The sequence below is a fragment of the Leptosomus discolor genome, chromosome 7, assembly GCF_034619465.1.
Source record: "Leptosomus discolor isolate bLepDis1 chromosome 7, bLepDis1.hap2, whole genome shotgun sequence".
Lineage (NCBI taxonomy): Eukaryota > Metazoa > Chordata > Aves > Leptosomiformes > Leptosomidae > Leptosomus > Leptosomus discolor.
In genome coordinates, this window is record NC_141397.1 from 59,837,756 (window position 1) to 59,898,679 (window position 60,924).

Consider the following 60,924-nt stretch of genomic DNA (forward strand, 5'->3'; position numbering starts at 1 on the left):
ACTTAAGATTTTCTTTATCAACACACCTTTTTTAAAAAAAAACAAAAATATGAGCATCTTGACATAACAGGTTAAGATGCTAATGCATCCAGAATGCACAAGGGGTGAAGTCACGCTGGAGACATGCACAGTCTTCCTCATTCTTCTCCAAGAGGCAGCACAGCTGAACAGAACTAGCTCCTCCAGGAGGAAGATACATACACCCAATGAAGAGCACACTGAACAATCCTTTCCCACTCATTTAGCGAGAGCAGAGCTGTGCAGGAGCGGTAATGACGAGACTAGGCCATAGAGTCAGCACTAGAGGTTCAAGGGGTTTGGAGTGCAAGTGAACGTGATAGAGAAGCTAAATACAAATCATTCAGAAATTAAAGACCTGAGGAATGAGGACTTGTCACTGTAAATGTACTAGTTGAAGAACATAGAAAAAGATCAACCAAGAACTGTTGTTGATTTTTTAGCACAGTATTTATTGAATAGTGTAGTAAGAGTCAGTGCAGATTTAGCTCAGTTGTTTATTTTTAATAGACAAGGACAAAAAAAAACAGCCCCCATGGATACACAGATCCAGGGGAAGAATGGTGACTATATTAAGAAAAAAAGTTTGGTTCTGGCAGATTCATGCCTACCAAGTTGTGTACTTGATCAGGAACAGCTATATAGCTCATTGGAGTACAGGGGTAGGCTGGAGCTTTTTGTGTGAAAAGACAAAGTCGACTCTCATAAAAGCCCTAAGCAGTGTTATTTTAAACAGTTTATTTACATTGCTTGGATTGGCACAGAGAGAGACAAAAAAACAGTTAAGTGACACAATCAGAAGCATCACTAGTTACACAGAGACGTAAGACAAGACACTGGCAGTTAAAAAGAAACCAGGAGTTGAGAACTCCTGCTAATACCGACAGACAGTTAAACTGTTCTTGACATGCAGAAATATACATATTTCGATAGTTCCTGAGATAGCATTGCATCACACTAAGTGTTCAGAGGTGAAAGAAGGGAACACACAGTTTTGAAGGAAGACACAGATACATGATGGAGCCAGGTAAAAGCCGTTGGAGCACTACACCTGGAATTTGACACACCAAAATCAGGCCCGCAAGTTACCATGTCACACCAGTAGTCCACCACATTAAATAATGATCCACTAACCAAGGATGTGGAAGGTGTAGGGCTCTGAGGGTTTGTTTAACAGGCCTGCTAAAAGGGAGTGTAGTTATTTTCCTCAGACTTCCACTTCAAAAGTTCAAACAAATCAACCGATCATTTTGGTGTTCAAAACTAGTCAGAGCCTTTAAACTCGCTGTTCAAATAAGCCCACGTAACATACCACTGTGTTACAGCGAGGCTGCAGAAGACCATAATCACAGAAAGCCAACTCTATTTCTTTATAGACAACTACATTTATAAAATATCTGGAACAAGCAGCTGTACAACAGGTTAACTGTCACGCTTGGCAGGTCAGGTACTTCACAATGCATCTCCGGTTCAGAAACCCACCAGTCAAACCTCAGAGCGCTCTGCCAACCGATCAAGTTAAGCAAGCACAAGAGTCATCCAAACTAGCGCTGAGGTACGTGAACACCATCTTCATTCCAAAATCTGACAAACTATCTTATTGCCCTGCAGGGACAGCTTCCATCGGAGAAAATCCTTCCATTGTTAGCGAGAAAAATGCATTCGTGCAAGGGAACGCCGTCTCTTAAATGAAGACCAAGTTACTTATGCCACTGATTAGCTGAACTGCTTCAATACAACTAAAACCTCTTGTGATTAACTTAGTGTTTCTAACATTTTGTTAATCATTGCTAAGTGCTAATGACTAAGGTACCATTAACGTCAGTAACAGGTCATTGGAACAGCCAGCTGCTTGTCAGTCGCCGCAATACAGCATCGTACGCTAAACCTGCTTCATATCAAGTGGGTGGTTGATCGACTTAATGTATGACTCCTTTTCTCAAAGATCGAGGGAAGACTGACCAAGGAAGGAGAAGGAACACCCTGTTGGAAAAGAAAAAAAAGAGTTAGTCCATTATTTATTAGCTAATGTCAACAGCACAGTAGTCATTTCTCAACCTTGACACGCAGTGTAAGGAACGTAACAGTACAGAAGATCTCAGATCAGCAGCTTGTGAAATTAATGATTCAGCATTTCTACACTTTGAAGAGAAAAGTTTAACAGCACCAAACAACAGAGTGCTTATACTGTAAAAAATGCAGAAGAGTTTTCCTCGTAACCAGCCTTGAGAGATTCAGAATGCAAGAACATGTTTCTGAAGAGTAGCTGTTAGCAAGTATTAGCATACACCGTGCATCACACTTTTCGCAATAATAATCTCCCTCCAAATTGAAGGCAAGACACATTATGATAATCTCTTGGAGAAATGGAGCTCCCTGCAGATCCTACAGCTTTCTGTATTCTTACCAGCTTTGAGCCCCAAATTAGATGCTGAACACATGCCGCCTTGGCTACAGAAGGCAGCAGACATCACAACGATTTGTCAAAGCTTGCTTTAGCTGTGCCTGGATGGGCACAAACTAGGCACAAAGCTGACTTCTCTGGTGCTAGGAGCATAGGCTGCTTCAGGGACATAAAGCTGCAGGGAAGCCAACGCATCAATATGTAGCACTAAAAGATAAACTCTTTGGATGAGCGGAGATCTTACATTCTTTTTACATTAGACCTCAAGATACTTTCAGAAGCGATCTTCTGTGGCTCTAGCACAGCCAAGCTTTTCAGCATGTAAACAGGTCGTGGTAGTTAGGCACCTTGCCTCACCTGCATGCTTCAAGCAGCTTTTAAACAGGGATATTTTGAGCAGGTGAGGATATACCACTTCACTATGAGGTCTAATGCCTGTTTATGGCACATCTTGTATTAGCAGCCATAGGCAATATTTGAAAATTAAATTCTAAACTCCCCTTTACAGAGCAGCTCTTATTAGACTCAAGTATTTTATGCAGGATATTTATACAGGAAGAAAAATAACGTTAAAACCACAAGCAAAATTAGCTGCTCAAGATTTCCCTGCAACCAAGTTATTAAAGTCCTCAGAACTCTGGCCAGTGAGCTACACTGCTGCTGGGACAGCTGAACTGAAACAAGAAGGAATTCAATTGTATAGAAATGCATTAAGAAAAACACACAGAGAAGAGTTAAAACTAAAAGGATTTGTGAAAGAATTAACTTTGCACCCAGAACCAGACCACATGCGAGTGTTGACCGCAACCCTGTGGATCAGAACAAGTCAAAGAGAAACCCAACACCATTTAAAACTTTGTGGACTGGAGGGGTTTGCAGAGGTGTACTGTGCTCTCTCAGTTTAGAGGAACCAGGATTTTTTGCTCACTTCGTCCAAGATGGGCATTAACAGTCGGGATTTGACGTACAGAGTTTTTCAGCACCACACTGGCTACTATCTCCAGCACAAGTGGTAATAACAATAGGGACAGGACATAATCTGCCCAAGGCACAACCATTTAAGCTTTCCAAGTTGGAGGAGGTTTTTTCTTCTACAGCGTTTGAAAGGTGGATATTTGGAGAGCCAGGACACAGCATAGGTCGAGGCCTGGAATTTCGAGAGCTCCAATCAACAGAACTGGAGCGCTGAACACTAACAGCACATTGGACAGATCCAGTTAGGCCACACGTAGAAGACAAACGAGGATTCTACAATTAGGAAGCGGTTCAAGAGTTAGTCCAAACAAGAAAAAACCCAAGCATCCAACCTTTATTGGATATTTTCACTCTATGTTTTTTCTACACCAAGTAATTCCCACATGAAATCCTGGACTGTGGTTATTTCAATAAAATGGTATGTCCAAATAACAGCTTTGTCTCTCTCAACGGACTCAGACAGGTTTCCTGCAGCTTTTGTTTCTTTCCTACTCAAGAACTGCACTGGTATCCCAACCTCAAGGGCTGGAATCCAAGCCTCTTTTCCCCCTCAATCTTACGATTCAACCAAAAAAAGGCTTTATGCAAGTTCAGCGGTGTGTGGGATTGGTTAACACACCCACATATCACCACACACAACATATGATCTGCTGCCAAGCTGCAGCTTACTACCTCAGAAGTCCAAGAACTCTGGGAACAATTTGAAATCAGAAAAAATCACTTTTATTACACGTTCTCATCACTTTTCTGAATTAAAAAAAAGTAATTTTGTATAGACAAAGATAAAAATGCATGACTTGCATTTTCATGAGAAACGAGATACAGCACTGGATCAAAATGAAGACAGAATACTAGAATACAAAAACAACTGTTGGAGTGATCATAATTGAAGAAAGTCTCTAGAGAGAACTGGGGTATAGCCACACTGGTAGATTTTTTTTTTATTGCCTCTAAAGCAAGAGAGTCTACTGTGATACTGCCTCCCTTATTAACTCATATTTTCTCATGCCCATCTCATCTGGGAGAGCAGGGCAATATCTTTATGTTTTACAATTTAATGGCCACTCAAACGTACTGAATTATCTCTGTATTAAGGTACCAACCTATCAGGCACACAGTGAAAGATACACTGGAAATCCTGTTCTTGGCCTTCTGTCCTACAAGCTACAGGCTTTAAATAAGTAGATGTTTACTCAAACACTACAATAAAAGCAAAGATGATAAAGATTCCTCCAAATCTAGCCTGCTGTACCAGACTGTGCTAGTTTGACCTAGTGTGGCAGAAGAAGGCTGCAATAGGTAGCCAGGCATAGCAGAGGAGCTGCAGTATGTAGAACAAGTTTTCTTAAAGAGGTACAAGGAGATAATTCCTTTGCCTTTTTAAAACCTCTCAGGCTGCAGCATCTGTATTTCTCTTCCCTTCCTTCCCAGTTTGTTTCACAGTATGTCCATCATCTCACTGTTTTCACTGCTATTTTAAGCACTATTTAGGGCTGTACACCACATTCATATCTATTATCCAAAATCAAAAGCATGAACCATTGTAAGACAGCGTGCTGGAAGTTTCTCACTCTCAGAAGAGGATACATATTCCACCTCTGGCAAAAGAGATGGGGGTCTCCCCGCCCCAACTTAACAGTACAAGGCAACTCCCAGTTTCTAGTACACACAGAAGATTTTTCTGCACTTTCAGCACATAATCCTTCTCGTTAAACGACTCTTGCTCAGAAAATAACACTTCTATGAACGTAGTAAAAATAAGTTTTTCCACTGTGGATCTTGAAATTGTTGAAGTAAGATCAGCACATTAAAATAACCGTGATCTTGCAAAGGTTACTTATTTGGCCCGCACAGCCACACCACTTACCGCTAATGACGACGTACTTGTCAGTCGGCTGCCTATGTAACTCTCGTTAGCTGAGCTGGGACTTCTTCCTTCTGTTGCACTATGCGACATCAGAGCCCTTCGAAGAGCTCTCTTTGGCGTTTTTGAGAAAGAAAATGCTCTTGTAACCTGAGAAGTTTGACAAGCAGTTAGACACCGGCAAAAATCAGGCTGAAGTACGTACTAGAATACAAGTTACTATTCAAACTTTGAACGTGGGCAGGACGCGTTTCAAATGTTAACACGACTATCAAATCTAGCCAAACACACACCCAACAAGGTGATCTGACTTTTAAGGTTCCCCATCACCCCTGCTCTTCTCACTCTGTCCAAATATGAAGACAACATGGGGGTGGCAAGGAGGGTGGAGATGCGGGGAGAAGTCAAAATAAGGTCTAGCCAACTAGGCTTCCCCACATCCCTTGGGCTCTGCAGAGTCAGGCCCCCCTCCTTTCAGTTGCTCTCAATTTAGCCTTCAGCAGCTTCCAAACTACAGCAGCCTCTGCAGTTTTCTTCAAGAAACAGCATTAACATCTTGAACATACTAAGCCTGCTGCCAGGCTGCCCAGAATGGGGAACAGGTTCCTCCGTGCTGCATCATTCTCCGTTCCCCCTTCTCACGCACCACAAACTCCATCAGAACCAAGCCCGACAGGACAGAGCAGGCAGCAGCCTTCCTCCTGCCTCCCAGGCAGGTCCTCCGGGCAGAGCAGGGCACAGTTCCTCAGGCCATCAGTTGAGAGCAGCCAAGCCGCACACGAAGGAAAGCGGGCACAGGCAGACGCCAGCATTCAGCACGCGCTTCCTCGCTATTTCAGAGTCCGTTTTATTACCAGGACACACAGACTCTGCACCCTTCCTACTTTTGAACACACTTGAATTTAGATAATTGCATGCAGCTTTAAAACTCCATTTGATATGCTAAAAACAGCTCCAGCTGAGGGTTGGGGGTTTATTTGTAATATATTTTAAAGATTCAAAACATGAAACAGAGTAGGTTCCATAACAGACTCAAAAATGACTACATAACACTTATGACCGTAATACTTAAGACTATACACAGATACTCCAAGACTACTCAGTCAAAACCTCAAACACACCCCACCTTCTTTCTTTAAGGAGCTTATACTTAAGAGTTTTAGTTCAGATTAAGTTTTTCCTGTCACTACTCTAAGTACTACAAAACACCCGAAACAGGAATACTAGCACAATTCCCTGGCTAAAATGGGTATTACTGTAAAGCGCTATCTTTGCAGTATCTTACCTTTTTTGATGTTTTCTTTATTGCCCTGGATGCTCTGCTTAAGGTACTGTCCATATCTTTAGTATTTACTTCAACTGAATCGGGATCAGCAGTATAAATGAGATTTTCCTGTAGACAGAAATAGTTTTAATAATGGTCAAAATACCATTCTCTAGTCCATTAGATCAAGTTTAGAGGTTTCAATTGTGATATTTTTCCATATTTAACTCTTAACATACAGTTTAACAGCTACTTGCTTTCATGCCACTTCATTAGATTAACTGCTGGTGCAATCAGTTTATGAAACCGCTTCACCAGTAGTTTTACATTTGGTTTGTCCAATTCAGTTTCAAATTCAGGGCTGATCAAAGCAAAGTCAGCAGTTCTGAAGTATACCTAGAGAGTTTCACGAGACACATACCTCTTTCACTGGCACATCTAGCACTCTTCTGAAGTGAAATCTTGATAGCTCCAGCTGCCAAACATTAAGCCCAAGTCTTTCAGTTTAAGCCTAATAAATGTTTCAGAACAGCCACAAGTTTTGGCTTTTTTTCCCCATGCCTCATTCTTAAACTCTAGCATGCGTAAAGCAGTCTTTAACTGGCTACTTACAAAACTGGGGGGGCGGGGGGGCATACAAGGGAGCGGGAACTTGGAGGTTTTTCTGTTCTTGTTTTGGGGTTTTATTTTGAGAAGAGACAGTTTACCTAAAAAAAAACCTAAGGACACCAGGCAGCAAGCTGTATGGCTACTCCTAGTGTCTAACAAAGAGTAGTTAAAGCCTTTACTGCCACCATGTGGCAAAGTCAACGCTACCCCATTCTCACATGACATTACAGAGTTCTTGAAAACCAGGGAAAAAGGGAAGTGTACTTAAATTGAAGCTCAATTTGACATTTAAATCGGCAAGATAAAAAAACTTGTATACTCAGTACAGAGGAGTAGTTACAGACATTACAACTAATGGGATTCAGCATAGTAGGTTACAATTTGTCAACACATGATTCTGAGCGTCCTGGGGCAAGAGAGAATGGTACATTTTTTTACTCAAAGATTTAATTTCTGTTTAAAAACCCCAACATTTTTCCATCCCTTTGTGTTACACATAACACAAGAGACTGAAGACAGGTAACAGAGAGATTAAAGTTAACACTTCTGAATCAGTACCTAAAAAGGAAGGAAAAGCACAAAGCCAGAGTTCCTTATGAATAAGTCCCTAGATAAGAAGCCAAACAAAATAAAACAGAGATGCTATTTTGATTACTTAACTATCTCTCCTGAAACAAGAAAGAAATGTTTTTAAAAACCAGACAACCAAATATCGTACAGTAAGTGCAATGCAGAACATAAAACATTTCTAGCTTAAACCCAAGTTACGTGCAGTACATCGAGCTGAAACATTTTCAACAAATTTGGATGACTGATATGCATACACTCTTACATAATTAAAACATTAGCTGAAAGTCTCTTGCCCTAATTGGAGAGGATCTGCGCTTCAAATTAATAGTTTTCTGGCTGTGGAAAGCTCACACATTGAGCTTCTAAAAACATGAGGAGGCCAGTGCCGCCTCTACTTCAATTGTTTTCTTTATTTCCTTGTTTTAGGGATGTAGGCTTCTGTCTACAGGAAGAAGATGCTTCATGTCTCTCGCATTATGGTGCCCACGCAGATAAGGTCTAGAACAAAGAATTCGGCCTAACACAGTTAAACCAAAACATATATGATTCATAAAGCTGGGATTTAAACTGAAACATAGCTGTGAAAGAAGCAAGCTGAAGACAATTCTGTTTAGAACTGCAGTGCAGAGTTTAAATTATTTATAACTAATTTGTGATGGGGGAAGGGCATGATTCTTGATTTTTAAGTACTTTATAGCTTCTGTAGAAGCTATCTTCCAGACTGTTTCCCTTTCCACCTTTTAACCACCCGCTTGCAGACGTGCTAGACAAATGTTTTCTGCTCTACTTCACCTCAAGCATGTCCACTATTAACAAGTTATTCAGCTTCATATCCTTCAAGCCAAAAAGAGAGAAATACTTCCCATCAGCAACATGGTTCCAGAGTACTTACTGCATCTGCTTTACAAATCGTGTTAGCCACGTGCCGACACAACATCTTCAACCAATCTTCTTTAGGAGGCTCTTCAGTTGTCATCTGGAAACTGAGTAGCTTGTTGTTGAGTTCTGTAGGTGGCCGCACAACTAAGGCAAAAGCTTTGTGGCAATCTACAGTTTATAAAAAAAAGAGGCAAGGAGTTAAGACAAAGAATAATAATTTTTCATATAATTCAGGGGGAACCTTCAGAAGGTTAACCCTCCCTCTGCCAGGAGCTAAAGTTAGGGCCAATATGATTTAGTGCAGTGATTTTGTCCTTATTTACACAATAGCTTTTGTAGCACTTGCAAGAGAACAGAGTTCTGTCCACATCCTTCAAGGGGCTGCAGTCAGTTGTTCATGCAACAGTTGTTTATTCACCAAATAACCTGCATACTATAGTCTGCAGACTAGTCAGTCCTTACTGGATAGAGCAGTAAATATCAATTCGTTCTCTAACTCATAAAATGTTGGACAGATCGTTTCTTTATGAAGAGAAATCAAGGAAAACAACATTTGCCCTATTTTGTAAAGCAGGAAAAAGCAACAAAGATATCAGTACTATATATGACACATTAAAATAGTCAAGTTACAGTGGCTTTACTGTTTAAACTTGACAAAGACTGCTCAATTGACAGCAGAAAATTAATCCATTGCTTATACTACTTTATAGCAGACTCAGATGCAGCATGCTAAACAGTTGAGAAAGAAAAAACAAGCCATCACCAATCCAGGAAAGCGGCACTGGAAAAGCAGTCCTATAAGAGAGCGTAGCTGACCTCTCCCAAGATTTGCATACTAAGTTCTTAGCAAATATTAAATGGTATGTGCTTACAAACAGCTCCCATTGCCCAAGTCCCAAAGTAAATTTAAGTGTTGCACAGTAATATAGAGAATTCTTACAAGGAGAAACCGTAAAGCACCTTTTAAAAACGTAGGTAGGCATCACATTTACTGCCTGCCCTCTTTGTCATCTCTGGTTTCTATTGGGTTTCTACGTTCAGGTGCTGTCTTCAGGTTCAACATAAAGCAGAACAAGTACGACATGCATACTATCGCCCACAGTGAAATATCAGATCTGAACTTCTAGGGTACAGATCTAGGAACTACTCTGACTACATTTCTTTAGAAGCCACTATCAAGGCTGGAACAATATTGTAGCACGAGTTCTGCTGTGTTACTTCAGTGAAACCCCTACAGTCTCAGTATGGCAGAGCAGCCGCAGATGTTAAGTCACCTAAATCTTTCTCTTAAGATGCTCAGCACAGCTCTTCCTGAGCATCATTATCACCAGTTAGATGAAGATTTGGTTTCACACCAACAGCACATGTGTCTGGTCACTCTAATGATCTGGACCGAAGTTTGGGTTTTGCTTTTGTTTTGTGAATCCAGAGCTGTCAAGCGTGCTGTTTAACTCCCGCTGCTGTTTGGTTGGCTTATGCTAATGCCACCAGCCAGCGGTTCTGCCAAATTCAGCATCCGGCTGCGATTCTTTAAAAGCTTTTTGGCTTTTGGTGTCAATGCAAGGAATTCTCAAGCTCATCCGGAGCTTCAAACAGAAGCTTATACTAAAAATCACGTACCTAACACACTATACAACAAATACACCTTAGCATTCTATTCCACAACAGCAGACCATCCTTTACACCCTGAACCACAGTTTTCATCAGCTACCACAGCACTTCAAAACACACAGACCTTCTGTCTCCTTGATGTCTAGGACTTTCTTAATCTGGGAGAGAGGCATGAGAACGACATGCTTGAGAGATGCAGGCGGCCTTGTGTGGCCGTGCGGACTCTTGAAAGCACCAATCACTTTATGCCGTTTCCTCGCAATCTGCAGTTAAACAGAAGACAAAGAGGTTAAAGTCAGAAGGTCTCTGCCATTGTTTTGTTTCTTTTCTATTCTTTTACCTTCTAGTATACAGAAAACCTTGCTACAGGAAAATAATCTAAAGAGCATTTTACTCTATTTACTCTACCACATAAATCTTTAAGGAACTCACTTATCTCACTATTCACTGTCTGGAGCTCAAGTGGCCCAGCAATACTTGTTACTTAGCAGCAATACACTCACCTCAAAAATAAAATAAATGGAAAAAAAAAAATCAAGAGGAGAAGTAATTTTGCATTACAGACCTCAATGCTACCCTGCACAACAAGGAGGGCCCTTTGAAACCTACCACAAGGTAGTCTAGATTTAAACAGAAAAGACAATGCCTACATGCATGAACCATCACGGGCTGTGGTGTGTTAGGTCCTAGAAACATCACTTGCTGCTGCTTGTACGTGCAGCCACCAAGTGGGTTTTGCAGTGGAGGTCTGTCAGTAGTTTGTACTTTACATTAACACATCAGTATCTTACATGGTTTTTTTAAGTAAGGTATCTTCAGTTGCTTGTGTCTTGTACAAGAGAAGCCAAGAAGCTTTATTAAAAGTGTTTTCATTCTCCTTTCCTTCCTTTACAAGAAGTAATATAGCTGAGTCACCTTGCTTTTGTCTCTAAGTGGTGCCTCAGACAGTACTAATTTTGGATTAGAGCTGGTCTTCTATGAAGACAATGTTCTTTACTGCTGTAGACAGTAACAAGTGTCCTTTACAACCTCTGTTTCTTCACACAAGTTTCCAAAACCCAGTTAGATTACTTTCCCCTCCTAGTTCTTCCTGACATACTGTTAGTCTAAGACAGTTAATATGTGACTTTTTAAATTTCTGTAGTCTAAGCACAGATGGACCTACTCCAGAGGCCCACTATTTACTCACATTAAATATGACTAAACCTTTAAAAGGCAAACATCCTGCTGAGCCAAGGACTCCAGCACTTTTTCACCCATTGATACTACTCAAAGTGCTATCCAGATAAACATTTATTTCTTAACATATTAAGCTGCTCCTGAATTTTTGATCTGGCTGCAAGACATTAAAGACTACATCTCAAGCACCCAGAAGTGACTGGCTACCTGTGTCGGCTTATACAATAGCTAATGGAAAGGCAACGCCAGCTTGCGTTGAGCTATCAGCTTGCTGGGACTTCGAATTCTGCTTCGAAGTTTTAAAGTTTTACTTGTTTATATTCATACCTAACGCCAAGCCTCTTACAATGCAGTTCATGAGATACATTTATACAGGCATCTTACCTCTAGGCAATCATTGAACAGAAAAAGCGTGACCTGTTCTCCCCTGTCACAGAGGTCATCACCCAGTGCTACGGTTTCCAAACGCCGAACTAAGCTTCGGTGAGAGGACAAGAGATTGGCCTAAGTGATAGAGGCAAAAAGCTCATTAAGCATTTAGTTCGAGGGCTGGATTACTGCTTGCTTACAGCTTAACGCTGGAAATCTGTTTAAACCAGCACCATCGCATTTTAACCTCACACACTTTTGCAAAGGGAGCAAACTAGCACACAGTCATTTTACAGGTCTGCAGCTTCAGAGAAGTTACTTACTGGACATCCATCAACTTCATAGACAACGTCAAAGAACTGCCTTTGTGCCTCTGTTTTTCTTTTGTCTTCATTAATATGTCTGAGGGAAGCATATTAGATTTATCTTCAGTATCAAGCAACAGTAAATGAATGCACTGCATTTAACACATACAAAAATAATGAAGCTAAATATTCAGAGATACAGTTTACACAGCAGCCCTGGAAAATACAAAAATCAACCACACTTGCTCATTGAGGTATCGAGATACCATATGCTAAGCACATGGGAAACTTCAGACCTAGACCAATGTTCTTGTCACGATATCAGTAGTTGACACACTGTTCAGTTAACATGATTCCCCTCCCCTGCTCCAAAAAATTTTGAACTAAAGACCGACCCAATACAGTTCTTTACAGCCTGCATTTTATCCCCTCAAGAAAGGGCTGCCACTCACCAAGAAGCAGATACAAGAATAATTACAGTTTAAAGTTGCTCCTGTTGTTAAAATCAGGCAAACATTTACCTAATTAAAACAGGAGGTCTCTTGCTGGAGACGTATGCTACACTTCTAAAGTAGTGAGACTTAGAATCTAAACAGCTTCAGCTTTAAGCTAATTAACTCATGGAATGGGGCCAAAAATAGCTAATACAGGACCAGAAAAGAAACTAATCTTCCATCAATAACACGTCCTTTCAGAGGAGATATGCATAGAAGTAAGAGTTAAAGACAAAACACATCCCTCTCACTCTGGAAGGAACAGATAGAAATAAGAGTTGGAACAGAACAGAGGACTTGGGAAGTTCAGCTTCACGCTGAGGCAGCAAGTCAGCAGAGGTTCACGTAGAAGTGCCGGTAACACCACCCCAGGCTCCTTCAAGAGCTCTGGCACAGAATGCCCAAGTGACAACAGCGGCCAAAGGACGACTGAAGAACAGGTACAGTTAGGTATGCTTGCATGGAGACCAGAGTTACAGCAACACACTAAGAGCAATTTAGAAGGGACACGGAGATCTAAAAGTATAACTGTTTCGTAGAATGAGGATCACTTACGTCATCACTTCCTTTAATGATTCAATAGCTCTCTCTAGAGTTATTTTATCTGGGTTCTCTTCTGCCGTATGCTTCTTAATATCTACAATTAAAAAAAAAAAATAAGAAAACCCACACATCACAAGTGCCTGAAAAGAAATATGAAAAATTCAAGTTTAAACTGCAAGTCAGATTAAGTAAGCCTTGATCAAGGAGGGAAGTAGGCTGAGCAGCAATTGTCCAAGCATCTCATTGAGAAAAAGACCACCTACAATGCAAACCCAAACCCTCAAAATATTCAAAAACAGGACCAAGCACTGGTTTTGAAGTTCTGGCAAGCCTAGGAGTCTTTTTCTAACTGAAGCAGCGGGTGGTGGTGTGGGTTTTTTATTATTTTTATTAACATAACCATTATTACAGCAAGCAGTTGGTACCAGGCAGAACACATGAAGCGTAAGCCTTGTCAATATAACTTGCCCTCTAGTTTATGCTAGCTGCATTTGAATCTCAGTTGTATTTGTATGTGAAGAGACAAAACTGTCAGACCCAACCTTTCCCCTGCCTGTATCCTGCGGACAAATATAGGAACAAGGGAAGTTCAGCCAGAAGTACGCTTTCATCTGTAACTGGTCTTGCTGACTTAAGCATGATTAACTCCCAGAATCAGACTTGTTTTAAAGAAAAAAAAGCTATGGCTAATTATAACAAAAAGCAGATATTATCTTGGTTTTAACACCTTAACAAACAAAAAAATACATCAGTAGATTACCATTTAGTAGCAAAGCAACACTAGGCAGCCTTTGAACAGGACGGATAAGGAGTTCAGCTAGGCTTTGGCGGCCACATTCAGGTTTAGCTTGGTTTATCTGGGGAAAATAAAGTGGAGAAAGGAAATAATTCTTACTTTTTCCCCACACACACACAAACCCCCCTAAAATTCACAAGCTAGTAGAAGAATTGTCTTCCTTGAAACTAACATTGCAGTAAAAGTTTGAGAATCATTCACCACAGATACTCGGTCATCAACAGATCATGATAAACACATTATATTCAAATCTGCACAGTATTTATCACTGTTTATGATCTCAGAATACCTAGTTTTAAACTGTCTATGTTATTAACCTCTCAGTCCTCATTTCAGATGCTAATGCAGAGTGGGACAGGGGACAGTCTACTGTCCTACACGTTTCCCCATCTTTCAGGTATCAATACTCAGATAGAATTCCTGGTACCTCAGAAAACGAGAGCTGAAATCTGTCAGTTTGATTTCTCCACTATGCGAGAGATTTGTTGGATACAGGAGAACAGTTAAAGCCATGCTGCACTATTATATACCTCTATCTGAAGATGAGTCTTAAGACTCTTCAGCTCTTCAGATAACTCTTTCTTTGAAGATCATCTTCCTGTTAGACCTCCACTGTTATGCTCCTATTCATTAGTCACAAGAATGTTGAGAGATTTTGCCTCCCTGGAACTTCACAGCTGCTGAAAGCTAGTTAAAAGCCATTTCAGAAATACAAGCCTTTTAAACACAGGGAGGGGGACCAATAAAAAGCAGCAGCTCTAGTTAGCTTTACAGAAAAGAGAAGACATGTATTTGGGAGCAAGTAATCAGAAAGCACTACTTCCAGCAAACACATATAATCAAACTAGCTTGAAAGCTGTCTAACAGAGGAGGAACTTGGACCTCTTACGAAACAGTTATGAGAAGCTTAAGGGCCTGAAATCCAAATCCTTCCTATTTCTGTCTCACCAAGAGATGTTTCCCTTCCTCCAAGCTTCCAAAATTCCCCATTGTTCCATCTACTGTACGAAGTACTTCACTGGGTAATGGTCTCCATGTATTAAGTCAAAGACTTTGTTCTGCAGACACGTACCTTTAAGAAGGCATGAAACCTTGGCTTCTGTTTTTCACATCTAGTAATAGTCTCCTTGCTCATTTCGAAGAAATTCACAAATGGAGGGTATGTTTTCAACAAGTCTTTTGACTGAAAGAAACAACTGTTACAGCTCTGCTTTACGTATTACATAGCATTGTACATATGTTCATATGCCCTGAGCCATACCAAGCTGCTCAAAGGCACACTTCAATAAAGGATAATAAAAAACGCGTTGTAAACCCACGCGTGTTCACAGAACAAGTTAAGACATTTTTGCATGCCAGACGCCCAAGATTCAACGCTGCTGATCAAATGCAGATTGCTCTCAGAAACATCGAGTACACATGCAACAATCTTGGAAGCTGCTGAGCAGCTCAAGCAGGAGGCAGATTCTCACCTAGCAAGATGCTTGGAGTGAGAATTTTGGATATTTCAGACAGGTATTTTCTCCAGTTACTGTCATTGCCTTTAAAAGGCATTAAACCACCAGAAACAATACCTCAGACCGAAAACTTTTGAATACCAAACACTATTTGCCTCAAAACGATCAGGTCTGCTAGGTATCTTGTGCTTTTTGCTGACTAATGTTAACATGCGCTGCAGTCCCAGACCCAGCTTTCCTGTTCTGCACATTCTGTACTCGGGAAAAGGAGTCCTTATGCACTTACACATTTCAAGTCTTGAAGTAAGAACACAAGAAGTTTCTGTGAAAAGTTATTTTCCTAGTTATTTTCTATTGTTCAGAGGCAGTAGATACCTAAGGTTACAGGAAGAGCCCCTTTTAATATCCGAGTAAAAGTGCATATCTGTAGTGTTGCAAGTGACAGTTCTCAAACCATTTTACTCCGTCATACAAGCGGGCAGACACATACACTTAAACTTGGCATGGATTACCTATACAGAGTCTATCACCTAACCTAAGAGTCTGAACAGAAAATACAACTACACAAATTAGTGTTCTGTCTGACTCAGTAGTGCCTTCCTCGTGTTTGCTAGCTCCTACAAAGGGATTATTTGTAAGGCAAGATAAAGGCTCGTAATAGTTCTAATGCATAAATAAAACAAAACAGAAACTTACATATTTAAGAATTATATCACCAATACTTTTGCTTTCAGTCCAATTCATCATAAGATCTTCCAGGTCTTCCTAGAACACATGCAGGGATGGAGGGGGGGGGGATAAGATGAGAATGAACTGCATAAAGCTGTAAGATGGGATCAGTGTTCTGCCCAATATCATTAGCTGTGTGTTTCCATGCTGACAAAACAGGCAATCCTAAAAGCTGTACAACTTCACATTAAGGCCCTCAGTCTACTGACAGCTGAAAGCAAGAGACCTCTGGCTTACTAAACAGTTTTGAGTCAATGCAAGCAGAGCCTAGCAGTTCCTCAGCACTAGCCAGCTCTGCAACACGAGGACACTGCTGTGTTCAACACTACAGAACAGATCCCAAATGATTATTAACACAGCACACACAGAAGACAGTTGAACCACTTCTAATTAAGAGTGCACAACTAAGAGGACTCCGAAGTCCGTAAGATAGGATTGAAATAGAACTAGCATAGATTTCCCTCACTTGCTGCACCAGGGTGTCGAGGAAAGCGAAACCAAGCTGTTAAGCCTGTATTAGCTTGATAAGGATCAAGCTTATTCACAGTCAGGTAATAATGGGGACAGGAGGGCACAGCTGAAGGTTCAGGACCCACCTTAAGTGAAAACAATTCACCATTAATATTGGTTTGTTGCTGTCACTTCTCTTACCTCGGTCACACCAAAGATGAAGGAGAACACAACCACTACATCTAAGCAACTTTGTCTACGCTGCACGTTGCAGGTGAATCCTACTTAACATATGGACACACACGCTCTACTTGCGCCTCAGGCTCAGTGGGCACGTATCAATACCCATCAAGATCAACTAGACTGGAATCCAACAGCTGGGGAGAAAAACCACACCCACCCAAACCAGGAAACAAAAAAAAACCAAACCACTGAGTTACAGGCAGTTTGCAAGTACCTCTATTTTAAAAGCCTACTATAAAACGCAGACAGGAACAGACACGTGCCATTATTTGAAGGAAATTTTGGCTTCATATTTGAGGAAGACTTGCATCATAGCCTATTGTTAGACCCGGAGATGGCTTCAGAGAGCACATGCAATCCAGATCAAACTATAAAATAAAGAAAACCTCAAGAAAACAATCTCATGGGGAATTCTAATCAGCTCTTATTAAGCCTCAGTACCAGGTCAACTGCTTCAGAGGTTGAAGTGCGAGCCAATTTTATGAGCTTGTAGTTTCTGACAATTGGTTCAAAGCTATTTAAGAAGGGATTAGTTTATCCTAGCAAATTATAAAAGTCTCCATATTTGAACATGCCTAAAGCTCAGGAAAACACTGATATTTTTTTTATTATTCTGTTTTGTTGGGGGTTTTTGTTTTGGTTGGGGGGGGCAGGGGGGGCTTGGTGGTGGGGTTTTTTGTTTTGGTTGGTTGGTTTTTGTTCCATAGCTTTGGCTATTCTTCTGAGAGTCCTTACTGCTTTAATAGAAATATGCACACTATAAGCACTTGTGAGACAGACTACCATTTGATACCACCAGCCCTTTTGACTGGTTTTGTATCAGTTACAGAAAGCCTCCTATAAGAAGAGGTATTAAAAAGGGAAAAGCAGCAGCCAGCTCATTAATGGCTATATTAGTTACATGTACAATACTTGGACTTCAGATACTTACAAATAAGTGTTAAATCTTAAGGCCTACTTTAGATCTGCCCATAATTCCATAGGTTGAACAGTATGTAACAGCACCAGGATGAATCTACACCTATCAAGCAGATACAACTTAAAGCATGCAGAAGAAGATTCAAAGTCTGTATTAAAGCTTCCCCTGCAGGGGAGAAGTCGCAGCTTGCCTTGATTTTAGTATGCACATCAAGAATATCTGGAATGCTGCCAAAGATGGTCTTAATCTCTTCCTGTGCAAGAATTGGTCCTCCAAGTTGTCCTTCCTTCTCCAATGGAACTTGAAATAACTGATGAATTAGACAAAAAAAAAGTTAATGCCCTCCCAGCTGCCACTCCCTGTGTTGGAAATAGCTATGAAAGCAACAGGGTTTTCCTTACAGACCATACTTTCCTGCAGTCACAATCATGTGGTACTCCCCTTTAGCAAGGAGTGGGTTATGGAGGAGTGGTTTTAAGATACAAACACTGAGTTAGATATGTCACTACAGCATAACCCATTTTCATCTACTTTTCTACTCACACACATCTTGGCTCATTCTGTAAGTAGATAATCAGCTGCAATGCAAACAAACTTTCTAGAAATTAAGCTCTTCTTGTAAGCTGTTCACTATTCTGCTGCTCTTAGAATAATTAAAAAAGGGTTTTTTCCCCCCCCCGCCATCTCTTTCAAAAGTCCAAGTCATGAAGATCCTATTTTCCTGAAGCTTGGGATTTCCATACAAACTGCAATTCCACTGCAGATCCCAGATTAGAAATTGCATTTTGTAGCCTTTATTAACAGATACTAAACATTTTTATATGTCAGTAACATTACATGAGACCATTTACATTGTCATCTTTTTATGAACCTTGGATGCACCCAAGCCCTCAAAAACCTGCAGATCACAGGTTGAAGATAATTATTGATGTAAACACTGAATGTCTTATTACAATTGGCCTGCACTTGCTTCAAAAGCAGCTTACCTGAATTATCGTTGTCAGAATATCAACATAGTTACTTTCCGTCTGATACAATTCCTTTGCGACCTGCCATCTTGCAGACTGCTTTAGTGGAAGAGGAGTGGAGTTTTTCGAAGGCCTTGCACAGGATTTTGGTGTTTCTGACGAAGAGATATTCCAAAAGAAAAATAGAACTTTATTACAATAGAGTCCCTAAAAAAGCCCACCCGCAAAAACAGGGAAAAAACAAAAAAGTTTTCAGAGTTTAAAGAAAGATAACTATCAAATAACATACAGAACAGCCCTTTTAAAAAAAAAAGCTATCAGAGCTCCTTCGAGAAAATGGCTTTATTAAAACCTAGTTACAGGACAACAGTAATATATTACTCCTCAAAATTAGTCTGAAACTAGTAATCTGTTTGTGGACAGGTCAGTGACTTAACCCTACTAATAAAATCAGTCCTTGCATGCAACACTTAGATTTCATCCTATTGGATGGGGGGGAAGTCACAAGAAAGACGTTTCTCAAAGCTAAAACCAACATGGATCTGGAACAAGCCATTAGTTTTAAACACCTGCTCATGTATTGGACTTCAGAGACCTGTATTCACTCCTTCTGAAGCCAAAGTTCATCACTGTTACTGTGACTATGAAATAAGTGTCTTACCCGTTGTTTCCAAACTCGCACTTTCTCTGAAACGGCCTGCCGATGTTGGATTAGAAGAAAATTCCGTGCCAGGGGTTACAAGAGCACTAGCATGATCTAAGAAAGCGAGTCTTTGAGAGTAAACTGATCTTCCCTGTATTCCTTCTGAATTATCACTTACAGGTTGTGCCTTACTGAGATCTCTATACAGGGGCCTTTTTAAAGCAGTGGTAACTCCAGATACCTCCTCTATAGATGGCATTGGAGCTTTTTTTGTTTAAGTCTCAGGTAGGATCTTTTGACTTATACAAAATTTTGCAGTTTCCTGCCTTCCACAAGAACCATGTGTAGAGATATTAAAAGCTCTTTGCCAGTTAACTCATCCAAACCAGTTGGTGATTTATATTCTTGTGAAGTTTTAGACATGACAGTTTGCTGGCACAAACAGTGTTACCTCAACAGAACATTTCAAAGACCTAGGAGTGGGCTTTGCAGAAATTTTCCCTTTAATTCCTTTAGAAAAGAATCTTTGTCCTCCTTTCTCCAAGTATCCTACTGGAGTGCTTTTTAGATGTTTTACTGTTAACCTCATTGCTTATTTGCTGCAGGTTTTCAGCAGAGTATTTGAAGCATTTTGGAGTAACACTGTACTGTACTTCATATTTATCAACTCCATCTCTCTTCCTTTTTTCCTTCGGATATGAACTTGATCACTGTGACAACAAAAGGCAGCTTGGCCTCTGTCTGAACTATTCAATTCTGCCTTCCACACACTTTGAAAAGACAAAAGCCTAAAATTACTGAGTAAATCTGTTACCACAACCTGTGAGAATTCCCTGCCGCTACCACTTGTACAGAGAGCTCTTAAAACACTGCAGTGTGCCTGAAGGAAAGTTTTGAGCTCTACCTCCATTGGTAGTACTTGACTCTGGAGTGTTAGAAATATCCAGCAAGGACCCAATAGAAAGCGAATGCTCAGCTGATGGGCGTTTCCGAGGAGGGAAGGGCGACATGTCTGTTTCTCTGGTCAGTTGTGCAAGAGTCTCTTTCAAACGGCGCCTTTTGCGATTGCTGTTTGGAGTGTTCAGCGAAAGCAGTGACACAGACTTCTTGAGGCCAGGACTCTCTGACTGCAGTAAAAGAAAGTTTAGTTTAGTGTTTTTACCTGCTGCGACCAGCTCAAGTCAGTGCAAAAGCAAGTTGATTGTAGAGATCTGCACACAACACAACTCTTCTTAGCGAAGCAGAGGGCAAAATGGGCAGAGCTTTTTTAAAAAAAACTGAAAACCGAACTAACATTTTGTTTGACTAAAAATAAGTTCAACCTTTCAGAAGCAGAAAAAAGTTTTCCAAATTAGTATTCCTTGTTCAAAATTTATAAGGGAACTTAAATGCTGCTTTAAAACATTTGATCTCTGGCCCCACACATACTATGGTGCATGCTAATTTTGCCACCAAATACGTGCTGTGCGTTATGTGAGAGAGTTCAACATACCTTCTCAAATAAATACATGGACTCTCCAGCTCTGGCATCCATTTGAATGCTTCCCCAGAACCACTGAAGGAAAAAAGAACACACACATTAAGAACACATTACAGGGCTTCATCCAAAGTTAAAAATATTCAAAATAATATATATTAATAGTAAGGCAGTCTGCATAATAAATACAAACGTGTGGCTTATTCTGAAAAAAAAACGCATCTCACATACCAAGTACTATATAGCAATAGTCTTTCAAGAATTTGTCAGCACTAACCTCTTGCTTTACCACATAAAGGTTTTTTAAAGGTTCAAATGGAAGATCTTTTACTGTACTTTCTTCAACCACCAAGTGTGTACACCTTTCATCACCAACCGGTAAATAATGTCCTCCTACATTAAAAAAACGGCAAATCAGCAAGACCAAAGAACATTATTGTTAGAAATTAGTAGTTCGCTTGATAGTTCTGTGGCACCTGTCATTAATGAGAGAAGAGCCAAAGAGATGAACTCTTCAGTGAGCTGATCAGTTGTTGGGCTTACCCAACACCCCAGATACTATCAGCAGAGGACAGCTTTTAGGAAATAGGGTGTAGCACGTGCTAAAAAAGTACTCGTTGAAAAGTCAAGAGTATACAGAGTTCAGAGGCCATTTAAACCTGTCTGGCAAAAGATGCCATATTCTTCTGGAAAGCTTTTCTTGTTTCTTGGAAGAACAAGCCAGGATTACTCACCCTAAAGGCACCCACAAGCAAGGACCTGGGCATGTCTCAATCTTATAAGTAGCTTTACGTAAACAGGTCAGGGAGAGGGGGCAGCAAACCCAGCCACCTTTCATCTCTTTTGAGGAAGCCTTGCTGCTAGAAGCTTAGTTACAACTTAACAGTTCTGTTACATGCAACACGAGCAATACAAGGCTGTAGACTTGCAAGTTATCTGCTACAGCATTACTGTCCATGTGATTAATAATATTGTACTACACTACCAAGAAATGGAACACTTCCAGTCAAGTGTTTCACCAGTGATGATCCATATCAAAGCTGTAAACATTGTAGGTGCTTTTTGTGGATTATGTGAAGGTGGATACCACAAAACTGATTACAAAACCTTAAGTAGAATGTACATATTATGTCGCAAGTCTTCCAGGATATCTTCAAGCATCCTACAATTAGACAATTTGAAAATAAGTAGTTTTCAATCAGCCTAGAAAGTCTGAAGTCTTCAACAGCTACCAGGACTTATGCATACAGTGACAACTAAAAATCAGTTTATAGCTCTCCATGTTGATGAGTCTTCATTAATACTTCAGGATTCATGACCCAACATTTCAGCTTCAGTGAAGTATTTATCAGCCATAAAGCCCATTCTCCACAGGTAAACTTTCATAAACAATAACCTTGCATTTCTGTCATTTCTTCCATGTTAGCTTTCTCATCATCAGAGAATCCAAGGAAACTCAACATGCAATCCTGGAAGGGAGGAACCTTGAACTGATTTCTGAAGTCATCATCAGCTGCACAGAAATCACTAAAAGAAAAAAAAAAAAGGAGGGATATGCACAATAAGTGACATAGCACTGGGTTAGTGACCATTTAAACAGAAGCTCACAACACTACAGGTTGCAAGGTTACGATGCAAGGTTAAGGCTGAAGGAAAATAAAACACCTACATTTCATTCCTTTTCTCCCAAGCCTTATAAATCCACTCAGCTTTCACGATAGGAGTACCAAGACTTACAGCAATCTACAAAACAGGAAAAGCACAAGTGGTACCAAGTAAGTATTTCTATTTAAGTCTTTCCTATTACAAGAGAAAGGAGTAACCTCACTTTCACTTTCCAAGACAGATACTGCAAAAAGTAAGCATATTCCCTCAAGAATCATGTCCAGCTGTAACTCCCAAGACTTAGAATGTATTAATTCTTCAGTGACTAGGAGATGAGTTCAATAGTTATTTTGACACTAACTCAAAAGTGTACCATTTTGTTAGTCTGCTATCCTTCATCATTCACAAAAACACAAAACCAAATCTTTGTTCCAGTGGAACATGGGATTTTTTTCCTGCTTTTGATACTTTGTACAAAGGCAAACATCCCACCCTTCTTTCACCAACATGAAAGCGCGTATTCCAAAGGTAACTGTCATGACTGCTTGAGAGAGATCGTAAAGTTTTCCTACTTTTTCCCCTTTGAGTTGTCAGAAAAGAGTGTTTGAAGAGTTAGAAAGTAAGTCTTCTCTTCCAACTGGAAGATTAGAAAGACAGACTAGGAAAAAAGCAACAGCCTACTAACAATTCAAACAAGGGAGAGTCAAGGGACATAGGCATTGCCATGTCCTATTCCATGGTACGTAAACCTATAAGCTTGGATTTACTTGTCAATTGGACATACGTGTCCTGAAGGATTTCCTTTTGGTGTGGTCAGAAAAAAAAAGAAACCTTGCCTGTATACCTAAAGGAAGATCTGAATCCTTATACATAACAAGTTAAAAATAATTTTTAAAAGATGCACACAAATTGAGTACTAAAGTTTTTTGCAAGTTACCTCAAAGTTTAGACAGAAAAAAGAGCATGAATATTGATACATACACACTCGTTCATTGACAATTTTTGTTCAGTGTCTTAAGTACTGACAACATCAGTACATCAATGTTTTAGTAAATAACAAGAAACAAAACTTTTCCTTCTAAAATGGAAACATTTTGGTTCTTGTTATTTACTATCTTGTCTATTTCAAAATCTCTGCATTTAGGCAATTTTTATTATCTAGATCTTTATCAGAGACAAAAACATGTCAAAGCTCAACACCAGATGGAGATGAACTCACCATTACAAGTCTCTGTTGCTACTACAGGAAAAAACCACAACTTATGAGCTGAAGTATAATTTACAGACTTAGTCTACGAGAGCCAAATACTGAAAGTTTCCACGCAGAATCAATTCAAGCTTACATACTCTGAATTTGTCTCCATGTGTCGAGTTAGCCACCAGATGTGTAACTTTTGAGCTAAAGTCCCTTCGAATAATTCCACCCATATGATGAACCAAGGTCACTAGCTTAACCTGAAAAATAGAGGTAAAATAAGTTTTCAGTATATCTTTTGAAATGTACAGTGCAGAGCAAGAGCAGTACAAAAATAGTTTACTAAGCAAGCTAAAGGAGGTTACATCACACATCTAGGAACAGAAATGCTCCAGTTTGTTCTTAAAAAAACATGTTCACATCTACAGGAGAAAATACAGCTGATACAGCAGAACTACTAACTTTTTTCCCTGTTTTCTGTTTTTTAAACATTTAATACAACCTTGCTGTGTAGCTTGAGGAAGACTACCCAAGCATCAGTACTCTCATGATCACCACACATAACGCCTTCACGTTTTTGCACACAGTAGATTCGAAGCCTGCTTTCCTCATTGATTTAGTCAATTCTACCTGAAGGGGCAAGCGCCAGAATTTACAGAAGATTCCGATAAGTCCAATTTGAATCTAGCAGATCAAACCTAACTATCCCTAACACTGGGCAAATGTTTTTGGCTTGGTTTGGGTTTTTTTGTTTTTTTTTTTTCCCCTCTTTCCCCAGAGGAAGATGTGGAGCCATATTAATGATTCCCAGGTGCCCAACAGGGAAATTAAGTGCCAGCTGCATCACTGAAATGGAAAAGCAAAGTGCTAGAGTATCAAACCACTTCATACCTAGATATGTCAAGGCTAAAGGCCTGAAAGCATGCTAGCAAGATAGCGTGGCAACAAGATAACATGTCTGCAAATGCTCTGAACAGGACTACAAGGCTTTACTTGACCGCACTACTACCTGTACAAATAAGAGAACACTAGCAGGTAAACATCATCTTATCTGAAGCCTCAATCTACAAGTCTTTAAGCCCTACTGAATTAGAGCTGTTTAACGTCACTCAGCAAGAGTTTGTGACAACAAAGAGGGCATGGACAAAATTACTTGGACATGGAAACAGTTTTGTTCCCGTCCCCAAATATCATTGCCTCTGGACACGCAACAAAACAAGAGAACAAACAATTCATTGCCCCCATACACGCTCTAGTCATGGTTAAACCCTATGGGTGATAGAACAGAAGAGCATTTTGAAAATAAACTTCACACTGTTTTACCAATCCAAAGGAAAAAAGACTTACTAATTCATCTTTCTTTCTGAATCCTGTAAAGCACAGCACCAAGTTCAACATACTTGCACAGTACAGCGGACGACAGGAGAAAGGTAAAGGCTGAAAGTAAGAGTAAGCTTGTTAGTCAAACACATACTGCTTCCATTAAAATTTTAACAGTATCTTTAATACTGTACTATTGTTCCTAGCATTAAAACACATCAGACACTAGCCCAAGTCTGTGTATCCAGTTACACCTCAGCTCCAGACCTGCCAGCATCCTGATAAAGTAACTAGAGCACCCCCAAGTTCTACAGGCAGCACAACAGCCTTTTCTACCTTCCCAGTCCATCCCCTCTATGTGACAACCTTTAGCAACACCAAGCGTCCACTGGAGCATCATTTGTGTGCTGCCTCTCCTACTGTTACAACCCCAGCTAGTGGGTCAACCACTCCCACAACTACTGCAGTAGTTGTAGCCTTACTACTGTCTGCCTGGGCTTTCTCCCTACACGCAACATTCTAACACGACATTAGAAATTTGCCTTTCTTAAAATTCTCTTGCTAAGAATATTTTTGATTGATTGGCAAAGCAAAACAGATTTTGTTTTGAACACTTAATATTTAGAACTCACTGCACCAGAGAACGACTCGGCTGATTTCAACAGAAAGCACGTACCTCTCCTTTTTGTGCGCAGTGCAGCACTACTGGAGGTCCAATGACACGACAATCTGCTTTGCAGAGGTTGTTAAAGATAGAATCTTGGAAGTCCGATACAACGAAGACACTCTCAAATTCTGGGGAATCAGAATCTCCAAGCTCTTCTAGTGTGTCTGTTTTTATGTAGGGCACTTGAATTTCCTTGATGTATGGGGATGAAGAGGAAAGCATTATTCGGACAACATACTTACACTAGCGTCAAAATTCAACGGACTTATTTTTGACCATCAGAAAAATGTATGATTCAGATTTCAGAGACAGACTCTTAGGATTTGTGAAAGCTGAATGAGATGCACTGTTCTCTAGCATAAGAATAGCTATGAACTGCACCTAAAAAAACCTTAAAGCAATCCCTGCTTTTGAAGAATAAGAATTCTAGTTGCTTTAGTAGTTTATGTATCAGTTCACACTGATAGTAGTACTAGAAATATCTACAGATAGAAAAAAAAATTCAAACTAAGCACAAAAGAAATTAAATTTCAGACTGTCAGAACAGCTTAAGGTACTTCTGGATGCTACTAAAGAGTAGTATACAGCCTGCAACAGCAAGCTCTGTGCTGCGTAAGACCTAAAGAACAGAAGTCACTTTTGTTCAGTACTTGGTATTTTTAAAGGCTTTAAAAATTTGGTCTGTTCCAGTTTCAGTCATTAGTTCCACATTTTATTTTCTAGGTTTTTCACATCAAGAAGTGGAGAACCACTTCTTACACTTAAGTTTAAATGCAGCTTTCAGCGGAAAGAGAAGGCAACTAACCGATTATGAAGTCAGTTCATAGCAAAACTCACATCTTGGCTGAATACAAGCATGCAGTTGAAGTCTCCACCGATATTTCTATCCCCATTAGAAAGCACCACTAATTAAGAGCTGCAGATATCACTTCCATATCTGCAAAAGTGTCTGTAAATAAGTGCCATTTCAACAAGCTTTAAGTGACACCATCAGAAACATTAGTACATAGTGACCATTACACCCAATTAATACAAATTAAAGCGTGTGCACATTTCAGTCCCAGTGAAGTACAACATGCTGCATGCAATCACATGTGCTCAATTGCATGACATACCATATGAATAATACTTTTTATTAGTTTTTCTTCTGATTTACCAGGACTAGTTTCCTTTATCTTTATAACTGGTACTTCCATTATCTTAATGGTCTGTGGAAGAGGAGAACTTTAGTACAGAACCAAACTGGTTACTAGAAGTCTAAAATCATACCATCTCATGCCAGTGTCTGTTTTATCTTAAGAGCCACATACCTCCAAGGCTTTCAGAAGCTCCTCATGTTTCCCTGCTTCCTGAACCAAAACCACTCTTGTTTCTATTTGAGGCATTTCTTCTGTTTACAGAGAAACAAGGATAATAGTCATATTTTAATAGAAAAATTCATGCTAGGTCTAAAGCAAGCAATAACGTATAGAAGAATTCAGGCAGACTGCATCCTTTCAAGATGCCCTGTTTATCATGAAAATCAATGTTACCTCAAGAAGCCTGTCATTTTATTAAGGCATACCCAACTGACCATAGAGCCGAAACTTTCTCATATACGGTGAAACAAGATCCTGCAATTTGTGACCAGTTACCTCATAGTCAAAGTAAGAGCATGCAAGAAGAGTCAACAGGGCAAGAAAAAAAAATAAAAAATAAAATAAAATCAACCACAAAAAAGAAAACCAACAAAATTATTGGCTTAATGCTTCTAGCAGAATTAGATACCAAGACTTGCTGGAAATTAGGCAGCTGTTACCTTTTCCAGTTTCTGTATTCCTGCCTGACAAGGTTCATCACTTCCTAATAACTGTGCAGTTTCACCAAGGAATATCAGAACTGATGTGACATATCTTATTCTTTTTCTCCATGTATTAACAAGCTTTCAAAATATTAGGAGGAAGGGACAAGCATTGCCTCCATGTTGTATGCACCAAAAGACTGGCACTGAATTTTGGCTACTGCATCGCAGGAAAACAAAAATATCTTCTTAATTGTTTTTTAATTTCAAGACTTGTTCTTGAATTAATTTCAAACTCAAGACTATTCATCCCTCTAAGGTCTACCTGTACACAACAGAGCAGCTGTAGTTCCCAAATACCGGCATCAAAATATCACCTGAAATAATGCATTACATATAAGAGGTATCAAGCAGAACTAACAGCTTTCTATACATCAGCCAGAAGACTTGTTTGATTTCATGGCTGTAATCCCAAATTTTTATAACACCACGAGTTAAATTAAGACAGTCCCTTTGTCAGTGACAGGATACCAAACCAACACCCTTTTGGCTACCCTACACACAATTCTGTAGTTCAGCAAAGCACTTTTGGTTTTTCAAAACTACTAAATCCCTACAAAGTAATCAGTCATTACAAAAACGCAGTAGTCTTACAATAAGCTTCTCCCATTACCTTCAACATCCAAAACAGATCCAGCAATTACGTTCTCTTTGGAGGTTTCTATAGTTTTTGAATCAAGAACAGAAGAATCAGCCAAGAGGCTCCTCCCGGTTTCAGACACCAGCGTACTGTTGTCAGCCATGACTATGCCTTGTTTCTTCAACAGCTAGAAGAGAGACGTGCTAAACTGAGTTAGAGTCGCAAAAAGCTCGTTAATAAGAGTCCTGTGACTAAGGCAGTCAGAAGCAACTTCAGACTTCTGAAAACAAAACATTTGGACTCTTATTAGTCCCACTCACAGCGATAGGTAAGTTCTGAAAGACTGTTAGGAGTCACCCAGTTGATAGCAGGGACTGACAACAAACCTATTACAGAAAGGGCTCTGAGCAGGCTGCTTGCCACAGAAAGTGCATTTGCACAGAAAGCTGCAGAGGGTAGTTCATCTCTGAGCAGCAGGAAAGCACTAGCTCTGGTGTTCATTTCAAAATGTTTCATTACAAAACACCTAACTAAAAGCACTCTTTTGCTTCAGTGACAAACTATTATAAGCTAGACTTGAGACCAAGATTAGCAGAAGAATTAGGGTGCACAAAGCACCTCGCTAAAATTTGATTTTTTCAGGTGAACTGGCTAGAGTTACTGTGGTTACTTAAGAGTGACCACCCAGGGAGCAGAATCCGCAGTATTTACTCAAAGGAAAATTAGGTTTCTCAAAATGCATGAGTGTCTACAAAGCTAATAATGATACAGACGGCTATCTATATGATCTAGCCTGCCGTCCTACATTAACTATAATACAAGTATCCATTCATCATCAGATAAAGAAGCCTCTGTCTTCTCACAGACAGACTATATCTGTGCTCTCCTTGCCCATCAAACAACCTTGTCATATACCAGAAAGGCAGAATTCTTATTCCCCTCATATTTTCTACAGGTAGCTACCTGAATCTTGTAGAATAAAATCTCTTCTAAAACATCTTCCCAACACATAGCACCTTCTCTTTTGTGTGTTAAGTAAGAAGTACACGTTCCCTGTGATTCATCATTCAGAAATTTAAATATTTGCACAGCGATATCAAAAGTAACCTAGAATAGCCACTGTATCTGAACTGCTGTAGTATAACCACCCTCTGTATCACTTCAACTGAAGTTGTTCTCATGACTGTAAATGCCCATTTAAAACAGTAGCCGCCCAAATGGTACATTAAAGCGTTGTCCAAAAAGGATTCATGAGGTAGTAAAACCCTTAGAGAATAGCACACACTATTTTTCAAGTTGGGCAATGCCTGTCCAATTACATAGCAAAGTAAAAATCAGAAGACAAAAAACAATGGGTGTTTTGGCATAATAGCATTATAGAAAAGAGTTCATCTTCTAGAGTTTAGGAAATCATGTTTGAGACTCTTGGACAGGATTCACGTCTTCATAACACATCAAGTAAGTTCCTAATATAGCAAAGAGCAGTAAGTCGACACTAAAAATCTATCATAATTCTAGGCACATTCAGTTATCAAAATTGCTACCTTAGGTGCAATTTTAATGTCACACACAGCTGTGCAGACTCCACAAAATTAAGTTTCCTAGCAGTGAGTCCCAGTCACCCAGCTAGTTTCTCTCAGAATAGCTTGAGACCTAGCAAGAGCAGAAAGTAACTTTAACCAGAAAGAGTCTTTAGGAATCACCTGTTCAGAAGGTAAGAAAGATACCACTGAGAACTGTTATACAATTAAACCTTCTTTGGCGGTGAGGGTGGAGGGAAGCATAATCTTGAAAGATTCAAACCATATTGTTAATCATGATTCCCACACAGGCAGTTATACGTAAAATCAGACCAAAAGAACCCTCCAGTTAAGAGTACCACTACGTTTAAATCCCACAGGTTATTTTTAAAAAGTCTGAGACATTGCTACAATTCCTGTCATGCTGCTGCTATACCTAATAACACATATATGAACACACACTTACAGAGAACTTCAGAGTATATTTGGGAGAAGCCCATACTTTGGGCTGGGCACCGATTTTCTTTATGGCTTTTCCAACTTATTTATTTATGGGGTTCCATTCTGGGTGTATTAAAAAAAAAAAATCCCTGTTTTAACGGTCACATATAAATTAATTAATCACATAATAGTAGTCACTAGACTTACACACTGAGAGTGCCAAGATACAGTAGAGAACAGCACACAGGAGATGTGAACATAACCGTTTCCCCTCACATAAAAAAGAACAAGAGGCAGAACACCATCACAACAGGATTCAGGCAGACCTGAAGGCCCTTACAGCATTACACTTACAAATGACTCCCAAAAGTTTGTGGAAAGCCTGAAGGTCACAAAACATCCACACGTTAAAATATGTTATCTAAAGCAAGGTGACGACATTAAAAAGCTTCCCGTGTTGCCCTTTTCCCTCCCGAGCAACCACTCAGGAGTGCGACCAAGCTGCCCTGCTGGGAGGGGGCCGGAGGCAAGATCGGATACCGCCAGCTGCCCGCCCCTCAGGAGCCAGCAGGTGCCCGCGGGCCTGAGCCTCCGCTCTGCCCAGAGGAGACCGCTGGAGGCTAAAGAGGGCCCGCAGCGGCGCTGAGCGGCGGGGCTGCCCCGAGAGGCCCCCCCGCTCTCACAGGTGCCATGGACACAACCCTCGGCCCCCCTCAGCCGGCCCCGCCCCAAGCCGGCTCCCCGCACCCACCGCTAGCGGCCCCGGCCCCGGCCCCGGCCCCGGCCCCGGCCCCGGCCCCGGCCCCGGCCCCGGCCCCGGCCCCGCTCACCGCCAATGCCACCTGCCGCTGACCGCAAAAACAACCTCCGCCATGAGCGGCCGCCACCACCGATTCAAAAAGCGAGCCGCCGCACTAAGTGCGCCGCGCATTGGCTGCCGGCACCACCGCCCCTCTGTAAGCCGCCACCTCACTCGGCATCTCTCCGAGATGTCCCGCCTCCTTCCCCGCCCTTTTTGGACAGCCCTTCCACTTCTTCCTTCTCTGATTGGGTGCTGCACCTGCCGCTCACAGCTTAGCCGTCTCCCATTGGCAGCGGGAGGTTTCCTGGGCAGACGAACAGGCGTTGTTGCGGTACCCGAGAGCAGGCTGCTGGATGGGTGGGGGCGCTCTGCGCTGATTGGCCGCTGGAGGGTTTCGAACGCTTCCAACGGCCGCGGGGGAGAGGCCCGGATGCAGCGGCGGCGCGGGGAAGGCGGCGGCGGGGGGAAGGCGGCGGCGGGGGGAAGGCGGCGGCGGGGGGAAGGCGGCGGCGGGGGGAAGGCGGCGGCGGGGGGAAGGCGGCGGCGCGGGGAAGGCGGCGGCGCGGGGAAGGCGGCCGCGGGCGGCCGGCGCTCTGAGGCGCTGTCCGGCTGCCGGCCGGGGCGGGCCGCTGCCGGGGAGCTCCGGCGCCGCTTTGACAGCTGTCCCGTGCCCGCACGGGGCTAGCGCTTTAACGGCCGCAGCGTGGGCGGGAGGGCTGGGCCCGCGGCTCGGCTCCCCTCAGCCCGCCGGGCCTGGCTGCCGCCGCTCCCCGCACCGTGTCCTGAGCCGCGCCGCCACGTCGTGGGCTCTGCAGGGCACAGCTGTCCTTCAGACCGCCTTTGGGGCGCGAAGGGGAGGATAAATAATTACTGTGGCCACCATAAAAACGTTAATGCTATGAATAATTCGGCAAGCTCTGCCTTGCCGAGGATATTGGTGCGCATGCGTTACGCTGAGTTGGGAGAACAATGGGTTTATAGGAAACAAGGGAAAGAGCTGGCAGGAGAAAATGTCACTGGTCAAGGCAAAAGTCAACCAGCTGACTCAATGGCACCAACCCCAAAGCATGTTAATTACGCCAAGTGCTTTCTTCCTTTTTTAATTTTCTCTTACAATAAAGTTTACGGGTCTGGAAAGGAATCCCTTCGTAGGGGCTCAGCATCTCTGAAACCTGGTTTAGCATCATGTCTCGCTGGCTCCATGTGAAAATAGTGAGAGATAACATTTTCTATTTCTAGAATTTTCTATTGTATGCTAAATTCTTATATGCCAGATGGAGTTCTTAGAGCTTACTTACTTTTATTAGTTCTGGCATTTTCATGACTGATCCAGCAGCCATTAGGGCCAGTAAGAGTCCATTGACTTCTTATGATGCAGAAGAAAAACAGAATAGGAAAAAGCAGAAGAAGATGACAGAAAGTGTTGTTTATGTGAATAAAGATTTGCTGATGAGGGACGGGTAAGCCTGTTTTTTTGAGGAAAAGATTTCAGAATAACAGCCTGGAAACCAAGGAGGTCATTTCAGTTTTGACACTTGAGTCAGCCAATTACTGCACAGTCCTGCAATTACTTTATTTCATACACAGTAATTACAACAATGACTTAAAAGTCAAAACACAGCCTAACCCAAGGTCTTTTTGTCACCTTGAAGCACCAGTTTGGGCCACCATTTGCAGTTCCAGGCCAGGCCAACCTTCACTGTTTTTTCCCCTGTTCTTTCTTTGCACTCTTACAAAGCCCTTCTCAGCCAAATTCTTCAGTTTCCCTCACACCCTGAACCAGGGACCAGGTTTCTCCCAGGTTCAGACCTGCAGTATTAGAGTCAATGTTATTTCTGCAGCATAGTTTCTGGAAGATACATTGGTGATTGTACATTAATTTCCACTTAACCTCTAGCTCCTCAAAAAATCTACACAAAATGTTGTGCCTGCAAAGACAGGAGAAGCATATTTGTCGGGGCTGAGGATTAACGGGTGATACGTGCATCACTTCTCAGTTAAAGGTTTAAAAAGAATGTAAGTGATACCTAAACATTCAGTACCTAAGTCCAGGCTCACTACCCATATGGAGAGTGGCTGGGGCATTAGCCATTTTTGGAACGTACTTGGAAATCTACAACTCAGAAAGTAGCGAGGACAATCTTAAGCTATCCTTCCTGGGACTGACAGACAAATTTTAGGTAGTAATCACTTAAGTGGCTAAATGTTTTTTTAATCGAGTGCATTTATCCTCACTAAAGTTTAGATCAGGACTGATGACAAAAAATAATTACTATTCTTTATACGTCTGACATTCAAAAATCTAAGTGCTTTTCTCATAAAAGGCTCTGAAAGAGAAACTACTGGGTTTTGGTTTGTAAAATGTAACATGCGGCTGAAACTTGCTGTTCCCTCCAGTTACCCAGACACCGATCACCCAGGAATATAACACTTACTTAGCGATTAAGTAGTTTCGTCTCTCAGTAACACCCACAGGGAGAAAGTTCAGGAGATGAAATCATGAAGTGAATGCTGTCGCATCGGCTTTGTGGGAGCAGGGGGCTCACACCTCGTGGAAAAAGACAGTGAGGACACATCAGAAGACCTGGTGGGACCCCGAGAGGCCTGAAGGAGACCTTGGTGCCTGCATTGTCGCTGCAAGTTGGCTTTCTAGCAACCATTTCTTGGCTTCAGGGTGTGAGTTTACGTAGGTAGACTGCTCGTCCCCAAGCATCTTGGGGTTTAATTGATTTTTTTTTTTTTAATTAAGAAAGGAATCTTTCTCAGACCCTAGAAAAAAATTGTTTTTTCAACCGACTGACTTCCTTATAAGCACCTGGAAAAAAAAAAAAAACAGATTCCTTAAAGAGCTATTGATTCAGCTCAGCCGCAGCAGTAGCTTTCAAGATGTGAGGAAGGGGGGGACATCAAGGACAAGATGTACGTGGGGGTCAGTGAGAATGTGAGAAACCTCAGAAAAATTCCATCCAGCCTCTTTATCTCTTTTGAAGAGATAAGTAGACGAGAGAGGAGTGGGGCTAGACCCAGTTTTGCAGAGGTTTGGGAACAATGATTTTTGTTGAAAGAGACAGGTACAAATTACTGTGCTCAAGGATCCTGGGTGTGGAATTTCAGGGCAGATGCTTGGGAAAGCAAGGGAGTGGGAGTATGCAAAGCCAAGGGGCAGAGGAGCAGCGCACGAGGTAAAAGAGAAGGTGTGAGCACAAAATCATACAGATTATACTCGGTATAAAAAGCTTGAGACTTGAGGAACGTCACCTTGTGCTGCTTTCTTGACAAAGCTCTTTTCCTTACAGCCCTTTCACATCCGTAGTCTACTCAAAACTGACTGAAAATTACAGAAACTCCATCTGCTGTTCTTAGGAAAAAAGGTTCTTTTTTGTGCATTAAGATTCATAATGCATCTGAATCTGGCTATTGAAATAAATATTTTAATTTGCTGAAAATTGGACTGTGACTCAGTATTAAGTAGTCATTTGTGTCAAGGCAGAACTCTACAGTGTTTATATTTCTTGCATGTTGGGGATGAAAAAGACCTATTTAGAAAATTCTCCTGCCTAAGGTACAAGAAATGTTCCTTCGTTAAAGCAAAATTTGTTACTGAGCCAGGGTCTAAAAACAAAACAAAACGACACAAACCAACAAATTCCCTGTCCAAAATAAAATTACGGAATCTACATACTTAAGAAAAAACAGTCTTTCTGGAACTGTTTTGTGATGTGTTAAGTTGGAAACTATGGTTTGTTAAGCTAAAATAAGGATGTCCCCAAGTTCCTCCTGGAAACACGCTGGATCTGGGATCCTCCGGGATTGACAGGGATCGATCCCCGGTACCGCCATCTCACCGTCACAGCCTCTGGGCTCAGTGGAGAAGGACAAACTGCCTGAACACCGATGTTCGCGTTCCGTCAGCCAAGAGCTGCCACCGTGCACGTCTTCTGGCGTTACAGCCCCTCAAAATGGAAGCCGGTGGGGTTTGTGCATGGGCCGGGCTCGCTGCCGCCGCGTCTGCCCCCCAAAACCACACGGATGCTTTGGCCACCCCGAGGCGGACAAAGGGCTGCGGGCCTGGGTGTGGGTAAGGGGAGGCCGAAGGAGGCACCGCAGACTTGGGTGGCCTCGGGCGGCCCAGCGCACCACGGAGGAGCTCCGTCCGCCCACGGCCCTGGGCCAGGCGGCCTCGTGTGGCCCGGCGGGGCGAGGCCGGACCGGCGAGGCCAGGCACAGCCCCTTCCCCTGAGGGACCGCGGGCAGCCGTGCGGACCGCAGCCCGCCGAACCCCGGCCGGCCCTTCCCTCAGGGGCGGCGGCTGCGAAGCGTCCCCCCCGCCGAGAGACGCGGCGAGCTCCGCGGAGCGGCCTCCCCGGCGGGCGGGCGCTCGGGCGGACCCCGCGGCGGGCGGGGCGGCGCTGCGCGGGCGCGGAGGCGAGGCGCAGTTAAGGCCAACGCCAGCCGGTTGCTGGCACACGGCCGGCGGGCCGGGGACGGAAACGCCGGCACTTCCTCCGGGGGAGGCCGGCCCCGGGGCGGTGCGCTCCGCTCCGCGCCCCGCGGGGAGCCGCGGCGAGGCGGAGCCGCGGCGAGGCGGCCCCGCGCAGCGCGGCGGGGGGTGGCGGCCGGGATGCGGGCCGCCTGGGTGCTGCTGACGGCGCTGGCCGCCCTGGCCGCCTACTACGTGTACCTGCCGCTGCCCGGCACCGTGTCGGACCCCTGGAAGCTGATGCTGCTGGATGCCACCTTCCGGGCAGTGCAGCAGACGGTAAGGCGGCGACCCGGCCCCGGTCCCGGCTCCGGAGAGGCGGACAGACCTGCCCCGGGCTGGGTTGGAGGCTGGAAGCGGCGGCCGCGCCCGCGGGTTGCGGTGGCCGCCCCGGAGGAGCGCGCCTCGGGCATCCGCGCAGCGGGAGCGGCGACCTCCGCGGCCCGCCCAGTGCTGCCGGGCCTGGCCCGGGGTCCCTGCGGCCCGAGGGGGACCCGGCCCGTCCGGAGAACCGCGGTTCTGTAGTTGGAGCCGGGCGGCGGGGGCGGGCCGGACACTGCTGACACCCGCGCCCGGAGCGGGCCGGAGCTGGGAGCGGTCCCCGCGGTACCGGGTCGGTACCGCACCCAGGAGAGCAAGATGGAGCCCGGTTGAGGGGCGATGCTCTGCCTGCCGAGGTGAAGGCAGCGGGCAGCTCCGGGCAGGGTCGCCTCAGGCTGCTCGTGATTTCGTCCCGATCGGTAAATCAAGCGGGTGCTTTTTGGTACAGCCGGCATCCAATCTTCTCTTTAGGGTTTTGTGGTTCAGGACTTGGTAGATGGGGTTTAGTCTGGTTTACAACTGGCAGATAAAAAAAAAAAAATGTTTTTTATTCTGTTACATTAAGTATGCCTCAGGGAAAGGAGACACAGGGAAGCTCCCTCAGATATTGCACTGCCTGGATTTGGAATCGTATCACTAAACAAAACTCTCTGAATGCTTGGTTTCGTCACAAGACACAGGTGACAGTTGTGTCACTTTATGATGTCTCCTCAACAACATTTTTCTGCCAGTGGTTGTATGCTGATATGAAACGGTTCAGAGATCACAAATTTTCTCATAATAGCCTTATCGGTGAACTCTATTTTCTTCTAGAACGGTCTGATCTTTTACAAGGACTGACCAGTTGTGGTCAGGCCTGATGTAAGGTAACATGTATGTGAAAGTGATGATTTTTTTTTTTTTTTTTTTAAATTTCCTAGCAACATTTCATTTTACTAAGTTAGTTCTGAAATGTACAAAAACTTGTACTTTGAGTGGATGAGAGCATCAGCATATTCAAAAAGGGATTAAATGAATTAATAGGGCCCATAAATAGATACCAAAAGGACTAGATGGGAATGTACCTTTTGTGTCCCTAATACAATGATTGTGGGTGCTGGCAAGCATGAGGGGAGTGGACCACACAGTGTCCAGACTTGTATATTCCGCCTGAATAGCTTCTCTGGTTGCCACTGTTGGAGACAGAGTCTGTGAGTAGATAGACCACTCATCTGAGCTGCTGGGGCATCTTCTCGTGGTGCAAACGTTATCACTGAATGAAAACATATCTAGGATGAAAGGATAAAATCTGTTTGCTTGCATACCCTCCCACATGTCTGCTATGAAAATTACACAGACATGGCTTACAGTAGCTTCAGTAAAATCTATGGCTTGACATTCGCTTGCTCCTTGTTGTTAACTCAAGTAACTGAGCAGCGAGTGCTCACCTTGACCAAATTCATCCGTACATGATGCCCCCCCCAGCACACTGCCTGCAAAATGCATCATAACAGCTCAGCCAGAAACACCTGAATCAAGGCCATAATCTCTAGCTGAAGGACACCTATCTTTAGGCAATCATGTGACTATGACTATATGTATGTCTATTGCTGTTGGCTTATGTACACATTCAGTTTGTTGATGTGGTATGTTGGGCCATAGTCAGATGAATTCTGGGGCCTCTAGCTTGGAGGCTGAAGGGTGTCTCTTTTGGGATATTCTGGAGGTCGTAATCCCAAGAGGAGCTGGCAGGACAGAGCCTGCCCGGGTGGCAGCTGGAGCAAACCAGGAGGCAGGGCTGAGGTGCCCACATCCATCCCGGCTCTCTGGGGTGAGGAAGTCTTCGTTAGGGGGAAGTGGTAATTTCTTAGTTGTTTACATGTCTGGCCTTAGAAATACAAACTTCTATAGTGAGAAAAATTAGTACAGAAGTAACGATTCCTGTAACATAGCCTACAAAACAAAGGGAGGAACAAGAGAGTTTTACACAGAAGCATGAAAGAAGTGAGGTGTTAAAGGTGCCCCGAATCACACAACAGGTAAGCTTTGGGACATCCATTTCCAGAAAGAGAAGGTGCTTTCCAAGCATTCAGAAAGTCTTTCCAATACTGAAAGACAGTACAAAGTCAGGAATAAATGACTGCCATTAAGAAGGAGCTGTGTGAACTGAAGCTAGGATTTTAGAGGTTAAGCTTGAGTATATACTTTGTTAGACAGCTTTTGTGTGTGTATATAAAATAAAGTGTATGTCCTTTTGTAGAGCTCAGCTTCCCCTTTCTCCCTCTTCCAGCTATTGCAAGGCCAAGTGGTTTAACATTTCTTCAAATGTGACCATTGAACTTTCACCCACTTCTGAATGTATTTTCAGCTTCCTATTTATTACTTTCCTTTGTAGGTTTGATAGCAGACAGAAGTACATTTCTGATTTTAAAATCTCTGAAATCTACTGTAACCCTTTTTTCCAAGAGCATGAAACAAACTTCATGTGCTTCAAATAAATCTATTATTTTGAAATCAATTTGTGAAGACTGACAATTAAGGATGACATTTTCTCGTTAGGGATAGTGTGTTTGTTTTCTCAGTGCGTTGATAATCACTACCAATAAAACAGTAAGGTTGTTACTGGCTTTCGGTGTACTAATTATAAGGTTTTGCATTTCCATGTAGAGTTTTGTCCCAGTCAGCTACAAATGTTTTTGCAAGCTTGGGACTGACTTAGTTTCCTGGCTCAGCATGAGGTGCTTCAACAAATGTTCAAGTGCAATCACATGGTTAAAAAAATGCATAATGCTTAATCGGTCCGTTTCGGTAAGTAGGTTTCAAAACACACCACAGAAGGCGACCGGTACTCTTATCCTAATCTTAATTTGTGGGGTACAGAGCTAGGAAGAGATGAAGTGCCTTATCCGAGGTCACAAAAATTCCAGTGTCAGAGCTGGAGACTGAGCTGGGTTTTCAGAGCCTTGTTCCCATGCCCTCTTTAATGTCCTGTGCTGCCCGGGAATGAAAACAAGGAAACTTAGGTTTTAATAATATTAATGAATTGATGTAAAGTACTCAACTGAGAATGAGAGTAATTTGCTTCTCTCACCTGTCTCAAAATGGGACATGGTGGCATTTTTACAGAAACCTGTGATGTAACACAATTTTAGATCAGAAATTAAAACCTGGGTACGTACATATACGTACAGGTGCATCAGAACTCTGCTTCACTGAAAATTGGACAACCACATGAAATTAATTATGGGATTGAGCCACAGTTTAAACCGTAGGTATCATTTTACTCGGTGTCTGTCAAGAAGCGGCTAAAGCAACATTTCATAATTCTGCTGTTAACAGCAGGATTGATACAGGCGTTTTCTCTTCTTCCCCCAGCCACTCTCCCTCGTCGGAGTAAAGAGAGCAGCACGTGTTTATTTAATAAGCCCTTTGAAATGAGTTATTTCTGAACACCGCTGTCAAGATACTTGCTATTCTGGTGCATGGCAAGGAAGGAGGGATTTTTTGGAACTGGGACAGCTGTTAGCAGAGGTTTGGAAGGACAAATGGGTTGGTATAGAGGCCATCAGACAGACGTTTATGGAAGAAGGGGGGCAGCTGTACAGGGGAGAAAACTATCCTCATGTTTTTCCTCATCAGCCAAGCAATTCCTTCATGCTTCTCTGCCACTCACTTGCTTTCGGAATAAAATCTAGGGTGTGGGACATCAGCCACGCTGGAAGTCCTGTTTGCAGTAACAGATAACATTTGTCTCTATCCAGTGTAAAAGCAGATCATCATGGATGAATAGGTATGTGCACAAAGCCTTACATTAAAATGTAACCTAGTTTCTGCTTCTAATTAATAAACTGTAAACAGTCTTCTTGGCTTCTTTTCAGGTCTAAAGGAAATTCATAAAACTAAGAGCGCTTGTCTTTGAAGACTGTCTGTGTATAACAGCGTTAAAAATACATATTCTTCACTGGGCAATAATGCACCTGCATTAAGGAAAGGTTCTGTAAAATAAAAGAAAATAGACATTCACCTTTAAGCGGGATAAACTGCCTGAAATGCACACAAAACAACGTTTTGCACACAGCTAAATGGGGAAATGATCCCTGTTTATTCTTCGCTAATCTCTGTTATTGACTGCAGACGTCGTAGTTGGCGTTTTGGACTCTTATGTAACAGGAATGTGTTTTGCAAAGCGATGCCAGAATTGGTGATAGCATCTGCATCTTTTAAGGTGGAAGTTTAGTCTTAGTTCAGTCTCCCAGTTCCAGCATCATTACTCCTTTGAGTCATGAGTGAGATTTGGCTCAGTCCTGGGTAGTGTTGCACGAAAAAAGAGCCTTAGTGGTTTGCTTAATTCCTGATCCCGCTGAGGCCTGAAAGGGCCCTTGGGTCTGACCAGCTGCAAAGGCAGTGGGAGCGGCTGATGCGTTCGGCTTGGCTTCAGAGGTGCGCTGCCTTTGTGTACGGTCTGAACGCGACCTGTTGCAATAGTTCTTGTGCCAGTAGTTACATTACAGAGAGATAAGATATTATATATCTATTTTAAATATTTATTTGTAAAGAAAAAAAAAATCTAAGAATTTTATTTGTAAGAACTTTGGACAAGACTAGCTCTTTGCCAGCAAAAAGTGCAATCCTGATGCCTTATAAATGATAAGCAAATAGGCTGATTAGATAGATATATTTACAGAGAATCTGACTGATAAGTGCTTGGCAAAAAAACTGCTTATGCCTAACAAAAAAATTAGGACTGTTGCTTTTGTGCCCTGATGTACAAAGCATCTCTTCCAGGTTTTTGGGTTCTTGGAAAGAGTGGTCTATTATAGGGAAAGGCAGGCATGCAAGTGTGTGATAACCTGCAGATGGCCACGGTGCTCTGCGGCTTAAAGAACAGGGCAAAACAGTTCTTGGTAAACAACACTAACTAGCCTTGAAAATAAAACATTTCTGATTCCAGGGAACATGTGGTAATCTCGTCTGCGAAGAATGTGAACTGAAGTGGGAGAAAACTAAAATGGGATGTCTGTTGCAGAACAGTCAGGCTAAAAAAAATCTACAAAAACATTGTTTTCCCTGGCAGTATTTCTGAAATGGTTTCCCAGTGGTTACCTTCCCCGGGAACATCCATGGGGCACAGGGAGGATCAGATCTTTAGCTGGTTACATCAGTGGCAGCCCAACAAATTGTATGCCAAATTATTAATAGATGTATTGCTCTTCAGATTTCAAACTGGGTTTTCCTGTGGGAGTTTTCAAGTAACAGTGGGAGAAAAGCACAATCTGAAATTCAGAGATACAAACAGCCTTGTGAATTCAGCATTTCTTCCCGCTGGGTGGATACTTTGTGTTTCTTCTCCCAGAGAAAAGCCTTGCAGTATAAAGAAATTATATTCAATCCCAAAAGCAGCAAACATTTTAAAATTTGGATTCCCACCAAACTATCTCAGCAGGGTGACATTACCACAAGCTAAAGCAAGAAAATAAAGTAATTTTTGCGATTTTTTAGTTTGGAAGTGGATTCCTCTCCCCGCTCATGTAGCAGCCCGTTGTATTTGGCATAGATTTTTTTCTTGTCTTTTTTTCTACAGCAATCTGCAGTGAAAGTGGGGCTGTGCAGGGCCTTTTCTGTACAGCACCTGACTGAAAGCCAGTATTTCATCTTTTTTACATTCAAACTAATGCTGACAGATTAGAAAGTTTCATGGAAGGAGCTGGGATTACAGACCTAAGGAGACAGATCTTCTTTGGCATGAATGCTGCTGAATGCTTCAAAATTCGCTTTTTCTCCGGAGCTGTGCGTTTACCTCCATTAGCCCTTCCTTTGCTATGAGCAGTTGCTCCTGACAGAGAAGCTGAAAGTTGGCACTGAAAGTGGCTGCAAAAAGGGTACTGCAGAAGTACGGTAAAGAAACCCAAGTCAAGCAAGTGAAACAGCTGTCCTCCTGAGCAGATAATAGAAACCAGAAAGAGACTGTGAAACTCTTACTTGCAAAATCATGGCTGTCACGAGGAACCAGACTTGCTGCCACTTCGTTTTTGGACGGGTTAAACTATGGCAACTATCTGTACTTCCCAACGTGAATGTGGTTAGACCAGTACCTGGGTGACCCTCCTCCCTCGGGTGCCAGCAGCTTTCATTCACACGGGCAGGTTTGCACTGCACTAGTGGTACTAGCAGAATTAAAACAGTAACGTGGTCACGTACACTTCTTATTCCAAGTATTTGGTACCTGTACATAAAATAAAAAGTCACAGCTGACAGTTTTCCTTACGGTAGTGTTCCTACAGGTGTATGTTAGATATATGTATTAATTTTCCCTCCCAACTCCATTGCCTTAACTGAGAAAGTTATAAAAAAGGCTTAGCTGAGTATCCAATTTCTAACCTTCATCACTAGGTCAGAGATGAACTTTGCAAAAGGAGAAAGACCCCCCACTACTTCTTTTTAATGGCCAGTCTGGACATAGTAGTCCCTGCAGGCCTTTGGCTCACCCCGTGCCACCCCTTCTGCACCATCTAGGGAATGGGAACAAGTATGCACTACAAATAGCGTGCAGGTCATATGTGGGGAGCAGGTCGTGACTGTTGAGGCTGGAGGAGTGCCTTGGGTCCCAGGACTGTTTGCTGAGAGAAACAGGTCTTTAATCTATTCAGGGCAAAGTTTAAAAAATAAACATGAAAATAAAAATCCTGAATAGCCAAAGGAGATAAAATCTCTCTCCTTGTACCGTAAGGGGACAGAAAGATCAGATCATTCTTCATTTTCCTAGTGTTTTACCCCCACAAAAAAAAAGTAACATACTTCAGTCTCGGGTTGGAAAAGACAAATTGGTAACCTGCCGTGGTTCTTGGATAGTGTTTCAGATCCTTCTCAGTTCAGCAGGTAGCTACAGGGCAAGCCAGTAGACAACCATTATATTCCTTTAAGACCATTCCTGCTTTCAAATTTCTTTGCAATCCTTGAGAACTTTCTTAATTCCAAAGTGGAAAGACCTATGCTTTGGGGTGGAACAAAAGAAGTACTTTCCATTTTTGATACCTTACCACCACAGAAACTTTGCCTGTGTGGTATTGCCCTCTGCTGGCCCTGGTCTGAGGAGCTTCACAAGTCCCGTAATGGAGCACGCTGGTGAGGTTCGTCTCCTTTCAGAGGTATCTTTCAAAGGCAAGGATCTGAGTACTCGTTCACGGTTGTCTTAATCCACGTGGTGCTCGTGGTTTGATTTATTTTGACAACAGAGAATCTTTCATGGGCAAGGTTTTGTTTTCATACAGCTTTAAAAGCATTAGAGGTCTTTCATCATTAATTTTCCAGTGAATATTCTAAGTATCTATATTCGTTTTCATATAGGACCTGCCCTTTGAAGGCGGTTGCATTAAACATCAAGGCAGTATCATATGATATGCTCTGAAGTAACAAAATCTCCTTTTTTTTTTCCTTCCTTTTTTTTTTTTTTCCTCCCCCCTAGTGTCACCTGATTCACTATCTGAGACTCAGCCATCACTTGATAGTTCTGAATTATTTGATTTGTACCTTTGACAAGCTGAAGTCTGTCTCCTCTGAAGACATTAACATCACGGATGCTGTTTTTGATGGTGTGGAAGTCAGAGTGTTTGAACCTCCTGCGAAGCGAGATGAAAGGCTCAAGCGCAGCGTTGTTTACATCCATGGAGGGGGCTGGGCCTTGGCAAGTGCAAGTATGTGTCTGCCAGTAAATAGGATTCTGGTCTGGTTTTCTCGTAGCAGGAGTCACCAAAAGCTATTTTTCCTGCCAGGGATGACAATTTTGCTAAGATATACCTGAATTCAGAAGTAACTGTCTCCACTCTGGTAGATCAGCTTGAAGGAGGGAGAAGGAAAAAATAATCATGAACACGCAGCAAAAATGCATATCTTATCTGCACATGAGCTGTAAAAGGACCAAAAGGTTAATTTTGTTACATCCTGAGAGGACAAAATAGCTTATTGTTTCAATTCCTGGGATGCCTGGATGAGCTGTTTGGGCCAGTCCCCCGTTTTCTGTGGTCATGTGCAAATGTCGGTCGTTGGTGATCAGGATCCAGCGACTACGTGTAAGGGTTTTGCCCCATTTCCACACAAAAATTAGTAGAAGAGTGGGCTGCATGTATCATCTTCGGTTCGGCTCTGAAGTAACGCTTGGGAATACCTGCTGCTGGTCACAGGCAACGGGCAGCACGATGAAGGAAACGGGTGGAGGTGGGTTGCCCTCCCCTGGTCTGTCCCACCCCTTAGGGGACCACTGCCACAACTAGCAGAAATTACCTTGGAAATTAATGATATTTACTCCAATTCACTTGGAAGCAACAAACACGATCAGAGGAAGTAAGGTACAGCTATAGACAACAATAAGCTAACCACTGATCCTCCCACGTCATACTGGAGGAGAAAAGCCTTGAGAGGAGAAAGGTTGTGTGGTTCTTGTGGTTGCTTCAAGATCCGATAGGAGTCTTCCCTCTTTCCCTTCTCCATTGCTCCCATGACATCATGAAGTCTGTACAGCCGTGATGCATTCCGTGACTTCATCTGTAGAAAAAGAACATTAATGGGGTTTTCCAAAGTGTTCTAAAACAAAGACTATACTGGTTGCATTTGGACTAGGCATGTATAAGTCACTTAGACCATGATTTAAGTGAGACTTAGGTTCCTAAGTACCTTTAAAGTCTGGCCTTCACGTGCCTTTGGAAATCCCAGTCTCTTTGTCCTGCAATCCTATAGCAGTTCAAGATTTTGCTCCTCTTTCTACAGAGGAATTGTGCTTTGAGACGGGTTTTCTTAGGCCTGCCCAAGGGATGTTTGTTAGTGTCCTGCCCAGCTCGTTTGTTCTGTAACTATTTGCATATGACTCTTGTTGTGCAAAAAGTTTATATTAAATCACCGTGCTTTTATTTGGATGACTATAATTCAGGTACGTCAGAGGTTGTCCTTGAGTGCAAGATGCGGAAGTTAATGGCACAAATGTTACAGCTAAATATTAAATTCTAAAACTAGATACTTTAGAAAACGCTTAGTGTCTTAGTGTATTTTATAGTACCAGGAACCAGCGATTAAGTAACTGGAAAGGAATAAAATTAAAGGAGATCTGCCCACTGATAAATAGGATAGCTGTGATTAATCCTCCCTTAAATGAGTAGTTCAGTTGATGGTAATAGGGCAACTCATTTGAATCAAAGCAACGCATGCTATAAAAAAATGAACAACAAGCAGTGACTCATACAGCGATAACTGTCTCTGGATGCTAATGCCCCCAAGCCACTGGGTACTTTAAATTTTGCCCAACCGAGAAAGTAGTGATAGGTGGGTGAAATGACGTGCCCCAAGTCACCAAGAAACAGATAAGAACGAAGGCATTAGACTGCAGGACTTCACAAGGCTGAGTTATGTTCCTTCTGCTACAGTACGTATTTGGCACACGCATCTATTGCAAGCTGATCTCGTTTACTTTGCTCGTGTTTGTATTGTCTTTATATTTTCTCAGAAAGCTTATGTACAGCTTTGTGAATATTGACATAAGCAGTCTTGTATGTCCCTAACACCATGTCCTTTCATTCCAGGAACAAGCCTTTATAACAATCTCTGCAGAATCATGGCTGAATCTCTCAATGCTGTAGTTGTCTCAGTTGAGTGAGTAATCTAAAACTGATCAAGTAATTTTAAGGTGTTAGAAGTACATAACGTAGTTCTTTTAGCTTTTACCTTGTTGCTGGCTTGTGTATAAGGCTTTAACTTGGACAGTAATTCTCTATACCAGTCTGATATTTTTATCCTTTTAAAATTACAACAAATTGGAATGGTATCAAAAATTCATTTGGGTTTCTAATTATTTTAGAGGTCATTTTAGAAGGCAGAAGTGTGGGGTAAAAAAAGTAGCACTGGATTCATTTGGACAAATACTAAGGTGCAAATGTTAGTGCATCTTGCAATTGTATCTGCATGTAAGGAGTGCAGCTAAAACCTGAGTTACGATTCTGTAAATACTTGTGAACTTTAAGAACAGTCAAATAAAACCAAGCACATTTGGCCATAATATATACCTGAAGGAAGGCTGAACCACTTCTTTATGCCTCCCCATGTGGCAAGAGGAACTTTTCCTACCCTCAGTGGCCACTCCCACTGCTGCAAGGTGTATTTTAAAGTTATGTATTTAAAATAGTGTTTTTATACATGTATCTAAAAATACATATTAAATCCCCCTCAAGTCTGTCTATAAACCACAGTTTCCAAGTCGTATTGAGCAAGGGTCTGCCACATAAAAATTATCAAACCATTTTACCCCTGCTCATTAACCAGAATACACTGTGCAGTCTGGCAGTTTCCTGCTGCTCTCTCAGTCTCCCACTGTTCCAGTCATCTCACTTAAGCCTTGTACTCCACTCGAGAGCAGAGGACTGCCAGGGTGCCAGACAACAGAGAAGCAGGGCTGCTTTTTTAACTCGCTGAACAATTCCAAGGTAAACAAACCTCACAACTAGTTAACTACATTACCTGGATGACTCCAGCTTGATTGGTGCTTTTCCCATCCTTATTGTCAGCTTCAATATTTTCTTTTGAGAACCAGATCACTTGATGTAACTACTGAAGTTTCCCACCTGCAGTTGATTACACACCGAGCTCTGTGATCTAATTGCAGCTTAATTATATGGAGTTGAAGTTACTCACCCAATACTTATAGTGTACTTTAAAGGGTCTCTTTTTTCTTTTTTTTTACTTCTTTGTTGTTTATTAGTAGAAACAAGGAAAAGTAAAAAAAGCAGCTGTTGGTTATTCCACACGAGCAGTGATCACAGTATTGAAAAGTTCCTTATTGCTCATTTTCTGTTTTATGGTGGTGTAATTCTGCCTGTTGCTCTGAACTATTGTTTACCTCTTCTCCTTAGCCATTCTATCTCTCAGTCAAGGTGTTTGTTCTCAATTAGTGAAGACTAATTAGGTTTGTCATTGGTTTAATTGCAGTCTCGCTTTCATGATAGATGCACAGCCTGTTACCAGCTTTATAAGGAGTTCCCAAAGGACTGTCTCATATTCCTTTGTAGTTGATGCAATATATAAATTACTTTCTGAATAGAGGTCAGATTTGGACTTTGAAACACTTCTCATGTAACCTAAGTTTAAAATTTATTCTGCGTATGAAACTTTTTTTAGCTTAAATTCTGAAGAAACTGTTTTGAATCATAAAACTGGATTTTGTTTTGCTTGTTTTGCTCGGCTCTACTGAGAATATGTAAAATCTGTGGATTGAAAAACTACAAACAGAAGATATGCTTTGTACCATAAAGCCTAGTAACAACCCTTAGGTTACAAATTATTCAGTAAATACGAACAGACTTCTCCTGCACTGTCATTTAGAAACTAAGAAAATCTCACGAATGGGCGTCAGCTGCTGACTGTTCCTGGGCAGACTGTTTGCTCTCTGTGCCTCAGTCTCTCACCTGCACCGTGGCTGTATTCCTGTTCCATTCCTAAATAAAGGAGAGGAGTTACTGGATCTGTTGCATTGGAGCAAATTGGCATTCACTTCTTGGCTGTTGTTCATTTCGTGGCACAGAGGTGTAGCAAGGTTCATTCTCTCCTGAGCATAGGTAAAATTTTGGAGACAGAACTGCTTAGGTGTTTGGCTCAGTGGAATCCGTTGGGCATATATGACTTCTCTGTCTTGTTCTAGTTAAGGTAGGGGTTTGGATCAAAATGAGCCTGATTGTAATGACTCCCTTGCCAAGGGAGTTTAAATATTCATTTGTTTTTATAATGTATGATGAAGTCCTCTGTTGGGAAATCCTAGGGAAGTGCTGCACAATTTTATGCTATCTTGGTATCATTCATATCTAGTAGGTTCATATTAATCTTTCAGAATTAGAGCATTAATTATAAGATTAGGTCTTACGTAAGTATTACACATCTCATATTTTTCCCATAATACCTATCCTAATGAAATAGTTATTTGCCATTAAGGAATACCTGATAGCGCCTGTTAATCCTAAAAGAGAGGTACATTGATGGTGATAATTGTCTCTCATCTCTTTTCTTTGTAGATACAGACTGGTACCAGAGGTGTGCTTCCCCGAGCAATTCCATGATGCTCTTCGTGCTACTAAGCACTTTTTGCAGCCTGATGTCTTAGCCAAGTATTCAGTTGACCCAAGTCGAATTGCAATTTCTGGCGATAGCGCAGGAGGAAATTTGGCAGCTGCTGTGTGTCAGCAGGTAACGTCCACTGTCTGTTTTGTATTACACCGTGACAATCCCTAAATCAGTGACAGATTTTTTTTTTTGTGCTGCGTCATCACAAGGTGGTGCGCCAACCCTAAAGACAGAGTGGTGGAAAGCCAGCATCTAGTCACTCTACAGACGAAAAATGAGTCAATTGCAATATGAATCACATAGCTTGCAATGTCTTACTATGGTTACGAGTTGTTATGGGGCAGATTTTAAAAGCAAGTAGCTAAATGGCTTCTTTTACCCCTTTTGCTGGTGAATTCTTTATTTTTCTAGGTAGGTAACTAGGTACATGTGTAACTTACCAATTTGGCTCTCCTGTTTTTAGATGCTTGTCTCTGAAAATATGTTTTTATTTCTTTCAAATAGAAACGAAGGATAAAAAAAAGGCAATAAAGGAAGCTTAATTCTTCTGTTATCTTCTTGTAGCATTTCTCAATTTTAAGGAGATTTCTTTTGTGTATCTGCAGTTTAAATGTAATCTGAATCTAATCTAGTAAAGATTTCAAAGGTAGCCTGGGGCAAGTAATATTATTTTTCATGGTTGAGTGATATATTATTACTAGCTTTTTTGTATTGCCATAACTATTGCTGATAAGAAAGCAGATACCATGTCCAGACAACTAATTATCATGACAATATTGAATTAGGGTAAAAAATTAATATAAGACAATTACAGTAAAAGTTTCAATACTGAGGACTGATAAACATGATAGTACCATGTTTTGGAAAAAGCATTCCTAATTCATTTTCCTGATGCATAATTCTTTTTAAACAAGATGAGATATGATAGAGGACTGTGTGGCTTGGGTAGAAGATGAGGCAAAACAAGTGTTTGCTGATTCTTCCAGTAAAAGAATTAGAGGGCACCAAATGTATCATTGATGGGCTCAAATCAAATGCAGATGGCAGGGTCAAGTCGAACATAGAGAGGTGCTTCTGCACATGGTGAGCCTTTGCTAGAGAAGACTGTGGATGCCAACAAATTGCATGGGCTTAAAAAACAATTAGATAAATTTGTGGAAGAAAAATTCATGAGAAGCTATTAAAAGCAAGAATAGCTGCTTTGATTCAGGAAGTCCTTCAGCTGCCAGTTGTTAAAACTGGGCGCTGTGTTAGAGAAATGCCCCTTTACACCTTTTGGGTTTTTTTTTTCCTTCTTGCATTTTTCAAAAAACTTGTCACTGATTTCTCTTGGAGACAGAATACTGGGTCTGCCTGAATGGCCATCCTTACAAAAGAAGAAAAAGATCAGGCTGCTGATCAGACAACTTTATCTTCGTAAGAGCAGAATTCAGCCTAAAAACTGTCAAATGACCGGTTGCTTGTATGAAGTTCTAGGCTGATACTGTAACATTTCTTTTCTTCATAATCCAAATTCTATCCTGTATTTTTCCCACAGCTTAGCAAAGATGAGCATTTGACCATCAGACCGAAACTGCAGGCCTTAATTTATCCTGTCCTTCAGGCATTTGACTTCAATACACCTTCTTATCAGCAGAACATGAATATGCCCGTTCTTCCTCGTTATGTCATGATCAACTATTGGATAGATTATTTCAATGGTAATTATGACTTGGCTCACTCACTGCTGATTAACAACCACACTGCTCTTGACGTTGGCCAAGCTCTGTCTTTCAGAGGACGCTTGAACTGGACATCTCTACTGCCTTCATCGTTCAAAAAGAACTACAAGCCTGTCATACAAACCACGGGCAAGGCTGAAATCATCCAGGAGATACCAGCGCTGCTCGATGTACGAGCAGTCCCACTCCTTGCAGAAAACGAAACTCTGCAGCTGCAGCCAAAGACTTACATCCTGACCTGTGAGAACGACGTCCTGCGAGATGACGGGGTGATGTACGCCAAGCGCTTGGAGAACGCCGGCGTGGAAGTCACGCTCGATCACTTCGATGACTGCTTCCATGGCTGTATGATATTCACCATTTGGCCTACGGATTTCTCTGCGGGCGTCCAGACCAGGAACAGCTATATAAAGTGGCTGGATGAAAACCTCTGAAGAGAGAGTCTCTGTAGAAGACACAGGGTGCACAACTCTGGTGTCTGTTCTTGCTAGCGAGCAAACAATGAAAAAGTGCACTTTTCCTGAATTCTGACTGCCTCCGTTCAGCTGCAGTGGCTGGGGTTACAGACCGCTAACTGCGGCGTTCACTAGCTCGGTTGGCCTTGCCCAGCAACGTGTTTTGAGAAAAGTTTGATTTATTATTTTTTTCCCCCTTCTTTCAGATGACAATTGCCAAACATAAACAAAGGTTGAGCAGGGAGGTCAGCGTTCCTGTAGCATTCTTAACGGGCTGCAACTTTCAAGCTCTGACTTTTAATTAGGTAGAAAGGCCACAATTGCCAAATGATGTCAAGTAAAGCCAAACACCTACATCTAAGTCTGAATATGTAAAAATGGGAGCTGGTTTTCAACAGTGGTGAGCACCTGATGTCAAAGAAAGTGTGAACACTCTTGTCTTTGACAGCAGAGCCATGCATTTCAATGTCAGCCGTGGATTTAGGTGTTGGCTTTTAAGCACACAGACAAATGGCTTGTTTACATTAAAAAAAAAAAAACCCACCACCATCCAAAAAAGTGTTTTAGGCAGTGAAGGTGATGCTAGACAAGTCTCAGCCAAATATGTAATTCAGCTTTGGAATTTGGTCTTTATTGCCCCTTAGTTATTTATATTTTATGAAAGCACAGGACTAAATATATTTTTAATAAATAGTATTATAGCATACATACAAATCTGTACGATAAACTATTATGTGTAGCAGCAGAATCCAGGTTGCTTGTATGAGTGAACTTCAAAGCTGACTACTTATTTGACTAAAGAATGTGACTTTGTCTTTGTCTTTAAAGCCTCAGTTGTATGACCTCCTTACAGAAAATACTGAGTTTACTAAAAATAATCTGCTGTGTGGTTTGCACTAATGTTTGTAAGTAACAGTAGAAGTTTTTGTTCATTGACTTTTCTTTTGTGCTTGTAGTGTTTATTCTGTTTCATGCTTCCTGGAAAGAGGGAAGCAAGCAAACAGAAGTGGGCTCTAATCTACATGGAAGATTTTAATCGGAGCTTTGACTGTCTTGTAGACTGACCCAAAACGCTAAGTAAGATGATCTCGCTATTGTGCAACAAATTTCTAAGTTTGAGCCCGTCTGTAAAATCCAGACAAGCGGGACAGGGAAGTGAAACCACTTTGTGACAGTGTATATTGTCCAGGATGCTTAGGGCTTGCAGAAATGAAGGTTATGTTAAAAGCCCAGTGTTTCTAGGCAAAGAGGAGAGAATGGTTAAACTACTGGATTAAATTAATCCTCAGCTTTACCACAGGCTTCCTGTGGGACCCCAGGAGAACAACTTGGTCTCCTTATGCCTCACTTTCTTATTCTGCAAGAGAGGGAGTAGTAATTTCCTACCTCACGAAGGAGCTGCGAAGCTGAATTCACGGGCGCTGGTGAAGCACACGAATGGGATGGTGACTGGCAGGCGCGGAACAGCTCCCATAGCTTGTGACTTTCCATCCTTCTCTAAATAGCTGGCTCCGAGCAGCCTGCACCACGGTGGACGGTGCTGCTAGGCTGCGGGTCCTCCTGGGCAGTTAGCTCATCCCTGTCCTGGCTCCTGAGAAAATACCATGAGGTGAGGCTTCTTGGCTGGTGGGAGATCATGACAAAGGCAATTCTGTTAGAGCGTTTCTTATGGCAGGATTCTGAAAAGTTCTTTAAAAAAAAAAAAAAAGGTACTGGTAGATCAAAGTGCCCTCTGCCATTTAAAATACATACAGACCAGTCCAATTTCACTGGTACTTAGAGAATGGCTTTGCTGAATCATTGCTTCCTAGAAACATCAGGTTGTTAATGTGGTTGTATGGATTAAGAAAGGCTATTAATGAGACAGGGCCTCGATGTAGGCTCAGTCATGCAGGCTGAAACTCATTTCTGGGCATAGGTTCACACGGAGGTCACAAGCCAAAGCTTTTTCAACAGTGGCTCAGATTCTTCTTCCATTTAGATCGTTACAAAGACTCTGTGGAATTAGAGCAGCCAAATGACAATCTGAATCGGAATAAATTTTGGTCAAGATATCCAATTAGACTGCAGAAGGATTCGAACTTTTTATTCTGGATTTAAACCCTCTTTCCTCCTTTCCCCATAAACACAACTGCAGTAGATACAATTTACACTTAAAACAGACAGCAACCAAAGTTATGTCCATTCTAAAGACAAATTGCTGATCTTGAAGAAGATGCTCCAGCATCCTTTCCACTGGCTGGAGACAGGACCATTTACTTGACTTTAGACCATGACTTAGAGTCAAAAAATACTGTTAGACTGAGCTGTAACAACAGGCTTCTTCCTGGCTTTCCCACTTAAAACCCATGTCAGAAAAGATGTAATTTATATCCCCCCCTGCCATCATTAAAAGATAGTAGTAACTGTAGTACTGGGAAAAAGTGGTTAATATTCCTATAAATTCTATAATAATTAAGTTTGCCTGAGAGCTGTCTGCAAAGCTTTAGATCAGCATTTGTTTATAGCTAAGTTATAAATACCAGCTATGAAGCTATAATATAATTGCTGCTGCGTTTTTTTTAACTGAAATGAAATGGAGAGCTGGAATATATATTCATGGAGTCGGCTGTAAATTTCCTTCATGCACTGAAGCACGTTAAAGTCTTGGCACAAGAGACGGTAGTAAGTATATAACTGGACTGAATGTGTTTACTAAGTCATCACCGGCTTGATGCGACATCCAAGATCGCAGCGCAACTTGGATGCGATGTTACAGTATTAACTAGTTCTGTCAAAATATCTTGACTACTTTTATCATGCAGCTACATGGTTTAAGTACGCGATAGCTGCAAAGATGTGATGGATCCTACAACACATAAGAAGAGGTCTGAGTTCCAGCTATAAAAAGACCTTTTAGTATGTAGCTGCACCAGACACTTGATTAAAATTCAGCATAAACCTTGAAGTGTTAGTCCAAACTCAGCTTTCCTCTTACTTTGCTTTGTTCTCCTTTGCATGCAGCCCCCGTGCCCGAAGTTGAATGTTTAGGGCTGTTTCTAGCTGAGCTGCTGCAGGCTGCTAAAACTGAGCACTAACTCAGCTGAGAGCTCGTCCGGGGCCAGCAGGCATGGTTACAGAAAGATGGTGACTGCTAGCAAGGGATTAAGATTAATGCATGTTACAACACCTCAATTTGTTCATGTGTTTAGTCCTACATCTCCTGAAGTGTTTCCTCAGGTGTACCTAGCACCTTCATTCTTTGGTTATTTCAGAAAGCAGTTTAGGGCACTTGGCACATTGTAGGATCAGATCAAATATTTGTAATGATATTTCGGCTGTGCATAGTAAAAACTTAGTCTTCTACAAGAAGGTAGTCAATGGATTTGTCTACTTACCTTTTTATTAAATGAACCAGGTATGGCTAACTACTTTTTGAAGATTGCCTTTTTTTTTCCCCTGCTCCTACAATTAGACTTCAGCTATCCATTGGAAGAATATCTTGTGCCTGATGGCCGTCAAAGCATTCAAATGTAAGCTTTAGAAAAATAAAAAAGCTCACAGAACCTATAGTCTCTAGCCTATCCTTCTTTCGTAGACCTGGGGACTACATTAGTAGGTCCCCAGTACTTTGGGCCTCTTATATTTTTTTAATCTCTTACCAAACTTTATTAGAAACTTTTTTCAAATAAAAGAAGTAGGTTAATCTGTGTTAAACTTTTTACGCTGCTATGATCTGTAACAATGGTGTTAAAAAAAAAAAACAAACCCAAACCCAGCTGGTTTAATGTTCTCTTATTTATGATGTTCAAAACCCCAAAGTACAATGTACCTGATGTGGATGCATTCAGTATCATATGCATGACTGGTTTTTACCTTTTTCCCGGTGCAGGCAAAAGATCTTGTAAGATCTAATTAGCAACTGTGATTGAGATGTGCTATCAAAATGAAGAACAAATAAATAAAGTGAACTATATCTGTGATTTTTGGTTTTTTTCCCCCCAAGACCACTGATTTTATTTTCCAATGTACAACATTTCCATTTTTTCACTTAGCAGAAGTCAGTGAAACAAAATGGAATACCTCAGAGTTCCTGAAGAAATGCTGGTCCAAACCAAGGCAGTTGTTTTCAAGGCAGGAGACCTTGCCTGTGTGTCCTTGGGCTGCGAGGGTGCCCTCCTCTTACTTCATTTCTGCCAAATGACTGGTGGTGATGCTGAGTAGTGGATGATACCTGCACTAGTGCTGTCCTCTTTCAAGATAGGCAGCAGAGCTCGTGTTCTCCATTCTAATATTTAAAGCCATTTTTATATGTTTATAGACTACATGTATGTTTGAAATCTGTTTTGGCTACTGAAAGTCCTTTCGTTCCTATTTGCCTTCTTTTCACATTCTTTCTTTCTGAACTGTTTCCCATTTTCTTCCCCTGCTCTCTCATTTATTAATGGTCATAGCAGCACTGCTTTTGAAATACCCTAATGTGGAGGTGTGACACTTTGTCCAGCAGTGTCCTGTGACTCTCACAGAATACAAAGCTTTCCTCCTGCTGAAAAAAGTGCTGGGGAAAACAGCTTCAAAGGACTTACAAGCCTGTTTTTTGAGTCAGCAGGAGTCATACTCCTGCTTGCATTAAATTGCATGCATTAAAACCAGGCTGGGCCTCATAGAACATTTTTTTCCCAGTCATGGTTTCTCAGATGTAGTAAACCCCCTGACTGCGCTGGGCTTGGCAAGGCAGTGGTGGTGCCTTCCATGGCTGGGTGCAGCCGTGCACATCATCCCGTGCCGGGCGCCCCGCTGAAGGACTTGCTGCCATCTGTGCCGCACTTCCACGGGCACTGAGCTGCCACCTGAGGACTGACAAAGGGTCTGGCACAAAATCCTCAACAGCACACTCAAGAGGAGTACATGAGGCATCTTAATTCAAGCGTTTATCTGCCATAGGTACGGCCCACTTTTACCGCAGAACTACGGTGCTGTTGCGTGTGAGACATCCCCGTGGGGCTGGCTGACACGTCAGAGCTCACGGGAGAGACAAGCTGGAGGCTGAGCCTTGTGCCAAGTGCATCTCTGACTGCAGCGGGTGCCTCAGCGATGCTGTTCCCGTTGCAGCACCTTATTTCCCACCTCCTACCCTCAGTTGTGGGGCTGGAGCAGCAGCAGGTGCACGGCAGGGCTGTGACCCAGGTGTCCCTCCACCCCACGGCCAGGCAGCCCACACAGCCTTGTGCCTCTGCATCCAGAAATCCCACCCTTCCCCTCCATCCCTCCTGGCTGGGCGATGCTCCTTGCCTCACGCTTAGAAAAACTCTTTGGAGCTGGGCCACATTTTATTTTGTTCATCTCCAGGGGAGGCACATGTTTTCTCCTTGCTCTTAATTCCTTTTTTTTTCTTGGCACTAATCCAAGGGCATTTATTTCTTTTACAAATATTGTTTAAATAGTTGGCAGCACATCATTAATATAAGACTAAGTTTTACCCCTAATGTAACTGTAATAATTTTCCACGATGATTTTCTACAGCATTTTAAAGTGTTTATCAACTGTTCAACAGGAAGACAGGCAAAAGAAAACAAAAAAGAAAACCTATAATGGCTCCTTTAAAACTGTTTTTTAACAGAAACTATATTTTAAATAACTCTGACTTCATATAAGCAAGAGAACACTATTTCCATCACAACCACTTGTTCTTTTCTGAAGCAGAATCTCTACGAACCACAGCACTTCCCATCATAAGACAGTCTAGGGATATAGGAGAGGCAGAGTTTGTTAAAGGAAAGAATGTGTTTTATATTAAGAGATTTAAAACAGCAATAATAATTGGTGTTATAGAAAACTACCTCTCCCACAAACTCTGTGCCAGTGTCAGGAGAGGTGCAGTACTCTCAGTGCCATCGAGATGTGGGGTTCAGAGTATGGTGGAGGAATAAAGAACGGGACTTTTTGCTGTTAACCTAGTCATTTCATTACAATCGAATTTTAGTCTGAGGTTTTTAATTAAAACATAGTAATTCACACTACAGCCAGCAGAGGGAGCATTTAAAACCAAAAATGTCCCGCATGTTTCTAAAAACACACTGTAAAACCAAAAGCGTTATTGCGGGAACTGCACCAAAACATTTGTGGCAACCCAGCCGCTGACTTGTAAATTCACGCACAGACAAGGCCTAACGCTCACAGTGATGGGAAAGTACCCCGATTTCTTGCAAAAACAAACAAAAAAACCCCACACAACAAAAAAACCCCACCTCAGAACCATGCCTCAGCAAGAATCTCTTTCAGTGCTTGGCACGCCATAAGGGTTTCCTTCAGGCGATCTAGCTGCCATTAGTTGAGATTCTGGAAACCGTTGGGGTGTGGGGGGTTATTCAGGTCTCGCTGCAGGTGCCTGAGCACGCTTCCAGTCTGCAGAAGCGAAAGGGTAAGGGAGTGCACCGAGGGGAAATCCGCCTCGCTGCGCCGAGGGCACGACTACGTGGTCGTGGAGGGCTGCGCTTTCTTCACTGCCTTCGTATACGCCTGGCTCTGCCAGTGAGGGATGCGCAGAAGCCTAGCAGCATCTCCAGAAATCTATGGGGAGCTGTGAGTGCCCCTGGAAATGGTTGTCTTTCAACACCCAAGAGTAATGCCTGGAGAAGTGGGGCTATTTCTGCCCTCGTAGCATGGCATTTCTGCTCTTCTAATGCCACGTAAGGCAACTCATTGTAAGTAAAAAGCGACTTTTACAGGCTGTGTACACCCTGCTCCCAGTGCTGGGAGGAGAAGAGGGCCTTTCCCAGAACCCCACTGGCAAAGCAGCCCTGACGCTCTGCTCTGGGGCCCGTGGGAGCCAGCGTTGCTTGGCACAGTCAGCAGTTGAGGTTTGGGTTATTTCAGCGATCAGGCGAGTTACCTTTGATGTTTGTCACCATCCGGCCACGTACACACGCTCCATACTGCGTTCGCTGCCGTGGCATCATCTGCTCCAGCACTTTCATCCCTGCAACGCAAAGGTGTCGTGGATTATGAAACACTGCGAGGTGAGAGCAGCTCAGCGAAGGGGCAGCATGTGTTTAGTACGACTGTATCTACTTATAAGAGGTTTTTTCCTCCCCCCAGAAATCCATACTGAAAATCCAGCATGCAAAGGCAGGGGTCAGAAATGCCGTCTCACCTCCCTGCTGCAGCCGGAGAGGCCGGGTGCGAGGGGTCAGGGGCTGCACCCAGCACTGGGGCTCCAAAAACTTCTGCGTTTCCTTTTGCATTCCTGTGTTTCATCACCATTTCCTCTGCAGAAATGGAACAGAGCTTCCTAGAGTTTCAAAATGTCATACCACTGCATTTCAAATCCTGCTTTTGGTCGTTTGTGTGGACAGTCAAGGGAGGGAAGGTGCTATCTGTTCTTTTACAGTCACTGCAATGCACTGGAGGCACAAGTCTAAGCCTGGTTTTGAGCACAAAGAGCCAGCTTGTTAGTTCAGGTCTTGTACGGTCTTCTCAGAGTCCAGGTGACTGATCAGACAGCACATCATGGGTTTGCATTTAATGTTAAACCCCAGAGCGGTTAGCATACAGTGTCTTGTAGATAAGGACACTCTTTGGACACAGATGTAGACTTCATTGGGTGTTGTCTGACTCCACAGCAGAATTATGAGACTCAAAGACAGGGCTACAGGTGCGAAGCTGGTGAAACAGAAGCTTTTAGCCTGAGCCAATGTACATTTTTAAGCACACTCTAAGGAACTACTTACTATAAATTATATTTGTGTATAGGTGTATACACACACACACACGTGTGTTGTGATAGTACAAACCTAGAACCACTTCATTAAGGATTATAGACTGACTCTTTGTTTACAACGGTCCTTTTAGTGAGACTAAAATGATGCTGTTGGTATGAAGTTGGGCTCAGGCCTTCTATTTTGACGAGTGTCATCAACTTGATTTCTCGGCCTAGTGATCTTCTCACCTGACTGAGTTTCCAAGGGAGTGTCTGAGTTGAAGCAAACTGTAAAAAGGTCTGCTAACCTGTCACCTTGAGGCAGATGCACATACTCACATCAGCCACCCATCCCATCTCTTTGGGCCTCTGCTTCAAACTGTAAATCCCAATTTTAACTTGCTTTTCAGCGTTACTTTGAAATGCAGCTTTATCCTGGGTGGAGTTTGTTCTTACCGTGGCACCTCTCCTGTGCCTGCCCAGAACAGTATCTCCTGAGCTGTGAAAAGTCGTTTACTGTTTGCATATTAACCCAGCAGAGCCAACACAGCTGGATGCTCTTCCTCCTGAAACTTCCTCAACAGACTTGTTTACTAACATGTAATCAGTTCAGGGCAGCAGAGTTAACTCAGCACCTCTTTGTCTTTGGTGACAGGAGTCACCAAACTTTACTTGCAGGCGTCCAAGCAACCCAGCTTGACCCAATCTCAGTTTCTGGAGTTGGGAGCAAAACCAACTACCTTTCAACTTCCAAATGAGCGAGGGGACAGAAATCACTAAAAGATAATACATGCCAGGATCCATAAGGAAATTTTGCAGTCAAATATTTTCCAGATGAAAAACAAGTTAAAGCAGGAGGTGCTTTTCCTCTTAACACCTCATCCTTTCCCTAAGAGGCATCTCAGGAGTCAGGGGATCTTTACTGCGTGGGATGAGGGGCATTTGAGGAGGGAGAGGAAAATTTAAAAAGTAACGAAACCAGGAAGGATTGGAGATCAGCTGAGCTAAACTTTCATGCCTCCACTAGCCCTGGCAGCAGCAGCTCTCCCATGGGCAGAGCCAGCCCTCGGCAGGGCAGGGCTGGCCATCGATCCCCAGGTAAGGCTGGGGAATTCCACCGCTTGTGTCACGGCTCCCTTCTCTCCTGAACAGCGCCTGGGCGCACGCCAGCTCCTCATAAACAGTGAGGCAAAACAATGAGGGCGTTTACTCATTTAGGCTTGCAGGAAGAGATTGTGAATTTAATCAAAACAGCTAGTTTGCAGCCTGGGGAGCCCCTTTTCTGCTCCTCAGTGGAGCTGGAGCAGCCAAAGGCCAGGATTTCACTTAAACTATCTGATTTCTATAGCCTGCCCGTGCAAGGCATCGCACAGTCCGCCAGCTCTCCAGTGTGCCCGTCAGCAGTGCGTATTCAGGTAAGGCTTGTAGTACATAAACACAGCGTCATGAGCTGGCACTTGCACTAACTCAGCAGGTTTGCTGTTTTCTTCCTTGACAATGTTCCTACAACACCTAAGCTGCTGTGGACTTGGGAGCACAGGGAGTCCTCTGAAAATACTGTACTCCTCACAGCATCTGAGGAGAATTAGCTGTTTAGTAAGGAAGAAATGAGATGAGTGAAGTTTTGGCATTTTAGGACCTCAACTACAGTCTGCCGCAGCCAACAGAGAGACCGATGCTGTCCTAAGGAGATCGGGCCTATGGCTGATGGAGAGGGAGCCCTGAGACCCCAGGTTGCTGCTGCCCCAGCCGTAAGGGTCTGTGAGCACCCAGTGTCTCTTGAGCTTTGTCACAGTGAGGTTTGAAAACAGTTACAACTAACTCAGGCAAGACTTTATAAAACTTTTTCCCATGTATTCATAGTTGTTTTGTTGAACGTCCTGGTAAAGGAGCCTCTGACACCAGAGCAAGGAGAGCAGTAGCTAGAACAAACCAACCTGGCATAAATGGGATTTTACCACGCCCTTTTGAAGAGGCAAACTCAAAACTTTCAGACTTGGTGCTTTGCACAAGATCAATAAATTAATCAGCCGAGGAAAGAAGACCACGGGACTGCTGTCCCTGAGCTGCTCTGCCCCACCACTTGCCTTGTTTCCCGTTCCCTGAAATGTCTGAAAAGAAATGAGCCAGTGTGGTTTCAGTAAAGAGTCCTTCAAATATTAAACAAGTCTGCTGCTAGTAACTAATAAGGAAGCAGTTGGCCAAAATGCCCTGCCTGTTTTCTGGCTCAGCCTGAGCCGCCGTGTCCTTCTGGAACCACTGCAAATGAGAGGTCAGCATTGCTCTTACAAAGCCATTAAAAAGAAATCTTGGGAAATGTTAGGAGCTAATGCAAATCAGGATAGCTCTGCTCTTTAGCAAAACCTTGCTAGAGGCATCCAGGTTTCACCAGCCAAAACCAAATCCCTTACAATTAAGAAAAAGAGTACTTTTTATGTGCTTTGAAGTACCCTATGTATCTGAAGTTTCATTTGCCCTGAGTATAGAAAGTTTCATTTATGTTTTCTCTCTGACTCATCTTGAGCAACAATCGCTAAATGAAATGAGTCTAGCTGGGCAAAGTTGCCTGGTTTTACACACTCTTTTACAACCCTTACCAGGACTAACAAGAAGGGGTAAAATGTTGCAACACACAGTCAGAGATACCACCACTCCTGTCACTATCATTGTTAAAAACACTGTTCTTCCACTTTATGCCTGTAATTTCAGGTTTTTATTATCATTGGGATTTAATGCATCAGGTATTTAGCAGGTTTGCAGGCCTGGAAATGCAGGCCCTGGCTAGTTAAAAAGTCACCTTTTTCCAGCCTGATATGTTTTAACTCTGCAGAGGTGCCAGCCTATCTGTTTTTCATTACCTAACTGGAGATGCAGATATGTCACCACAGAGCTTGGATTCATCTTTCTTTCTTATCATTTTTTTTCTCCTGCATGTACCTCTTTGTGCTTTAGACATTTTGTTTCCTGTGGAAACACTTTCTTGGTGGCAGCCACAGGTAGAGAGAAGGTTTAAACTGAAGGTGACAGGGATTTCTGTGAGGTCCTTGCAATAAAGAGGCAGCAAGTCTCTCTTGCAATGGTGTGTTTCTACCAGAGGTTAAAAGATGAATTTTTAAAGTGTGAGCAATTCATATGACTAATGCATATTCTCACCATAAAGAAGGCCCTAAAGCTCAGTTGTTTCAGAGGCACTAGCATTAGGCAGCCTTGGATTCTCAAACTCCCTGATAAGGCGAGTAACCTGAGTTTGCACAGTTAATACCATTTCAGGCTTTTTTATCTTTTTTTTCCCCAAAATATTTTGACAGGGAAATAACCACAGGAGTCCGAGTGCTGTGTTCAACAGCAATGCATTTCCCAGCTTTCTAACTTTCTGTAACTACATTCTGTGTAAGAGTTTTGCTTTTCTTTGGCCATTTATTTTAACTTGAATGGGAATGAAGAGTGAGGCACATTTGCACTCT

At 42.4% G+C, this 60,924-nt stretch overlaps 2 protein-coding genes across 7 annotated transcripts; one reads left to right on the forward strand and one right to left on the reverse strand.

Moving 5' to 3' along the window:
- Window positions 1-1,911: 1,911 nt before the first annotated feature.
- Window positions 1,912-28,136, reverse strand: ECT2 (epithelial cell transforming 2). 5 transcript variants are annotated; one of them, XM_009947684.2, is made up of 24 exons: window positions 28,007-28,136; window positions 26,864-26,943; window positions 26,669-26,761; window positions 25,563-25,745; window positions 24,914-25,003; window positions 23,719-23,826; window positions 22,436-22,509; window positions 22,163-22,293; window positions 21,044-21,159; window positions 20,782-20,844; window positions 20,194-20,416; window positions 18,665-18,801; window positions 17,869-17,988; window positions 16,034-16,102; window positions 14,953-15,063; window positions 13,845-13,941; window positions 13,097-13,178; window positions 12,066-12,144; window positions 11,758-11,877; window positions 10,319-10,457; window positions 8,597-8,751; window positions 6,547-6,654; window positions 5,265-5,411; window positions 1,912-2,001 (listed from the first exon to the last, which is right to left on the reverse strand). In XM_009947684.2, exons 1-24 carry the CDS (start codon window positions 28,134-28,136, stop codon window positions 1,912-1,914), a joined length of 2,745 nt encoding a protein of 914 aa, XP_009945986.2. The 5 variants fall into 5 exon arrangements, with proteins under 5 accessions (XP_009945986.2, XP_086323725.1, XP_086323726.1 ...); XM_086467597.1 differs by lacking the exon at window positions 1,912-2,001 and adding an exon at window positions 3,368-3,670; XM_086467599.1 differs by lacking the exon at window positions 26,669-26,761 and having other exon boundaries at window positions 26,864-26,940.
- A 7,221-nt stretch (window positions 28,137-35,357) lies between these two features.
- Window positions 35,358-49,777, forward strand: NCEH1 (neutral cholesterol ester hydrolase 1). 2 transcript variants are annotated; one of them, XM_086468212.1, is made up of 5 exons: window positions 35,358-35,495; window positions 42,979-43,207; window positions 45,083-45,152; window positions 47,558-47,734; window positions 49,149-49,777. In XM_086468212.1, exons 1-5 carry the CDS (start codon window positions 35,358-35,360, stop codon window positions 49,759-49,761), a joined length of 1,227 nt encoding a protein of 408 aa, XP_086324338.1. In that variant the 3' UTR covers window positions 49,762-49,777. The 2 variants fall into 2 exon arrangements, with proteins under 2 accessions (XP_086324338.1, XP_086324339.1); XM_086468213.1 differs by having other exon boundaries at window positions 47,558-47,729; window positions 49,144-49,777.
- The last annotated feature ends 11,147 nt before the right edge of the window (window positions 49,778-60,924 follow it).

Excerpts from the sequence above, each read along its gene's own strand:
- ECT2 (XM_086467597.1), bottom strand. The coding sequence starts at position 28,136 with ATGGCTGACAACAGTACGCTGGTGTCTGAAACCGGGAGGAGCCTCTTG. Across the intron at positions 25,746-26,668 it reads TAAAAAGTATTATTCATATG|GAAATTCAAGTGCCCTACAT; the intron begins GTATGTCATGCA and ends CCATACATCAAG. Across the intron at positions 22,510-23,718 it reads CACATGGAGACAAATTCAGA|ATTGCTGTAAGTCTTGGTAC; the intron begins GTATGTAAGCTT and ends CCTGTTTTGTAG.
- NCEH1 (XM_086468212.1), top strand. The coding sequence starts at position 35,358 with ATGCGGGCCGCCTGGGTGCTGCTGACGGCGCTGGCCGCCCTGGCCGCC. Across the intron at positions 43,208-45,082 it reads CTGGGCCTTGGCAAGTGCAA|GAACAAGCCTTTATAACAAT; the intron begins GTATGTGTCTGC and ends CTTTCATTCCAG. Across the intron at positions 45,153-47,557 it reads GCTGTAGTTGTCTCAGTTGA|ATACAGACTGGTACCAGAGG; the intron begins GTGAGTAATCTA and ends TTTTCTTTGTAG.